Below are 72,089 nucleotides of genomic sequence, written 5' to 3'. Positions count from 1 at the left end.
TTTTATTTAGTAACTTTTAGGAGGGTGTACTCATTTTGCTACACAACATTTTATCACCTTGCTGGAACATTGTATCTCTAAAGAACCCAAACATGTCTTCTAAGTAACTGAGTAATTGCTGACTAAACGCCCTCTGAAAGTCATGTATGCTGTGCACTTATATATATATATACACAGAGCCCTCCACTAATATTGGCACCCATGGTAAATATGAGCAAAGGTGGCTGTGAAAATAAATCTGCATTGTTTATCCTTTTGATCTTTCATTAAAAAAAATCACAAATTTCTAACCTTTCATTGAAGTAAAACAACTGAAAATGTGGGGAAAAGCTCATTATGAAATAAACTGTTTTTTTTTTGGCCACAATTATTGGCACCCAATTATTGCAGCATCCTTTTCCCAAGATAACAGCTCTGAGTCTTCTTCTGTAATGCCTGATGAGTTGTCAAGAACACCTGACAAGAGATCAGAGACCATTCCTTCATATAGAATCTCTCCAGATCCTTCAGATTCCCAGATCCATGTTGGTGATTCTTCTCTTCAGTTCACTCCACTCATTCTCTTTAGGGTTCAGGTCAGGGGACTGGGATGGCCATGTCAGAAGCTTCATTTTGTGCTCAGTGACACATTTTTGTGTTGATGTGATGTTTGTTTTAGATCATTGTCCTGATGGGAGACCCAATCACGGCCAATAATAAGATTTCTAGCAGAAGTGGTCAGGTTTTGATTTTTTATCTGTTAGTATTTGATAGAATCCATGATGCCATGTATCTGAACAAGATGTCCAGGACCTCCAGCAAAATAAATAGGCGCACAACATTAAAGATCCAGCAGTATATTTAACCGTGGGCATGGGGTACTTTTTATCCATGTGTGCACCAAACCCATCTGGTGGGTTTGCTGCCAAAAAGCTCTTTTTTTAGTTTCATCTGACCATAGAAGCCGGTCCCATTTAAAGTTGCAGTCTTGTCTGACAACTGAATATACTGGAGTTTGTTTATGGATGAGCGACAAGGATTTTTCTTGAAAACCTCCCAAACAGCTCTCCTCCTCACCGCGCATTAGGACGATATAGACACACGTCCTCTTCCAGGCAGATTTGTAACATCTTTAGTTGACTGGAACTTCTTAATTATTGCCCTGATGGTGGAAATGTTTTTTTTTTTTTTTTAATGTGTTAGCTTTTTTCTTACAGCCATTTTCTATATTGTGAAGCTCAACAATCTTTTGCTGCACATCAGAACTATATTCTTTGTTTTTTCTATTGTGAAGAATGATAAAGGGAATTTGGCCTTTGTGTTTCCTCATGTTTATACTCCTGTGGAACAGGAAGTCATGGCTGGACAATTTCATGTTCATGATCACCCTGGTGTGCTAAAAAAATGTAAATATGAATGGGAATATACTTCAGAGATATTTTACTCATAAGAATTTCAAGGGGTGCCAATAATTGTGGCAAACATGTATAGGATATAATGTATTGGATGAATGGGGTAAGTCGCATGAGAGGAGGCAATGCCTCCATTGCGCTTTGACTGGATATGATCTGTTATGGTTGGATATGATTGATTCACGTGATAAATCCCACCTCTTGTTTTCATGCGCGTTCTTGATGAAGACAATGATGGCATTAATGGGAAGACTATTAAAAAGTAAGTAAACAACTCAGCCATTTCATTGCTTTAGGTCACATCAAAATCAAACTTAAAATGGCCTGAAAACATGATGACTGTGGGGGTTTTTGGTGAGCAATCAGCTTGGTGAATTTAAAGGTAGCCTGCATGTTTGTGTCTGTAACCAGTGTGAACAAGCTTGATGACTTCTGAAAATAAGTTGACTATTAAAAAGAAAAGCTGAACATTAGTTCACAAATACAATTTTTTAAATTGTTACTGCCTTAAGTTATTATTTTATAATAAGTAAAAATGAGTAAAAACACTAACGTGGTGAAATTTACTTGATGTTATGAAAAAAACATTACATAGTTATTGCAAAAAGCACAAAATAGAATTGTATTTGGTCTCTCTTTTTATGTAATGTTTATTTAACCAGGAAAATTAAGAATAACGGACATATATTTACATTTGATACAGTATATAAAAAAATGTGATGACTTTGCCTACTTCACTATCTTTGTAGGGACTCTCCCGTACCCCTAAACCTACCCATTACAGAAAACTTTCGGCATTTTTACATTTTCAAAAAAAAAAACCATCATTTAGTATGTTTATTAATCCATTTCCCCAGTAATCTCAGGTTTTACTATCCTTGTGGGGACCATTTGGTCACACACACACACACACACACACACACACACACACACACACACACACACACACACACACACACGCAAATTATTTTCCACATTATTATGCTATTGACATATAAGTGGGATTTCAGTACAATAAACATTCAGATTTTAGTTTTTCAAAGAAAGTGTTTGTTTGTTTAATTTCTCCAGATAACTGGTATCAGCCTCAGATCTCAATATTTGTTGCATATTTATGTATTTGCATAGGTAATATTAAATATGATGTGATGTTATATATTTAATAAGAAAGTAAATAGCATGTTGTATAGTAAATTGCAAGCTTCACATTCTTTATTCATCATACAAAAGGGGCCACAGATTGCACCAAGACTTGTTGTTTTGGGTTTTTTTAAGAAGACATACTTCAGTTGACACTCACCAGGACAATGTTTTCCATTATATTGTTCGATTTTGATCCAAATTATTTTCTACATTCGGTTGGTTTCTTATGTAGTCTCTAAATCATGCACATGTATCAATACTTTGTTTTGGTTATTTGATCAACATTGTAAAATCCATACCATGTATATCTGGAACACAATTTAGTTATTTAATTCCAATAACATTTTTCTTGGCAAGGGTCACAGGAAATTTTTACCTTGGGTTCTTGGCTTAGTTGTGGCTGCTATTTGTATGGCTGAGGTTATACTAAACAGATGGTACACCAATTATGGCTGTCATTTCCTGAAAATGTTTTGTGCATGGGGTAAATTATCAGTGAATCAATAAGAGGTCAATAAAAGGATACAATGGAAATCCCCTGCTAATACCAAAGCCAAAACTGCAGGAAAGGGCACACTATTGTTCTTTTTTCACTGCCCAGAAGCTCAAGTGAGTGTAAAAGAGCTCAACGGCAGGGTCTTTGTGGATAAGGTATAGAGAGGAGTCAGATAAATCCACCCCCCTAAGGGGCTTCAGCCTGGGATTACAAAAATCAGCAAGGAGCTGTTGTTCCCAGAGATTATTCCCAATCTGTCCTTGTAACCACAACAGTTGCTTATAGAGAAGGAGCTGCTCAGTGTCAGCAGCCCATTGATTCTTATTTATGGTCTCATCTGTAGTACTGCTGAGAGTATAATCTTAACCCCCCTTCCCAATCTACCCTTTTTATTTTACCAAGAAATAGAAAATGTACATAACATGTTAGCATAGATTTTTTTTTTACATTTTCTGAAGGGCGTTATTTGCCCATTTAAAACTCACTTCCACAATTTTAAGGGTAGGGTGTTCTGGGTAGTTGTTATGGTGTTTCTATGTGGTTAGTGTTCAACTGTTTAAAAATAGTAAATGCAATTTTTTAGAAAAGTAACAGCACACCCTTCCTCAGCAAGCCATTTGTTTTCAAGTATCATTGATATATCTGTAGCACAAACAGTTACACTCCAAATCCCTGACTCTTATAGTAACAACAGTAATAGTGTTGCAAGAATACATTTACATTTTAAACAGTCTTGTGTCAGACTTGTTCGTTTGGAAGTCCTAGCATTTTTACAGCCCCCTGAATGCTTGACAGAGTGCATGCGACACAATGTGTGCCATGGTTGTATGATAGTTTAATATTGTTTATTAAAACTGCTTAGGTTTTGACATCTTTTGAGACAGTTATTGTGTATAAAAAACATGCCTACTTCCTCTCATGTCTTTTATAGTATCATGTATAACCACTAGATGGCATGCCAGTGAAAGGGAAAATCAAGCATGACCAGTGAATGACAGTGTTGGTGATTTCAGTGATCATCATCGTGCTAAATATATTTACACAACCTATCCAGTGCATCATATTAGTAATTTAATCGAAATGACTTTTTAAAAATGTTTTTCATGTATTTGCCCTATTGTCACTAGAATAATGTCTAAATCAATATATGCAGTCAGATTTCTTAAAGGTTTATGAAATATTTTTGCGAGACAGAGGTGTTAAACATTATGGAGGACAGTGTTAACAGGGCTACATGATTTGGGGAAAAATTTATTGTGATATTTCTGATAAAAAACGGCAATTGCATATATATATATGAAGAGTTTCGTTGCAAAACGAGATAACTCCGTTTTTAACATTTTTGTCAAAACATGTTTATTATTATGTTATCATGTTATTATTTTGTTTTATGGTGCTACTTAGCTGTATTTTTTAAGTTATGAAGGTTTAAATCAAAACAAACCAACTGCAGTTGAATTGATATTAATTCTTATCTCGTTTTGCAACGAAACTCTTCATATATATATATATTATTATTATTATTATTATTATATAATTATTATTATTATTATTAATATTCATATTATTATTACTAAAGTATTAAACAAAATAAGAAATATTTCTATTGTTATATTTTACTGTAAAATAAAAAATTAGTATTTAAGAAAAATATAATACTACTACTAATAATAATCATAATTTTATTTTACATTACAACCTATTAATTTTCAAACGGTAAATCATTGAGCTTTTGATTTGACTGAACACCACAGGGAGCCCTTAAAGTCGGCATGAAGAGGAAGTTGCGATAGTCTTTTCTTCCCTATTGTGACGTAGAGTATATCCGAGTGAAACAACTTCTCAAAAAAGAAAAAAATGTAGGGTAGGACTTGATTTTGTTTTTATGGACAATTGAGTGGATGGTTATGGTTTGCTATTGGTGGATCTCATATGAGTGACGGGTTGCCCCACCCTCACGCCAGTAAACACCTCATCAGAGAAGAGAAGAGGTGCTGCAAGAGGGAGATAGAAGTTATTTTGATTAAAGGGTTAGTTCACCCAAAAATGAAATTTCTGTCATTAAGTATACTCATCCTCATTTTGTTCCAAACCGTAAGACCTTCGTTCATCTTCAGAACACAAATTAAGATATTTTTGATGAAATCTGAGTGGTTTATGATCCCCAAGAGAAAGCAACGTAATTACCACATTCAAGGTCCAGAAAAGTAGTAAAGACATTGTTAAAATAGTCAACTTGACAGTGGTTCAAGCCTAATGTTATGAAGTGACGAGAATACTTTTTGTGCACAAAAACAAAAAAATTACTTACTCTTCATTCTCCTATGCTATTTACGTTGTATAGACAGTGCAGTGCTTCCGGGTTCTATGGGTGAACTAACCCTTTAAAGATTACGAGGACACATAAATTTAAAAATAATAATAATGATGTGCACGGATAAATAATTTATAATAAATACTGCAATATTCCAATAAATTAAAAAAAAAAAAATTGATTTCATGGTGACTTTAAAGCTTCTCTTTTGTTGACAGCAATGGGTTTATAAGTACTTCTCATTACAAATTTGACCGATGGAATATTTAGAAAAGAACTGATTCAAAAGAGTAATTCATTTGTGAATCTGGCATCTTTAGATAAGGTCAAATAGCTCTGTGAGTCATCACTCTTTAGTTACATCTTCATGTTACTGTAATGCTGGGTTTAAAAGTTTAAGGACATGCCACAACAAAAACTAAAACGAAATATTATATTAATATTATTTTTTATTTCAGTTAACAATTTTTGTTTTAAATACAGTTTTCGTCTTAGTTTATGATACTAACCTGTGGATTTCAAGTGCTACTATCAAGCATAGGCTGTGCCATTCAAATGAATGGGAATGCTAGATTAGCTTCTTCAGGGTGACCTCCTTGGTTTGGAGGCAGAAGTCCAGCATACATCACCAGAGAGAAGTGTGTCGAGGTCAAAAAAGGCATGGATTGATTGTTCACAATAAGATCTATAATATGAATTTAGGTTGAATTTTCATTTCATGCCAACTTTTACTTATTTCTTTTTTAAATTCTATTTGCTATGCTTGTGGTGCAAAAATATATTAACGCATTGTTACGTGTATTACAGACAGAGTGAAAGTGAGTATATGGTTAAGAAGAAAGGAGGGTAAAGTGTTAGCTGTGGCATGCTATCTAGGTCATAACTGGGGAGAGAGTGTACCTTTTCTTATCATGGCTTAAATAATGGATTTCTTTATAGCCCCGCTGACAATGCGAGGACTAATGATCCCCATCTGAATCAACAGGCATCATTGGACATCCGTACCCATTAGCGCACTTGCACCGCTGTCAATCTGGTTTAAGCCTTAAATGGAAAAAAACACTGTTGCTGGGAACTGAACACTATTAGTTGCTGAAACTGCAGAAAGAGATGGAGGAGATAGAGGCTCATCGAGGTGGTTGACTATCAGATGCTGTACTTCCTGTGCACAGCTGGGGTGCACCTATGCTCACGCACCCACACTGATACAAAGCATCTGATTACAGATCACATGCACCTGCAAAACCAAGTGGAATTAATAGAAAAAGACCACATGCAAGAAAAAAACACCTGTGCGAAACTGATGGGAAATGATTCATACATAGGCTATATATATATATATATATATATATATATATATATATATATATATATATATATATATATATATATATATAAAAGGTCAGTTAAGCTTTGACGGGAAAAGTTTGGCCCATGAATGTGGCTCGGGAAAACCTTCCTGGACTGTTGACATAAAACAGATTCCTTTAAAACACACAACAAACCTAATACTGTGCTTAACTCACGAGATAAGATGTCTGGCTTTGCTAACTTCACTTCCCTTGAGTATAAAGTTTCTGTCTATGTCAAACGGGCACCCTGGTTACCCAGTCAGGGTATGAGATATCACTGTGCAGGACGTGGAAAGTCTGCATCCCCTGGGCGAGCAAAGATACTCAACAACAGACACGCAAAGGTTTTGAGACCAGCACACATCACAAACGCGACACCTGGCTGCTTTAGCACTTAAATATTAAAGGAATATTCCTGGTTCAATACAACTTAGCCGCAATCAACAGATTTTAATGCTGATTACTAATTAAATAATTCAGATTTGTATCTTTTTTTCAGAAATTAAGGTTATGTTGAGGCACTTACGATGGAAGTGAATGGGCAAATTTTATTTGTAATTTTATAAAAATTACTTTCTGTTGAAATGTGTGTTTTATTTGTAAACATTATTTTTGTGGCCATTTTAAGGTTTTAGGTATAACGGTAACACTTTACAATGTTAACATTAGTTAACTACATTAGTTAATATGAACTAATGAACTTTCACTTTTACAGCATTCATTAATCTGTTAATTTCAACATTTACAACATTATTAAAATCAAGAGTTGTATTTGTTAACATTAGTTAATGCACTGTGAACTAACATGAACAAACAATGAACTGCTGTTTTTTTTAATTAACGTTAACAAAGATTAAAGGTGCTAAAGAGGATGTTTTGTTTTATACATTTTTGCAATATTACTTGAAACTGTCTTTACTAACTGATAAAAGACTATTTATTAGGTGCACTGAAAGTAATAATATTAATATATCATCTGTGCACGAGGTAGGGCCTTAAAAACATCAGCCAATCGATACTCGCGTAAACGATTGGCCCTCTGGCTTGTCAATCACTGCCATGACGTTTCTTGTGAGAGACAAGCGCGGCTGCGCTCTCCAGTAACTTTCCACACTCCACAGGCGCCGCATGCAGTGTTTTTGTCAGGAGACAGGAATAACAATTGCAGATCATGAGTCACCTGCGGTGAGTCTGACATAATGAATCCAAAAAACACGACACAGCGAATGCCGATGGTAAACACTCGTGTTCCAATACTCGTGCACGCATTTTGGGAGACGTTCCTTTGAAGTGAGCTGTGAAGGAGGGGGGTTGTTCTTACGCATGCGCTCATTTCAAAAACTCACTAACAGTCTTTGGATTCTCAGTCGACGAAAAAATCCTCTCTATCACCTTTAACAAATACAGTAACAAATGTATTGCTCATGGTTAGTTCATGTTAGTTAATACATTAACTAATGTTTAACTAATGAACCTTATTGTAAAGTTGAAAAAATTGGATATAAATTTACACACAAAAGGTTGTAAGCATTTTTTTTCACACTGAAATCATGTTAACATGCATATCGTTTACGTTTTGTGTCTATACTGTTGAAACATTGAGAATTGTAACATTTACACCTTCACTTTATGCCTACAGATTCACTTCCTCCAGTAAGACGGTGTTTCTGATTCTAATCCACAATTCCCTATTACGTGAATCAGTGTTATTTCAATACAACTAAGATAGATTTATAGTTTTTTTTTATGGTTTTAGTTTCAGTTAACTATAATAACCTTGCGCTAGCAAGGGTCTTGATCTGCACTTTTTATGTGATTTTTTATGGGGTCTTTAAACATAGCAGTATCCTCTAATTTAGTCTGTATAAAAATGAGAAATCCAGTGCCAAGTTGTGATGCATCATGAGGCCTTTAGGATGTTGGTGTCTGGGCGGTGATGAGCTGCTCTCAGGAGCGCCTGTGCTCCAGGGTTCTGTGGAATCCGGGTGAGCTGACACCGAATCCACCGTTGATATAAGAGCCTGATCAAAGCCGCCCTGTTTCGCCTGAGCGATTTTCACAGGATTACGGATTAGGGAGACAGGACGCAGCAAGAGAGGCGCAGAGACAGGCAGAAAGAGAGAGGGGAAAGATGGAGAAAGAGAGAGGCTGACAAACAGAGGGACAGAGACTGCTATAATTATGTGGAATCAAATGCTGAATGCAGAAATGCTTAGTAAAATAGTTGTGAAATGTCTTAAACCTAAAAAAGACTAAAATCATAAGCACAGAATCAACCTGTTTTCTGTAAATATATAAGGGACAGCACAATGACAGCAAGCCATTTACCCCTTGAAAGTATTGTAACACTAATTCTCTGTTATAGATCATTAATACTAAATACAACATGTGTTACAAATACAACACACTTTCTACCATAACCAATAGGGCCAGAAACTATATGTGTATATATATATATATATATATATATATATATATATATATATTCGGTGCATACAGCCAGATGAAGAATGCAGTCAGTCATGGGTGATCCACACTCCAATCCAGAAGGGGGCATGCGTCGTGATGCAAGGCTGTTTGCTAACCAACCCAACAGGAAAAAGTGCAGAAGAAGAACACAGATATGGGCTGTATCCGAAACTCTGCAGGCAGCATTTGCGCCCAAAGGCTCCTCACGAAGCTGATTTCGGACAGACTTCTGAGGCAGCGTAAGGGTTTAATGATCTACAACAAAATAGAGTGAGCTTTGGAGAGAACTAAACAAATATTTAATTACTACAATAGTAATTTCTCGCATGAAATGATATCAGAAGTGGAAAACTTTGGTCAGAAATGTACAATTTACACACAAACTGAACAGAAACCTCAACTTTTAGACGCCATCTTTCTTTTTCTTGCTCATCTGTCATGAATGGAATGGATAGGATTGTGGGATATCAAAGGCAGTGAAGGACACATATATGCTGCCTTTAAAAATCGATCAGATGAAGGTATCTCAGAAGACAGGAAGTGAAGCTAACGTTGGATTCGGACATGCCTTGATGCCTCCCTACCTTGGAATACTAAACAAATGAGGGAAATAATGATAAACACCTGTGAAAGTAAAACAATCACCATGACAACTGATAAGTAAGTGGGAAAACTGAACAAAGGAAAAGAGGAACTAATGAATATAAACTAAGAGTCCATGAAAATGAAACTAAGACCAAAATAACTGAATGTCTGTGACATAACGCCCCCTCCCACAATTTTGCAACATTGTTTTTTTATTCTAGCAATAAGCATTAAATAAACATCAAGATTAAATAGTCAAAATAAATAAATAATTATAAATATTAAAATGGGTTCTGTGAAAGAACAGACTTGCAAATAACAGTGCTGCAAATTTAATATACAATAAATTATTCAAAATTCACTGTTTAAAGGGATAGTTCACCCAAAAATGAAAATCTGATGTTAATCTGCTTAACCCCAAGACATCCAAGATGTAGGTGACTTTGTTTCTTCAGTAGAACATAAATGATGATTTTTAACTCCAACCGCTGCAGTCTGTCAGTCGTATAATGCATGTCAATGTCAATGGTAACAAAATCTATGAGAGGAAAAAAAAACATGCACAGACAAATCCAAATTAAACCCTGCGGCTCGTGACGACACATTGATGTCCTAAGACACGAAACGATCGGTTTGTGCGAGAAACCGAACAGTATTTATATCATTTTTTACCTCTAATACACCACTATGTCCAACTGCCTTGAGCGCACACATGGCATCCGGTGCATGAGGTGTGTACGCGGTCTGGCGTAGTTTGCGCAAACGCCGGAAGTGATCTCATGTGTGTATACGTCACTCATTGTTTACACATTGATTGTTCAAACCGACTTAAAACTAAAAGATTACATTCTCTCGCTCAAACTCATTCAGGAGTGGTGACTTTCCACGTATTCCCAACTTCTGAGCCTGCTCGCCTGAAGTTATGTTTGATTGCTCTTCGGCTGGATATCAACACACCCATTAACGTACTAAAGTTGTCGAGGGTCTGCAGCGATTATTTTTCCCCTGATGATTTTACATACCCAGGAGAGGATCACATACGACTTAAACCATCAGCTGTGCCTATGGTTTTTCCACATCCAACTGAGGTATGTGAACAAGATCTTTTTATGTGTCCTTTTTATTTGTAAAGCTGCCCTCACGAAAAGTAACAAAATAATGACGTTTTGATGTAATAAAACCATGTTTTTTAGTGGTTTACTTCCATTTGTATAACAACTGTTGTACTACAGGCACCATGTTTAAACTATGCCAGAGTAACACACCTCACGCACCGGATGCCATGCGCGGACTCAAGGCAGTTGGACATAATGGTGTATTAGAAGTAAAAATGATATAAATACTGTTCGGTTTCTCACACAAACTGATTGTTTCGTGTCTTAGGACATCAATGTGTCGTCATGAGCCGCAGGGTTTCATTTGGATTTGTCTGTGCATGTTTTTTTTAGATTTTGTTACCATTGACATGCATTATACGACTGACAGACTGCAACGGTTGGAGTTAAAAATCATTATTTGTGATCTACTGAAGAAACAAAGTCAAGTGCATCTTGGATGCCCTGGGGGTAAGCAGATAAACATCAGATTTTCATTTTTGGGTGAACTATCCCTTTAAGACCAAATATTGTTTTGTAATTGTTGATAAACTCATATTTCCTATAAACTGAAGAAAAAATATCATTTTTTTTTAATGTGGGAAATTCTGATTAGCATGCGAAATGATCGACCAAAGCTAAATATTATGTTTTTGGTCATTAGAATTACTTAATTAAAAATGATAGTACTACAGTTACTTGAATGTCAATATAACTTCCATCCATATAGACATTTGATGTGTTTAAGATATTTTTCATGCTAGGTTAATCTGAAATTGATAATACTTTATAAAGCATCTGTTTTCACAGAAAACAAAACATAATGTTTGTGCCACTAATGTCATATTGGACCCACTTTATATTAAGTGGCCTTAACTACTATGTACTTACATTTAAATTAATAATTTGATACAATGCACTTATTGTGTACATACATGTTTTTACATTGTACTTATATTTTAAAAACACCTGCATGTAATTACATCTGTAATTAATTTCTGTAATTACATTTATAATTACACTGTTGACCCATCCCTTACACCTTACCCCTACCCTTAAATCTACCCATACCACCAAAGCTTTCCCTAACCTTACCCGTATCCCACCTCATTAGCTGCAAATGTGTTTTGCAATTCAATATGAACCCAATAAGTACATTGTACTTATTTTTTGATGTAAGTACATAGTAGTAAAGGCCACTTAATATAAAGTGGGGCCGTCATATTTGTTAACTATATGTGTTTTGGAACTACAAAACAGATATTTCTCAATGTCGTTCTTTGCTTGGTTCGATCTGATAAGACACATAAGCCTGAGGCCATGTTTTGCATCTGTGACATCTATTTCCCTCGAAACCCTTTCAGTGCGGCCCTGTATCCGTCATGCACACAGCACAACCACAGGTTCATTAGGGTTGTGCTTGTGCAGTTGTAATGCACTGAAAGCTATTAAACATGGTGCAAGCAACTGAACACATGGGTCTTGAATAGCTCTAATTAAATAAAATGCTGAACCAATTGGAATTGAACCTTTAGTAATATCCGTGCAAAGACAGTTATTGTGAATTGCATCCTAGTGTGCATGAGCAGATCAGGCAAGCAGTTTCCTTTTATATATCATTGAACAAAATATATGTATATATGAAAATGTGGCCCACATAATTTTTTATGCCTTGTGAGATCAGATCAAATGCTGTATTCAAGCAAGAAGACACTTATGTTCCCTACTCTCTCATGGAGATGCGAGGGCCAATCCTGTTGTGTGACATGATGGTTTGCACAGAATTTTTCATATGCCAGACTTTTCCTTTTGCCTGCATGGACAGACTGCACACACATCACTCCTCCCACAGGAGAGCTGTTTATAGAAATGTACCATCAATTCTCACCCAGAAGACAAGCATACATGCCTAACAACATAATACTAACTTGCTACAAATCATTACAGCTCCCTATTCATAAGGCCCTCATATACTCACGGCATAGTTCTTTTTCGTTTTTCACATAAGGGTAAAAAGAAGTTTGAAAACTTTTTACAGTGATATAGCCTGCTGTTAGTGAACATCCTGGTGCCTTGCCCACATTTGAATATGTAAATATGTACTGCATGGTTTCCTTTCAATAACAAAATAAACACACGACAAAAATGACAGTGGTGAGAAAACAGCAGTAAAGAAAGCATCTGATCATAGGGATGTAGATATGTTGCATGAGCTCTGCAATTCGTCACATCATGTTTATTTGTATAGCACTTTATGCAGATTGCTTTAAAGCAAGCAGCTTAATGGTATTAAAAATGAAAAAAAAAACAGTGTCAGTGTCTCTTTCAGTTAGAATCACAACTTCTGTTTGTACTAAAAAGCAGCTCTTCAGTGTGTTTATGTTTTTACTCACATCTGACCTCGACAGACTGAACAGAAGAAATGAACCAGAGACTTCCACTACAAAGAAGGCGGAGCCTCAGAGCCACACCTACTACGGTGTAATCAGCATGGACAAATGGAAACTTTCCAGAAAGTTTGCTTTGGCATGCTTATTTTGAATTTGGTATGAATGTAATGAGGATGTACTACGTTTGCCATGTTGTTATTATCACGTGACCTACAAGCATCGGTTGCGTCTCTTCACTGCAATCACAAATCCTCTCTCATGGCCTCATGGGATAGTAAAGTGTTCATCGTATGCACACTTCAGAATCTCGTCGGAAGAAGTAGGTCACTACTCTTTTATGAGTAGGCCTACTTTTCGGACATAGGGTACAACGGTGCTAAAGGCGCCTTTGATTTTATTTTCCTTTAAACCACTAGATGGCACAAAAACTTGCTGCAGCACTTTCCTAAAAAAACGCTTTTCAAGATGCATGTGCAAATTTGTCTGATCCTTGACGCGATCGTGTGATTTAATATTTGATGTTTTTTTAAATGATGTTGATTTACAGTAAGTAACAAATGAGAATCGATTAAATTAAAGTTTATATTTTCAGACAAAGGTCATCTTAATGATTTTTCAGTTTTGTTCCAGGTAGCCTAATTAAAGGAACTGGCTTTTAATAATGAAAGAATATGTAAAATTATGGTATTTGGGGTAAAAAGCACACATGTTGTTTGGGCAAAAGTCACAATAATTAACATGATAATAAACAGCTGGCTGATTTTTCCATTTGTTGACATGACATGGTTTGATTCATATGGTAAATATCATGTATCAAATTGGTGTACACCTTTAAAAAAATATATATTAATCATATCATATAGGCTAATAAAATATCATTTATTGTTACTACTGTAAATCTAAATTAAACATTATGGGATCTCCTTCAGTGCTTTCAGAAAATGTACTTTTTAAAATAACTTTATTTCTGTATTTTTAAAATACATTTTTATATTAATGTTTTAATTAAATATTTATTAAACAAAAATGAATAATTTTATTTATTAAAATAAACAGAAAATAGTACAAACTTTGCTGTGATTCAAAAGTGATTCTTTTGAACAAGTATTAACCTAGACATTATTAAAAACATATTACTTTAGCTAAAGTATTTGTATCAATACTGTGTGCCTTTTTCCCCATGCTGGGGAGCCTTTTACCCCATGTGTGGTACATTTATTAGATTTTTAAACAAAATGAACCACTTTTATGATTTATGTTCACACAATGATTCATTTTGTGAAATGATTCATTTTGTGAAATGATTCATTTTGTGAAATGATTCATTTTGTGAAATGATTATGATTCATTTTAACACTATGATTTATTTTCAAACTTTTATGATTTATTTTCCATCAATGTTCAATACACACATATATATTTTTTCCGCAATAATACACTGTCAGAGTAGTGAAAAACATTTTTTCCTTAAGGCGTGCCTTTAGCCCCGTTGCACCCTACTTCTTTTGTCACATACTGTTTTTTCGCCTACAGTAGGGAAGTATGTGATTTGGTAACCTCCTGTTGGATTTCATTAGAAATTACGCCACAGTAGTTCGTTCTCTGATTTTGCTTGAAGTATATCAGAGTCTTTATACTTCAGGCCGTGACCATTAACACCAGGCTAATTTAACCAGGCCCTGTGTTGCGATCGATACAGTTGTACGGTTTAATCCCACACAAACTGACCATGGCTGTGATGTTCAGGTCCACGGAATGTAAACATTTCATGCTGATTTTATTATGATTCATGCCCTCAGAAGTTCAGTAGCTGTTTTCTTTTAACACTGATGCCTTTATGTGTTTATGTGATTCCTTTTGTACCTGATAGACTTTAATTCAGAATATGTGCACTATTAAGTTTCATTTCTATTTAATTCCAGTATAGTCACAGTATGAATACATAGCTTGCATTAGCATATTGCTAACATCGTGATTCTCTGAGCAACATAGCAAACATAGCAATGAGCAAAAACACACACCACATGCAAAAAATTGTTAAAATAGTCAATTCATAATTAAATGATTGCTAACAATGCGATACTCTGAGCAACTTAGAAAAACATAGCAATGAGCAATAACATAGTGAATTTGTAATTAAATGAAATAGTTAAAATTAACTATTTTAAATCAACATTTCTTTCACACCAATCCAATTCGGATGTTTTTATTTCACTGAGTTCATTGCAATGCATTATGGGTTTGCATTTTCCACAAAAAATGCATGCAAGGCCTTACAGTTTAGCCATTGAGGTGATGCGGTAAATGAAGGAGGTAGAAAGGTAAGAAGCAGAAGAATGGGAAAACATATTTACCGCATTTATGTATTTAAATGCAATTTGGTGTCAGTGATTTCATTTTCCTATTTTCTGTTTCCTTTAGTGAATTATTCTGAAGTGAAATCACGTTTCTGTTGCCTGGCGTTGGAATGACATGTTTGACAGCTGTATACAAGAGAAGCAACAGTTCAGCGGCACAATCAGATATAAGATCAGATGTCAGAGTTTGTTCATTAATCATCCACTGATGCTCACACATGATCAAAGTCCCCAGGGCAATCCTTGCTACAGTCACCTACAAAAGAGACTAACAAAAAGACCACCATGTAGGTAGAGAACCCATGAGAATAGCTGCATGTGCACCCAGTTGTCATTTGTCAGATTGTATGATACACTGCCAGAAAAAAAAGTGCAAAAATTGTACCTTTAGTGGTACAACAGCTTGTCACTGGGCAAGGGACAACGTTGTAACTTAGAGTAATATACCCTTACTATAAACCTTGTACCACTAAAGGTAAAATTTTTGCATTTTTTTTCCCCGAGAGTGTATAACCCAGGTAAGATCTTCTGTGAAAGACCAAACATGTCTTCACTTCGTCGAGTCTAATACTCATCGCAAAGGCAGTTAATCAGTCATCAGTAATTATGTCACACTAAGCAATCAGAGACTACTGATTTTTACTTACAGCAAGAGAAATCATAGCTAAAATCATATAGTGCTTAAGCTGAAATGTACTGTAAAGAACAAGGATGAGTTGCACCTTCATGTTCCCTACACCTCCCTAAACGTGTAGTGCAACCAAACGTGTACATGTTAGTGTCCACGAAGGGTTGTTTGGGATGCAAGGCGCAAACGCACTGGATGTGGTCCTCAGCTGCCTGGGGTGAGGCAGAATCTTGTTGCCTCAACAGGGGGCGGGAGGTGAGGGGTGGGAGGGGGAGCATGCTCCAATCACCCACGAGCCACTGCTGGATATTTTATTTGTCAGCACATCTATCCGTATAAGCAGGGGACCAATGGCTGCAGAGGAAGTGGTCCTTCTGTCACAGAAACAGTTGGCACAGAAGCAACATATTACAGCATTATCCAACCCCCTCCTGGTCCCTTGCCGTCATCTCCTCTCTCCCCTTCAACTCCCTCCTTTGCCTCTATCTCTCGCTCTGTATCATTTTCCTGCAAGCTCTTTCAGCCATCAATGAAATCGCAACCAACCCTGTTGTGGACCGACTCTTGCAGCTGGCCGAGCAAACCAGCAGTGCAGCAAAACATCTGCCATATCTTGGATGCACACAGATATCCCTCCTTATTCCCCATTCACACCCGTCGTTCTTTGCAATACGCTTTGCTTTGTGTCCTCAAGAGATCTCTCTGTACCCCGCTCTGCTTTCTCTATTTCCTCAGGATTTAATCCTACTAGCTGTTTTCCCCTCTCTTCTCCTCTATCCCCACTGACTCCTCCCTCCGTTGCTCTCATACTCCCTCACTCACGAACGAACACACTTGAACACAAGCACACATACATGCGCACACACACACCCTCCTCCCCCATCGCTGCAGTGTCTCTTAACTGCCTTGGAGCTAACAAGAGGGGAAATAGCACACCGACAATTATAAGAGGAGGAGAGAGCACGACACAACGAAAGAGTGTCAGTGAATGAGTGCATGTGTGAGAGGAGATTCAGACGGATCCGAGGATGTTGGCGATTCAGGAGTAAAGGGACGGATCGCGCGCTCCCTCTGCCTCCCAAGCGAATGTTTGTCTGCAGTGTTGCTGGTGAATGGACGGCAAGCAGTGAAACGGTGAGGAAATCTTTTCTTTTTTTAGTCTTCTTTCCACACACCCTTATTCACGTTTTTACACCAAGGCTAGCCTCCCTGGTAATGTCCTTGGGTTTGTTTTTGGCTTGGGAATGTGACCGTGTTTAGTACCTCGGGCAGGAGAATGGTATTTTCCTCCATCTCTGTGAGGTGATGCTCAGGGATGATGCTAAAGCAGCCCCCCTGAGCCCTAGATTGGTTTACGAGTGTATGTTTGAGGTCTAGTGATTCAGCTTGTAATGTTAAATGGTCACATATTATTGAATCTCAAATGGAGCAGTGCACTAGGTGTAGTGTGTTCATGCCACGCTCTGCTGGCTGGTGAATATGGAAGAAGCTGAATAAGGTGCACACCCCGTGGAGAGACAGGGCTGCTGTTTCTTCTCCTGGCGGTGTACCGAAAGCCCCGTGTCGATATTCTCCTTTCGGCCATACTCCTGCTGATCTTTGACTCCCACTGCTCCACATTAACCAACGATGCATTTGCTCCCCATTGATCGCCATCAACGTGTTGGCCCGAGTGTTTGCGTGAGCCAGCGACGGGTTCGCGATTCCCCCGTAGGCAGGCCCCCTTCCCTTCCCGAGTGTCATTTGAAGCATTTTTGCTCTATCTAAAATTCCTGGGATTGTTATTAGGGCAGCGGAGGGCGGTGTAGCCTAGTGACAGGGTTGTGCGTGCATGTGTGCGAGGGAACCTGCACAGGGAGGGGTTAGGTGGCTGGGGTGGGGGTATAATGGTGGAGAGATAGTAGGGGAAGAGGGGCGGAGGATGATGCGGTACAAAAAATGAAAGGAGAAAGAAAGTTAAAATATATCCTAAGAGGGCTTTGCACGAACCCACCACAAGCAAGGGAACGGATGTACGGGGTGGCCCACGGACCCATTACAAATGAAATCTCATTAAAGTCTCGATTGTTTCTCTTAAATAGCAATGACATTAAAGGGGAAGCGAATTGCCTCTCTTGAGTAAAGAGAGCTTGCTTCTCTTGAGTAAAAGACTCTGGTAATCTTGCACTTGCATGTATAGAGTTTCTCAGTATTGCCTCAGACTGTACTCCGATTTGCCTAGATGCTAAAGTCAGAAGTTTCAATTTAGCATTTCTTATACTGAATAATTTGAGCTATGATATTCACATTGATATGATTGTTTTTACACTTACTCTGTTAACAATAGTCACATTTGTGTCTATACTCTTAAAAACAGAAGGTTCTAAAAGGGGGTTTTCAAAGCGATACCATAGAATAGCCAATTTTCAACCAACAGTGCTTAAAAGAACCTCTTTTTCTAGTATTAGAACATTTTAATAATCTAAAGAACCTTTTTTACACTCTAAAGAATCTTTTGTGCAATAGAAAGGTTCATGGAACCACAAATGCCAGTAAATAACCTTTATTTTATAGAGTGCATTTTTGTTTCTCCAAAGGAATTTTAGGAGAAACAGCTCAGACAAAATCCTTAAATGAAATGTAGCTGAGAACTCCTGAGCTATAACAGAGCAACCGTTGAGCAGTATAATTTTCCTCTGGGGAGGTTTGGCAAGGCCAGCGAACAGTTATGCTAGCTAAGTTCACTTCATTACAGCATTGTTACTCAATAGAGTGCTTATATAGTAAAGATGCTTTGTTACTAAAAAGACAGGAAAACAAAGAATATGCAAAGATGAACAGATACAGTCAGCGCTTCCCCCCACCCCCCACAACCCACAAACTGACCAAACTGCAGGATGGTTGTGCAAGATCAGCTAAGTACCAGTTAATATTTGTACATCCTGTGTTGTCATCTGATATTATGGCCGTTATGGAAGGCGTCCCCTCATTTTATTATTGCTCCTCATTTGCTTATAAGAATGTGAGGATAATCATGGATGTCAAAACGCAGGCATCAGTGTCAGTGATATTCAAACATTATAGACGTCAACAACAAAATGATCACAACGAAAGCTCAGACTCAAATGATGGTTAAAAATAAACTTCACAGCTTAACTGGCTACACTTTGAAATCCAGGTAGCTCATTTAACTGTGAACCAAAATTGTGTCATAAACAAAACCATCTAAAGCACTGAACGTCGGATTGTTATGCATTTGGGTCATGTTTTAAAAATACCTGAGCTTGCGGCTTTGATAGCAGAGCACGCATGCACACGAATTTCGTTTTAATTTATATTTTACAAAAGAAAGTCATTACATTTATTATTCAACAAGCTTCTGTCACTGAAGTGTTCACTGGTGTGTTTAATTTGTGGGGTCATACTACATGTGTCTGATGGAGACTAAATAATTCTGTCCACGTTATATGCTTAAAAGAAAAAAATTGTATGCAAGAAAATAATCAGGAGAAATTGTAGTCTAAGTTCCACATTGATAGGAACATTCTTGAAAGGGAAATGCCAAAATATACTCATGCTACTTTCAGAGCGAATGCTTGAATGATCATAATAACCAGTTTTTGGCACTACAGAAGAGGTTTGGCAAAACACCTCGCTGGTGACCTTACATGCTCTGATAGCCAGCTGTTCATTAATGCTCAGAACAAATCACACATCTGCCATTGAGGATACAGTTTCTAAAGGGTACTGCTTATTAAAACTGTAATTAGTTTTATTCATCATTCCTGACGTATTGTTTATGATTCCTGACTGTTTTGCTGTAAAATGTGTGGCATTTTTAAAGGTTTGTGGATTAGTCAGATCATTAATAGTGCTAAAAGCGAATGGTGATTATTTAATAGCTCAAATGTGCAGCATGTTACAGTTACAAACATGTTAAATCTACACTCAGGAAGTCTGTCAGTCCTGTAACTCCATCACAATGCTGTCTTTATGAATTTATCATCATTATGTACTTAAAGATGATGTGTGTAATTTGTTAAAATGTCTTTTATCCCAGTCTAATGTGCAGAGAATGTGCAGAGTATAGGTTGACTTACCAGAAAAGTGTTTCAACATTTCACTGTTTGAGGATTTTGACATAGCAACACTGGCTCAACCAATGGTGTCAGTTTGGGGCGGGGCTATCTGTTTGCCTAACCAATGGAATACGGACAGAGTGTTTGGAAACTGATTTGAAAAACAGTCAATATCTGGTGCCACTAATGGCATAAATATTGGCTTTTTTACACAAATTACATTTTATTTTATGTTTTTTTTTTTTTTTTTTTACATAACTTTAAACTTTATAGTCATTATTTACTCACCCTTATGTTGTTCTAAAATATGATTATTTCTTCTTTTAAAAACAAAAGATGAAATTCTGAAGACTGTTCTGGTTGCTCTTTAACAGTGAGTGGGGAGTGAATCATTAAGGTTTTGTGAACTGGATCATTTGATTCATAAAAAGATCTGACTCAACATTCATTCATGAGTCGGACATTAGTACTAGTAAAGACTTCAAATTACTTGAAATATAGTACACTGCACAAATGATATGGACCATTTTAAATGCACTTTTATGCTTTTGCATCCTTTTTGAGATTGTAATTTCAAGGGGAAAAAAGTGACCAGTACATTATTTCAAATGTTTCCTTTTGTGTTCCATGGAATAAACTTACACAAGTTTGGAACAACATGAAGGTTCTGATTAATCATTGCAATCCAACATATAACAAATAATAATCCCTTGTTTCAGATGGAGTTTCCCTTTAAGTGATATCATATAAAAAAAATGCAGCATGCATATTGTGCAAGACTTGTCTTCTGACATAGATTGGCTAGAATTGGAGTAGCTACTCGGTGAAGTGGACTGAAAGGGCTTTTCTCAGTGAGAGCATGGAAAATCCAACACTCTGACAAGTTTAGGGTCAGGAGGTGGCCAGGCCCTTGTTTTATGGAAACACATGTGAGAGAGGTCCTTTGTTGAATTGAACCAAGTCATTAGCTATAATCAAGTGGTCTGCTTATAAGAAGAACTGTGGAATTCTATATGATATAGGTCACATCCAAATCTTAAGTTGGTTCTGTTAAGGTTTAAGAATTGCTAGAAGAGTGTTAGAAGAGTTTGCTAGAAAAGTTGCTATTGAATGTTGCCCAAAGTTTTGCCATAAGTGGAAGAAACTTGACTTCATTTTACTGTGGACTAAACAAACAGGCCCTGCCAATGCCATTCCTATTTGAACAAGGATATATTCTTGATGATCATACACGATGAACATTATACTTGTATAGGCTAAGGTGTTAACATGTTGTTACTTAGTTGCTAGATGATTTCCAGTGTATTTTGATTATGGCTATTTATGTTACAAGTCAAAAGACATAAGTAGACTATATAAACTTGATGTTTTAAATTAAGCCACCCTCCCATTCATTGTATCTGTATCACCTTTGCATGTTTGCTTGTTGCACCTTTATTCGTGTTCATTTACAAAGCAAAGTGATTTTGGCATAAAAGCACAGTTGTCATGACTTCAGCAGGATGAAATGGATCCGACAGTTAATTCTGTAGTCAAGATCACATTTCTCCTGATGAGTCAACTACAGTTGTTATCAGCAGTTTGTTCCACAGAGCAGTTTTGCATATCACAAAGAATAGGTTTCATAATACTGTGTTAAAATGTGCAGAAGGAAGTAGGATTGAGAACTGAAATGACATGTTCTATTTTGGCTTTTGGAAACAATGTTATCTTGGACTTTATCTGCAGTAGATAGAATATATTCTGTTTAAATAAGAATGTTTACACAAACTAACAATGACAAATACTTCCAAAGAATTTATTAGTCTTAGTTAATGTTAATTTCAATATTTACTAATACATTTATAAAGTCAAGAGTTGTATCTGTTAATATAATGTACCTGAGCTAACATGATCTAACAGTGAACAGTATTTTATAGTTTTGTGTGACCCTGGACCACAAAACCAGTCAGTCACATGGGTATATTTGTAGCAATAGCCAACTTTTATGGCAAAAATCATTAGGATATTAAGTAAAGATCATGTTCCATGAAGATATTTTGTGAATTTTCTACCATATATATATCCAAAAAATTATTTTTGTGAGTGGATATGCATTGCTAAGGACTTCATTTGGGCAACTTTAAAGGCGATTTTTGTCAATATTTTGATTTTTTTTTTGCACCCTCAGATTCCAGATATTCAGATTGTTGTATCTCGGCCAAATATTGTCCTATCATAACAAACCATACATCAATGGAAAGCTTATTTATTATTTATTCAGTTTTTAAAAAAATCCCTTATGACCCTTATGGTTTTACGGTCCTGGGTCACATATATATATTTTTATACTCACTTGTTTTACATTTTTTGGAATTTCAAACAGTGTGTGAGAGCACTATGACAAGCTATATATTTATCTTTTTTTTTTTTAATAAAGAATTATTTTATTACCTATTACACGTTTTAAGACTAAGTTTTATGCCCTTGTTAAGTGAGAAACTGCATGGAATGTTTGTACTTTAATCAAAATGTATTTGTCACACAATTTAAGTTAACTGAAAAAAACAATGTAATTAAAAATGATACAGTTTAATTAAACTAAAAAATAATTGTATATTTAGCCTATCATTTTATTAGAGCAGGTTAAATGAAAAAAAAAAAAAAAAAAATTGTATTATGTAAATATCCATTGGTTGAGCCAGTGTTGGTACATTATTCTGGTCGGAATAGAGAAACAGAGCCAGTTTTTACAGTTTTCAGGGAAATCGACAGCTTATACAGTCATCTCTACATATTAAACTGGAATAGGTGAAAGTATTTAAACATCTACTAAATTAACCAGAAAAAGCAGAAACTCATTTGCAAATGTTACATGCATCATATTTTGAAACTAAAGGTGTAAACATGTTGGATGAGCTATTGGTCAAGCGGCTGTATGCAACGTCTGGCTCTATCACTCGGAAATGGCACTTGGCAGGAAGAGGAGGCACGTACTCTTATCTAGGTCAGCAGGTATGGGGAGAGGGACTCAGAGGTGTTTGCATTTTTTTTGTGAACACACGCCACCAAGGGAAGTGGTTTTAGGAGCTTTAACAATACCTGGAATAAACAATGGTTTAATAATACCAGCAAAAAACAATACCTGAAAAAAGTCAAATAATAATGTAATGCCTTATAATGACATGTTCGATTATGAAATCCAGCATATCAACTGGCTTATTCGCAATTTATTTAGATGAAGTAATACACGTGCGGTCATTTAATCACATTCTCTGCTTGCGTGAACCGCATCCAACTTCAATAATGACATAAAGCAGATTTTAATGTATCAGTCAGAGTTTGATGAACGGAGAGGTATTTTCATACAGATTATACAGTTAGGGATTATGCCATTTGTAGGAATGGATTGAGAAACCCTGATCTAAAGTATTGCCATCACACCCGGAAAGAAGTCACAAAAATCACAAATCTCATATTTGTAAATATTTTAAATATTAAATATTTTACTTAAGTCTCCTGCTTCCTAACATTTTTGTCTCCCTTTATTTTTATATATATAATTTATAATGTTATATACACTACATACAACCATAGTCTTACTGTATGTAAACAGTTTGCATCTCATTTGCATCAGTTTTTATTTCTAAGCAAATTAAGGAGACTCATCTGAGGCAAAGCTGATGCTTGAAATGAATCATAACTCCATTAAGCCTGTCGAACTATGAAAGAGCACCTCTGAGCGATGCAATTTTCTTCTGGGACTGCTGCAAGAACCATCCTACAGTATTTGTGTGTGTGTGACCGAGCGTAGATGAGCTAAGAGGGTCCTCTTTTCTGTTCTCATTATGCACAGTGCATCATTGTATTCGTCTGCGTGGCCATAACAGCGGTCATATGACTGAGGGGTAGGTGGAGGGGTGCCACCACCCCATGAGCTCTCCTTCAGTCATATGACCGCTGTTATGGCCATGCAGATGAATACAAAGATGCTCCACAGGATGCATAGTGTGTGAGTCAGTCTAACCTTGCAAATGTCATATAAATAGGCTACCTGAACTATTAAAGCTAGATGATAGTCAAACTGCTGTGCTAGCTTACTGCTACAGTTGCGTTTTGAACATAGGGGGATATTCCAGGTTCAATGCAAGTTAAAGACCACATGAAATTTTTTAATGTGTGTAGTCTTATTTCCTGTGTTGAGTTGACATATGCTCCTTCTGAAACAGGAAGTTGTGGTGGGACATGTTAAACAACTCGTCTCCTTAGGCTTTAGCAATGTCACAGTGAAACATGACTTGCTGCTTGCTAGTCAGTTGCATGTGGTGTTGGGGGAGGGACATTCACATTCTAGAGAGCATTTGATTAGATAAAAATCTGTGTAGTGTAAGAAGAGTCATCATTATTTTTCTTGACATGAATTAGAAATTCGCCCTATCTATTTTCTAAATGCATATTAGATCTTATTGTGAAAGATTCATCCATGCATGCATTTTTTTTTTTGCAATTTGCAATTTGTTTTGACGTAATTTTAAAGGGTTAGTTCACCCAAAAATAATGTCTTTTTTTTACTCACCCTCATGCCGTTCCACACCCGTAAGACCTTCGTTTATCTTCAGAACGTAAATTAAGATATTTTTGTTGAAATCCGATGGCTCAGTGAGGCCTGCATAGCCAGCAATGACACTTCCTCTCTCAAGATCCATTAATGTACTAAAAACATATTTAAATCAGTTCATGTGAGTACAGTGGTTCAATATTAATATTATGAAGTGACGAGAATATTTTTTGTGCACCAAAAAAAACCCCAAAATAACGACTTATATAGCGATGGCCGATTTCAAATCACAGTTTCATTAAGCTTCGGAGCGTTATGAATCTTTTGTGTCGAATTTGGAACGCCAAAGTCACGTGATTTCAGCAGTTTGGCAGTTTGACACGTGATCCGAATCATGATTCGACACAAAAGATTCATAAAGCTCCGAAGCTTCATGAAGCAGTGTTTTGAAATCAGCCATCACTATATAAGTCATTATTTTGATTTTTGGTGCACCAAAAAATATTCTCGTCGCTTTATAATATTAATATTGAACCACTGTATTCACATGAACTGATTTAAATATGTTTTTAGTACCTTTATGGATCTTGAGAGAGATAATGTCATCGCTGGCTATGCAGGCCTCACTGAGCCATCGGATTTCAACAAAAATATCTTAATTTACATTCCGAAGATTAATAAAGGTCTCATGGGTGTGGAACGGCATGAGGGTGAGTAATTAATGACATTATTTTCATTTTTGGGTGAACTAAACCTTTAAATCAATATGTCATAAATGGATCTTCTGGTGAAACCTCAGACTTTTCTCTAGTGACATACAACGGCCTTCTCCATTCATTTGGTCTCCTTAAACCCCGCCCCTTTCTTACAGTCGACAGCAAGCTTGCATTCAGATCTGCCTCCATTCAATCAACAACCGGATAAAACCATCTGTTTCACTTGGATGTACATCATAATACAGAAGAAAAGATCTGTTGCTGCCATTACATCGTGACCTAATTTCAGTAATCTTGTGTACGTTTTACTGTCATTGTATCATATGATTGATTGATTGATTATTAAAATAATTTATTAGCAAAATTATTGTAATCAACATTATGAAATAACTTGTGTTGATACAGCCAGTATTGCACATTCCTTCAAAGTCAGGTACATTCATGTCTGACAACCTTTCATAAGCGTCATTCTGGCCAGTTTTGTGCCGATACTCCCCCTCATGGTCTGTGTTTACAGTGAATAGTGAAATCACACCCCAGCTAAGTGCAGCAGCTAGGGCTAGCAGAGATAAACCGACCCCTCCCTTCAGAAATCTGCTGTGCCTCAAAACGGCTCATATCTTATCAAAGCCTGAATTTGAACATTACACACAACCAAAGCTGTGCTTGAAGACCGATTAGCAACATGTCGCTCTTGAGCTTGATCAGACCTCTTTTGTATTCCTTTATTTGACAGCAGCTGAGGTGAAAAGGTTGTGGACAAACGCAAACTGTTAGACTCAGAACTTAAATTCCAACCGATAGCTGGTACACCATTTCCCCCCTTCAGTCTGGTTTCCCCTATATAGATGGTTCTCATTAGCAGCAATGCAAAACATTCACAGTACACAGACATGCATTGTCAGGGCAAGAAGCACATGTGACTGAAAACAACACTTTTAATAGGGGCCAGAACATGCCCCTGCCTCTCATGGGACTCTTTATGACAAAAACAGATCTGCTATGCAGTCGCCCACCATCAACGCCATCCCCAGCCAAATCAAAAGTCTTCTGTTTTGGGGCCGCTATTGACTGAAACACTGCCACTCATTGTTTCTCCTGATGTTTGCACTGTGGTACAACAAAGCTGTGTCCTTTGAGCAAGACATCTTGGGTCAGTTTTGGGCCATGAGTGTACAAAGCTTTGGACAAATGTGATTGTTTGAAGCTCATCATGTGACGCCCCCACACTCATTTTCAATGCATACGATCCCTTCATCCAGACGCAATGAAACGTGCCTGGAACACTCTGAACTTCATAAACATGTTAAATATGCTACTTTCCACAATGCTTCACTCCTTTTTGTATTCACCATAGTGTGCATAAAAACCATTTTAAAGACCTTGGCCGAAGGCCAAAATTAAGATTCACAGATTGCCAAATAAGAGAAAAAAATGCTTTTGGCAAATAAATAAAAGTTGCAAGTTAGCTTCAACTACCTTGCATATTATGCTGCGAGTGCAACCAATCTCATGAGAAAACATAACTATTTTACAAGGTGGCAATTTCGTACAATGTGATTTGTACAGTAACATACAATTTTTAAAAAGAAAGAAAAAAACATAAGCATGAAGTTCCACTCCTAAACCTAATTCTCAGTTTCTCAAAATTACATGAATTAGCCACCAATTAGCCAAAGCATTTTTAATTTCCACAAAAGTGGAGAGTGGAGAGTGACACAATAAATGAACTGCTAAATTATTCCATTGTCATATGGACAAAATATATTATTTATTAAAAGTGTGGCGAAAGTGCTTATGTCCCACTGAGGGATAGGTTTAGAGATGGACCTTTATGCTTACATTTTTTCCCCTAAAAACGTAAATTTTCATATGAATCACATTGTACACATTCATACAAAGTAAAATTAAAATAAAGCCACCTCGTAAAATAGTAACATTTTCTCATGAGATCTGGTTGCACTCATAGTATAATATACCAGCTAGATACCACGGAGCTAACTTGCAAGTAACTTTTATTTGAGGCTGAACTGTTCTTGCTTTGTGGCCCATGGACTTTCCAAAGTTGAGTAGCTTTGCTTATAGACATATAACTAATTGAGCCTGCAGTGAAGCTCAGTGGTTTATTGAGATACTGTGACTTCAGACAGAGATAAGAGGAAAAACTCTGACCTTGACTGATTTAGTAATTAGTCATAATGCAGAATGACTTCATCCTGATAACCCGACGCTGTGTCTCCTAATTCATTCTCATAAAGCTTTGTCTCACTTCTTCACCTCACGCTCTTTGCCAATCTTCACAACCTGTCATAATAAAAATCTTCTAAGCGCTATTACTTACAGAAAAATGCCTTTGTCTCCTTTATCCAGTACTCGGGCTGGATGTGACTCTAAGCACTTGTCCCTTGGTAGGCCTAGTATCTTGTCAAAGCAAAAAGAAAGGAAATTAAGCAGAATCTGTGATAGAAAGTGCTCAAAAAAAAGGTTGTACTGGTAACCCACCAGGCATGGCCTTAAAGGTGCCCAAAAATGCTTTTTCACAAGATGTAATATAAGTCTAAGGTGTCTCCTGAATGTGTCTGTGAAGTTTCAGCTCAAAATACACTGTAATTTTTTTAACTGCCTATTTTGGGGCATCATTAACTATGCACTGATTTTTTCAGCTCGCTGCCACACGAGCTCTCAATTATATTACAGCACATTTACAAAGTTCACACAGCTAATATAACCCTCAAATGGATCTTTACAAGATGTTCGTCATGCATGCTGTATGCATGCTTCTAATTATGTGAGTAAAGTATTTATTTTGATGTTTATATTTGATTCTCTGAGTTTGAGGCTGTGCTCCGTGGCTAACGGCTAATGCTACACTGTTGGAGAGATTTATAAAGAATGAAGTTGTGTTTATGAATTATACAGACTGCAAGTGTTTAAAAATGAAAATAGCGACGGCTCTTGTCTCCGTGAATTCAGTAAGAAACGATGGTAACTTTAACCTCATTTAACAGTACATTAGCAACATGCTAATGAAACATTTAGATAGACAATTTACAAATATCACTAAAAATATCATGTTATCATGAATCATGTCAGTTATTATTGCTCCATCTGCCATTTTCGCTGTTGTTCTTGCTTACCTAGTCTGTTGATTCACCTGTGCAGATCCAGACGTTACTGGCTGCCCTTGTCTAATGCCTTTCATAATGTTGGGAACGTGGGCTGGCATATGCAAATATTGGGGCGTACACCTCGACTGTTACGTAACAGTCTGTGTTATGTTGAGATCCGCGTGTTTTCCGGAAGTCTTTTAAACAAATGAGATTTACATAAGAAAGAGAAAGCAATGGAGTTTGAAACTCAATGTATGTCTTTTCCATGTACTGAACTCTTGTTATTCAACTATGCCAAGGTAAATTCAAATTTTGAATCTAGGGCACCTTTAAAGGAATAATTAACTCACAAATCAAAATTCTGTTATCATTTACTCACCCTCATGTCATTCCAAACCTGTACATTTTTGTTGTTGTTGTTGTTCTCCATGGAGCACACAAGGAGAAATTTAGCAGTGTTCACGCTGCTCTTTTCCATACAATGAAAATGAACGGGGATCAAAGACTGTCACATAAAAAATTTCAAAAAGCATGATAAAAGTCATTATTCACTGGTAATCTTGTCTGTTGCGACTCTCAAATCTCATTAATATTCACATATATTGTTGCATCAAGCTGTATCACACCAAGTTTGACATCAATAATGGGAAATGTCCTTCAAAACGCTTTTTTTTTTTGTTTTTTGTATAGAGTCCCATACATGAAATGCAGATTAGGAAATTTGTTCATTTGGCTTAATTTGTTCCCTCGTTTATTGTGGCCATGAAGTACAAGTACAAGATGGCAATGATTTACCTTGAACGAGGGATCCCTCTGATAAGTTGTGGAAATTATTTAAATATAACAAGGGAACAAATTAATAAAACGTGGCCACAAATTAAGAAGTCTTGGGATTTAATTCTTAATTTATGGCCAGAATATCTAATGATTTCATGACAAAAAAAAGGGAGATTTGAGGCCTGTCAGAGAAAAGTATTTTGAGTACTTCCGACTTAATTTTTAATTTTTTTTTCCTTACACAAATCTATTGTATGACACAAGATTTTAAATATAGCACTGGAGTCATTTGTGCTGGACTGCATTTTTGGACAATGACAGCCCCTGGTCAACATTCAGTTTTATATGGACAAGAGACACATCCTGCCTAACATCTCCTTTTAGTAAACCATAACATGAGGGTGAGTAAATGATGACAAATATTTCATTTTTTGATTCACTTTTATTCCAAAATATTATAATGATGCTATTTGGGCCACATCGGATGTCTTGCTAATGTAAGGCTTTAAATGCAGCGTGCTGAATATCTCTCAGTCTGCGACCTACATCTATCTTGTTTCTGACGTAGGCAGGTTCCTGTACACCACCAATGAGTCAGAACCCCAGAAAGAGAACACTGATTCCTGTCTGAACTGGAACACTGTATGTTAGCCATCGTTATGTCCCGTCCATATTCTCACTACCGTCTATAGGCAGAGGGGCAATCCTGTCACAGCGGTATCCTGAGTGGTATTTTACATCGTGGATGAGCGTGGTTTGTCGTTTGAGGTTTTGAGATGAAATGAAAATCTTCCCCTATTGGAAATCTACGTCTCAAATCTCAGAAAACATTCTCAGAAAAACCCAATGACAGTTGCATCTCACTTCCATCTGATGTTGTTTCAGTTTCTGTCATCTCTGTTTTGCAAAATCTACCAGGTCAGTTTATCCTTTTTCAGTCATTGATAGCTATAGTATGGCTAAGATTCAGAGGCAATCATACCAGAAATTATTAGAATATGGGAAGCTGATGTCAAAGTCACTAGTAGAGCTACCTGACTAAACGAGACTGACACGATTTGAATCATTCATAAATTTATATAACAGTCGCATTTAGGAAAGTATAAATTCATGTTACATTCGTTTCTGGTTTAATGGAACAGCATTTACTTTTTATCAACAGGCAACCAAGATTATAATTTTGTCGGTTTATATTACTTTTTTAAACAAAGTTGCATCAAAGTCTCATCAAGTTTAAATTAAAAACGAATTGTTAATTAGTTAGAAATTGGATTGTTAGTCGTTAAATCTTCAGCAAAAACACCATGTGTATTGATGGTTAAAGGTATCGAGGAGCAGCTTTAATTAAAATTAGATGACTTGTCACTTCAAGCTGATTAGCAAACCAAGTTTCAAGCATTCTAAAGGGTAATTATCTAATCACAGCAACATGCCTCCTTTCACGTGACTTTTTTTGGAGGCACTGCCTCACTTGCCCCCTTGGTCAAAATGTCAGTGATATCAGACTCCGGAATAGCAATTAGGTCAGTTGTGTCTGAGTGCGTGTAACAACACATAGCGGTTTAATGACCATGACAGTGTTAATCTGTCAGTGCTAACCACATGCTAAAGTGACAGTTCCACAATTGCATTAGTAGCTTGAAAACAATTTGACCTGCCTTGTTCTTTATGTTATTGATTTTATTTTTTATGAATTAATCATTAAAGAGAGCAGTCCTTTTATTGTTTCATGGCTCTGGCATTAGCGCAGTGTTGAATGCGTTTCATCAGAATCATTAGCTGTAATTGTTCTTACAACTGTGGCAATCTTTAAAAGCTGACAAGTCATGCTGGGTGTGTGTGTGTGTGCTGCTTCTGGGGCGTTAGCGCTCTTCAGGGGTTTGGTGTACTTTCTGTACTGAAATTTCATATTGTGACATCCATTTGTTCATAATGAGCCATCCCTGACATTGACAATATTGTTTGCTCTGCCACTATGCAAAGCCTACATTTTAATCACAATATTACTTAAAGTTACTTGCATGAGTAAGTGGTCTAGTTGATTTCGCTACGTTAAGCAGAATTTCCACTAAGTACATTTTTACAGTTTTAGCAGTATGCTAAATAGTAAGATAGTATGCTAATTAATAGCAGCTTGCTTGCAATCTTACCATATTCTATGATACCCCTACTGGAATGGTAGCTGTTTTCTAGCTGGTCATTAGTTAGTTGTTAGCTACAGTGCTATTATGTTCCAAAAACCAGGTTGATCACTTTATACTTTCACCATTGTAATAATGTTTAAATCTACTTGATAAGCTAGTTGGTCTGTAACTACACATCATGTGATTCATATTGATAAAACTAACTACAGTCTATGGCAAAACTACCTGGAGGGATATTTTATGGCTAACATTTGCCATTAGCTACAAGGGGCTCTATAGTGTTAAAGGTGCAGTAAATGATTTCTGAAAAACGCTGTGAAATTGGATCAGACCGAGCAGCACAAAACACTTGTAGTCAGCAGTAGGGGGGATGTGTCCGCTCATTATGGGGGAGGTGAGAGAATGACCAAGAAGGAGATTTGAAGAAAGACTGTAGAAAGAGAGATGGCTGAGAGACATTACGAAGGAGAAAAGCTCAGAGGAATATCACAGGGAAGAATACTTCAAGACCCATGTTAATATTAGAAAAGCTTTCCAGCGCTGGAGAGACCTAAACGGGAAGGCCTGAAAACAGTTGCAGAGGATGCTTTGTTTCTGTTCCATACAGAATAACATTAGTTTTGCTATTTCACATAACAAAGATATGCTTTTGTTGTAATGTTAGCTCTAGTATCAGGACAGTTTTAAGTGTCATTGAGTGTCATGGTGTGCTGCTGGCGACTAACAACTAATTCTTGCTTGTATGATACTCTTGTGGACTGTATGTTCATTTTTTGTTCTTCATCTTCACTTTATTTTTTGTGAAGCATTATTTTATGCTTTCTAATTTTATAAAGTTCAGAAGTCAGCTCAAAATATCAAACATGTATAATATTCTATGAGTCTGCGCCCATCATACACTACCTGATTTTCTGCAAAATCTGTCGACCCCGACTACTCAAAATCTTTAGGCTGGCTCTTTCTTTCTGTAACTTGTAACTGCAAATCAGCAAAAATCTGTACAAAACTCATGTAGTGTATTCCGCCTTTCAAAGGAAAAGCTCTGATTTGGGGATTTAAACATTTGACATCTGGCAACATCAAGCATGAAAGCTCATAAAAGCTTGTTACCAATGAAAGATAATAAAAATATAAATGGTGCTGAAGGGATGTTGTATTTTTGGAGGCAAACTAGTTCATATTTTAGCACTTCCGGTTCCATTGTCCTGGACTGCCTTTCTCAAAAGCATAGTAAGCCTAAGTAGATTGTAAGTAACACAAGCTGAAGGTATTTTCATGTTTTATTCTACAACATAAAATACACCAGTAATACATGCTTTTTTTTTCTTAAAAAAAAAAAAAAAGAAAAAAAAAAAAGCTTTTACTTGTCTTGAAAAAGGCAGTTGATAAGTCACTAAATGGGACCAAAGAGGTTGTCAGACATTAAATGTCATCAGGTAAACTTATCTACTTACTAGTCCGCTTCCACAGCCTTGTTGCGTTTATAACTATTATAACTATTATAACTCTAACTTTCAGAGTAAATGTTTTTGAACAAAGACTGAAAGAGTTGTTGGAAGCTTAATGTTGATGTCATGCAACGATGGTGTAGTTCGATTATAGCCTATGTTTAGCTTTTGGCGATTGTATTTACACTCAAAAATTCATAAAAGTTGTGTTTGTTTGTGAAAATTATCATGATGAACCAAAAATGCATGAATCATAAACATTTGTTGGTCACAGAAATCCAAAAGCTAATGGAAAAATCATAATAGATTTTTGTCGAGGGAATCAGGTTGATGCGAACTTCCGGATTAGCCTACAAAAATACATCATCAGTGGGCCAATATTGCAGACGTTTATGCTTAATTAATTGAGAGAAGCAAATCATGATTACAATTAAAATACAGCCCTAGTTATGAGTATGTTTGTGGCCTATATGCTCTCCATTTTAATTAAAATTACTCTATTAGAGAAACAATTCAATTGAAAAAGATTGCATATGTGATTTTTCTATAAAAGCTACTTATCTTCTATCTGCGCTTACTTGTAAAGTGGACTGCGTTGGAATTCTCAAGAACAATTAAATGACTGGTTTGAGTCATGCGTGTTCCATTAAACTCTCTGACGTCACACGATGCAACTCAGAGCTCACCGCTGGCCAAATTGAAACCCTGTGTCTTCAATCCAAAGATGAGAAGCAAAAAAAAGCAAAAACTGAACACTACAACAGGAAATTCTCCCCAACGGCACTTAAAAACGACTGCAACAGCGGTTGTAAGGCATTGCAAATTCCCCGCTGATACACATCTCCTGAAACAATGATTGTTCTTGTGACGGATGGTTGAAACCAAGAGGACAAATTAAGGGAAATGGTATCTGATTCTAACATTGTTCGGTGAATTGTATGATTGTTCACTGTTGCCAATGTGATCAAAGGCTGCATCTGTTCTGGTTGGTATGTGGTCTCAGCTGCCCACTGACACAGTAACCCAGGACTCTTCCTGTTGTAGCTCAATAGTCAAAAACACACCCATCCTGATGCACGACTTGAGAAGTATAGCTTAGCGCGGAGTGGATTAATAGCTTTAGAGTTTATATCAGACATATTAATGCTTTAGCATTTAGTACTTGTATGTTTGACACAACACCTCAGGAATGCTCATCCACTTTGCTCTCTCATGTGAATTCAGTTTGCATTACTGTGGTTTCCTTTTCCATGATGCCTTATTAATAATACAGAAAGATGAGATGTGCTAAGATTTATGAGCCTATTTCATTGAGCAGGGATACTGTATGGTTTCTGTATAACCGTACTCGAATTATTCTGCACTGTAATCAGTTAGTGTCTGTAACTGGGGCATGAGTCATTGTGGAGGAAAGACAGCGGTGTGATATATAGACAGCAACCCTCCCTTAATAGTGTGCCAGAATACCAAAGGGACGGAGGGTGGGTGGAGGGGAGAAAGGGACTGACGTCAAGCCGTCCACAACACAGATGGCAGGACTGAACTCTCTGGGTAATTTTACTTAATATATGCGAGGGGAAAAGGTCACAAGTTTGTGTATGTTTGTTTGAACAAATATTGTATATTTGGTTGGGTGAATTTGTCTAGATTATATCTGACCCCATTTTTTTTTTTATTCTTGTTGGAGTATTAGGATTTCTTTTTTGTAAAAAAGTTTGCATCATAATGTGAAAACAAATCTAATTTTTCATCTTAATGTCTTCCTGTATCTCAGTCAGTAGAGCATGACACTATAGCAATGCCAAGGTCACGGGTTCGATTCCCAGGGAAAGCAAGAACTGATAAAAATGTGTATTTTGAATGCAGTGTAAGTCGCTTTGGATAGAATCATCTGCCAAATGCATAAATGTAATGCTAAGTAAATAAACTAAATTTATTTATATTGGTTAAATTTATATAAATAAACAACAGTAATGAGATTTTTTCACATTACAAATACATGTAGGATTGAAAATCATCCTTTGTGGAAAAATTAAAATCAGAATGAATTAAAAATCAATACAACAATTACATTGTTAGACATGAGTTACTTACACTTGTACACTTGAACAAATGCATTTACTGTATAGTACTGTAAGTCGACACGTATCACCATTTGCAACCCATTTTACTTCCATAATGTGACATTTCAGAGTGAAAAAAATGCAGTTTGCTCTGCATAAAACAATGCATATGCTGATATTTGGCAACTGGTTAACTTTACCAACAGGAATTCAGCTGCTGAACTGAACTCAATTCATAATTGATTAACTTTGCAACATGACGTGTTTGACAAGATGGCGGCACGCATAGACGCAGCGGCTTCACGCTCTCGTGTTAGGTGCCCTTTTTGTTTGTTTTTGTTGGATTGCTAGGTCGCGTTTAGCTGTGTGAATCCGACATACAGCCATCAGGACCTTTGGAATTGAATTGAATTAACTTAGTTATTGAACAGAATTGAAACAACATTGAACTAAATTGAGCTGAGTAATGAGTATTATATTTCCAAATAGCTGCTTAAAACTTAAATTGAATTTGTTTCATCATTTGTAAATTTTACAAAATTAACATTTCCCTGTTTATTAACGTAAAGCTACATTAAAGCTACTATTAATGTAAAGACACAATCTGTACTGTATGAAGGGCAATATAAATAGATGCGGCTTGACTTGAATATGAAGTTAAATTGAGCAAAAACATAAAAATCCCAAAAAGGTTCTTTCAAATCTGTGCGTCATCATAAAATAACCATAGTATGCTTCACTTAATTTGACACAGGTTTCCTGCTCTGTGAAATGTATGTGATATTTGTCAGACATATATGAGTTGAGCCAAGATTGTATCCCAGAGAGTTACAACTGGCAGGCAGCCTTACATAACACAAGCATTCATCAATAAGACAGAGATGCCATTGCGTGTTATATAACAATCTATTTTTATTGCACAAAGCTGGGTTTGTTCTGGGGAAAGGGAGTAGTCAGTAGTGGCCAGGGTCACATGGGTGACCAACTCAATAAAAAATATGACCTCAGTGTTCATCAAAATGCATTCATCTGACAGGTACACAGATATTCATTTGTTTAAGATTCTCCTTTTTAGAAACTTTTTCAGAGTCTCCAGAGGAACAGTCAGTATCAACAAAGTCTGTGTCTGTGCTATAGCCGAGTTTGTCCTCCCGCACTCAAGTCAACATGAAATCAAAATTTACACTTTTTACAATTTAATCAATTCCCAATGGATAAAAAATCTTGCCAGGATATCTCAAATGCAGTTCAAATGCAGAGTTTAATAAACATCCAACAGGCAAAAACAAACTAGTGCTAACACAACTGAGACTGAACAAACACTAAGTGAAAATGAGGAACTTAAATACACATGGTGATAAACTAAAAGATGAACAACTGTGATGATGATTAGTGTCCATGGCAACTGATGAATCTCAAACAAAGAAACAAATGTGACTAATAACAACAAACTAAGAGTCCATGAAAGCTAAACTAAGAATAAACACAACAGAATAAGTGTGATACCACACACACACTGCGTGATTTAGTCTATGAAAATGTAGCTGTCATGATCTCCGTGTTTATCTTTGGACTTCTGTTTCACTTCCTATCTCATGTGCCATCGTTGCAGTTTTCTTTTTCAACTTGATTTGCTCCTTGATTGTTTCCACAGGTGTTTAGTGTACCCCCTTGTTACCTTGTTAGTCTCATGTGTATTTAGCCTTTGTGTTTATCCTGTTGTTGGTCTGTCTATGTTTTGGCCTGTTGCTGTATGGTTTGGTTTTCCCTCATGGTTCTAGTTCCCTGGTTTCTTTTGCATTTGAATCCCTTCTTTCCTTTCAAGTAATACACAACACAATGAAATATAAACAACAAAACAGATCAAGCCACAACACAACGAAATCGCCATAACACAACAAAATCAGAACAACACAACGGAAACATGCTACAACACAAAGAAATCAGCACATCAAAATGGAAAGAAGCCACAACACAACAGAAATGATCCAATATATATATTCCTTTGCCACTTATTGACACGTTAATAAATGCGGCCCTTTGTCTTTTTTAATTATGCACTGTTAGAGTTGAATGAGCCGAGGGATGTAATGCAGGGTCTAATGATCTAACAAAATCAAAATTTTGATATCCAATATATTTTATGAACCCTTGAAGTTTCTGTGGGGCAATACATTATCATTCTATTGCGCAATCAGCCCATTCACGGCGCTGTTTCGGTGTGTCAATACTAAACATGCAAGCTTTATACTACTGCAGTAATGGTAACAGACTAACGAAATCCAAATTTTGAACAGTTTTTACTGTACCAATATATTTTTTCATGAACCCTTGAATTTCCCATATGGGTCAATAGAGCCATCTGTTGTGCAATCAGCCCATTTCACTCTGCCATTTCTTAACCACATATGTGTTAAAGTTAACATGCAATATTTATACTAGTGGCAATGGACTAACAAGATCCAAATTTTTTACCATACCAATGTTTTTTATGGACCCTTGAACTTTGCACATATTATTACTGTTGATTTCATTTCACAACGGTGTTTCGCACAGCCATGTAAATGATGATTTAAAGCTAAATTTTGGGCTTTGTACTAGAGCAGTGGTTCCCAACCACATTCCTGGAGGCCCACCAACACTGCACATTTTGCATGTCTCCTCAATCAAACAAACCAGATTAAGGTTATCAGCTCAATAGTAATGACTCAAAGATCTAAAAAGGGTGTGTCAGATAAAGGACACATGCAAAATGTGCAGTGTTGGTGGGCCTCCAGGAACGTGGTTGGGAACCACTGTACTAGAGGAAATGATCTAACAATATTACTAATTTTAAACAGCTTTTACTGAACAAGGTTTTTTCATTGACACTTTAAATTTGCATAGCTATATAAATGACTTGGCTAATAGTTTTTTTTTTTTTTTTTTTTAAATGGGTACTACAGTAAAATGTTCAAAATCTGGATGTTGTTTGACCATTACCTCTGGTATAAAGTCCTTAGCTTTAACGCACCCTCTATAGTGGCAGAGAAAGGGAGCGGGAGCATTTCTGTTGTGCTGTGGCTTGATTTTGCTGTGTTGTTAACTTGTATTTGCTTTTTGATTTTCATTGTGTTATGCACTACTGGGCCACCATACTCCTGTCATCTTTATCCACCCAATGTAACAACAGTTTGAATGCCCCCAAAATATGTTGGTGCCAAATTCGGAGTTTAAGCTAAGTGCAAATAGCGCCCCTTGATGGCAAATGCTATTTACACTAGCTCCACCCACCAGTGTCTGGTTGGGCCACTCAAGTTTTAAAAAAGACACAGAATTCAAGTCTTCAGTGGCACAGCAGTAGCAAGTAAAGCTCGTAGACTTGGCTTTTAATGCGATCGACGTGGGTTCGAATCTGCCTTTTGCCGAGTTCACATTTATTTTCAATAAAAATGAAAATAATGTTCTAAAAGTGGAAATAAACTTTGGACGAGTGTTTAATAATATTAAAAGTGTTTATTGGGTAGGGTTAGGGGAAAGTGTAGGGAGGTTTTTATTCTCCCAATAAGGGAGCATCTATTTAATAATTTTAATAAATATAATCATTTACACTCTATGATATTATTGCATCCAAAAATACTGAGGCGCAAATAGTATCAGCAATATAGTATAGATAGCATCTAATTGCTGTTTACTCTTATTGCAAAGAACTGATACTTTTAAATGGTGTAAATAGAATATATCCCTATTTTCACCTAAATGCTTCTATTGTCACTTAGTGTAAATAGAATATATTGCTATTTTCACTTAGTGTTATTAGAATATATTGCTATTTTTTTTAGTGTTTTACTTAGAGTTTTTGTCATTATTTTTATCATATAATATAGTTAAGCAATATCTTACGAAGAGTTGCATTTTTTCAAATATTAGCACAATTTCAACTCTTGATATTGATTTTATACAGCAGTTGAATAAACAAGAAGGTAATATTAAGTGACTTACATTTTAGTCATCATATTACCTGTTTTTTTTTTTTTTTCATTTCGCCAACGAAAATAGTTCCAAACAAAGCCACAGCAGAACTGTTTTGTGTCTCTAAGCAACACGCAGTGCTGTTTCGTTACTGAATGATCAGTCCTTTTGACCAAATCAGTTGAATGAATGATTCAGTGACTCACTCATTAAGACAGGCTGAATCCAAAATCGCATATTTCTCTACTATATAGTATGCGAAAAACAGTATGTGACAAAAGAAGTATGTCCGAATTCACAGCACTCATAAAAGAGTAGGAAAAAAGTACCCAGATGACCTATTAGTTCTGGCGAGATTCTGACGTACACATTAGATGAACACTTTACTATCCCATGAGGCCAAGGGAGAGGATTTGTGGCAGTGGCAGTGAAGCAACGCTACTGACGCTGGTAGGTCACATGATCATGACAACATGGCACATGGCAAATGTAGTACATCCGGATTACATTCATACTACACTCACTCAAACTATATAGAACTGATTTGTTTAGCACTTGTGAAGTAATTACTTATTCAAAATAAGTACCTTCTCAACAGAGTATGTCATTTTGGACATACCCACAGTCAAAATGCTTCGTTCCTGAATGAATCAGCTGTATTAACAAATCGACTAAATAAATGACTCAATGATTTACTTATCAACAGTGACTTGCCACTTCTGTGCTACCACCTCTGCATTGCAAAGATAGATTTTGTTTATACTGATTTAATTTTATTGGTAACAGCCCTGTAGTGTATTATTATCCTAACTGAAATTATTGATTAAATATAAGAATTTGACATAAAAGATGACACATACATTTAATTAGGTTAGAAAAAAAATGATCATAAAAGGTAAAAATCAATTTAAACTTATTGGAAAAGTCTTTTTATCACTGCTAACCACTGCACAGAATATGAAGAATATCAAAAATTTTGTGAGTCTGCTGTTCTAAACCTGCCAAGGTAGCAGCACAATAACACACTCAGCAAAACATAGTCTAATTATCATTATCAACAAAATGGCATAAAATATCGAGATACACTTTTTTGTCAGTATCATACACCCCTATAAGAGTGTAATTTTTTTAGGTAATATGAGTTTCAAACTAGCTTTGTGTTAATTTTCTCTTTTCTCTAATTTCATAAAACTACACAACTCAAACATATTGCACAAGAGTATGACACTGAGCCTCCCTCCCATGAGCAGCTTTTTGAAAAATAATTATAATTATGGGCGCATTAATATCAGGAAATATGTGGGGCTGACAGCAGCTGATCTCTGGAGGCGTAAAGGAGCCAGTGGGGTCAGATTACCTCAATGCTCATGAGAAAACATGAGTCTGACTTAACCGTGAGACCTCTTGTCGTTCTCCATCCACTCACACTTTCGTTCACGGCCTTAGGACATATTTTTGATAGCCAATGCATTTCTGATACACAGAGCCAAGCATCATAAGCATAATGTTTTGGTTTCTAGGTTACTATTTTGGCTGATCCTTACATCAAGTGACAGTGTTAATTTAGACATCCAAGCAGGGTCGTGTTACAAAAGCGGAAGTGGTAAAGTGAGACTTGGTCGGGCACATTCTGTATTTCTTAACCATTCCAGCTGTCATCCTTGGTCTCCAACAGCCATTAAATGTTGCAGAATAATCAACTATTATAAATATACTCCAATTGCCAGATTTCCTCTGAAGTAATTATCTAAAATGGTATTAGTTCTAAAAGCATCACCATTTGACTGATGTAAAGCTGAATTGGAAGAAAAGCAGAAATGAAATCAAGCATGCCCTCGAATATTTATGATACTTTACTTTCCACGAACAAGGTACAAAATAGGGCCCTACTTTCATTTTTCAACAAACTAAATATTGCATGAGCTGTTTTTTCTATTCTTTTTGCATTTACACATATGCATTTATCCAAAAGTGATTTAAATTGCATTCAAGCTATACATTTCTTCAATTCATCCCCTGGGAATTGAACCCATGGCACTTTGGCCAGAGATGGTTTTATTATTGGGAAACAGCAGGGTCCATGGCTCTACCATTGGAAAAAGCGTAATGGTCAGTAATTATGATCAGTGTGAAACGTGAAGCAAAATAACCCAGGATTTCGCTTACATGGTGATTAGAATGACCCAGGTTTAACTATTTCAATTTAAAAGCCCTAATTGGGGCTAGCTATTTTTCCTCTCTATAAACTCCCATAAAAAGAAGTAAAAAAAAAAAAAAAAGATTATTATAATAAGATATTTTTTTCTTACAATAACCTGGGTAACAAGATTAGTACAGGAACGTTAAGCCATATTAGTGCAGTCGACACTAATTGTAGTAATTGAGAAAGTAGAAAAAGATTATTCAATCGTCTTTCCATCATACAGGAAGTAATGTCACTTTCACGTGATGCCACTTCTTGGGTTTCACAATGTTAGGGAATGTTACACTTTTTGTAATAGGAGAAAATCATGTGGTGACACATGAGTCGGGCACAGCTAAATATTAGGTTTTTGATAAGACAAAAAGTCATCATACCTGTTTTTTTTTTCTTTCTGCATTTCGCCTACGAAAATAGTTCCAAACAAAGCCACAGCAGAACTGTTTTGCATCTAAGCAACACACAGTGCTGTTTTGTTTCTGAATGAATCAGTACTTTTGAACAAATTGGTTGAATGAATGATTCGGCTGATTTGGCTGCATCCAAAATCGCATATTTCTCTATTATATAGTATGCGAAAAACAGTATGTGACAAAAGTATGTCCGAATTCACAGCACTCATAAAAGAGTAGGCAAAAAGTGCCCGGATGACCTATTACTTCTGGCCAAATTCTGACGTGCACATAAGATGAACACTTTACTATCCCATGAGGCCACGGGAGAGGATTTGTGAATGGCAGTGAAGCAATGCAACTGACGCTGGTAGGTGACCCACTTCTTGGGTTTCACAACGTAAGGGAATCTTATATTTTTTGTAATAGGAGAAAATCATGTGGTAACAAGTTGGACACAGCTAAATATTCGGTTTTTCATAAGACAAAATAGGTTACAGTTAAAAACTTTTTTTTTTCAATTAAAAGAAGGTCAGTTATTACAATAGTTTGTCATTTTTATTTTAATTGTTAGGTACTCAAGAAGGCCTAACTGGATTTCATTATAAAACGTAATTATTTTATATTGTGATGAATTGGTGGCAAGTTTGTACAATTTGATTAATATGAAAACATTAGAATTTAGAAAAAAGTAAACCCTTACCCCAACCTAAACTTCAGTGGGGCATAAGCAGATGGTATGAATTCTTACAAATTTGTCAAAATATTAAATAGTTATCAATTGCCATGAGTGTGTTGGAAGGCCTCAAGTCCTCCGAGGTCAGACAGGCCAAAATGACCCTTTATGTTTTATAAACTTGCTTATAAAATGTATTCATTTATTTAAAATATGATAATAGCTCTCAAAATATGAATACAAAAATTGTCATGGGACAAAAAAAAGTACTGTATTTGGATTGTACATTCAGAAATTATACTCTGCTTTGCTAACAGAACAACTAGCTGAACTTGAACTAGTTTGATGTGAATTTTGAAACATCTTTTGAATCATCCTGTGCTGTTAACAGAAAAAAAACTCCTCATATATCTTCCTTTTTGTGCACTGTATTTTGTGTCTTTTCCCTGTCAAATCCTGCCACACATATTTGTGCAATAATCTTTCTAAGAGCAGGATTGCCTGTGACAGATCTTGGAGATGTATTCTCTCTCTGTGCGACCAGTCTAGGAAATGTAATCTCTGCCGAAACTAGGCCATGGCGTGATTTCACATTTGTTACACCGCCAATAGCACACGGCCTGTCACAAAGAGCATCCATTTATTATGCTGTCCCTCAGGCACTTCTGTTCTAACAGATCACCTTTAGAGCTCATCTACTCCCCTTGAAAGTACATATTTCATTATGAATTGTTTTAGGGGTCACACCATATTAAGGGTCCGTTTATCCATATATTGTTTGCTGGGGTGCTTTCAATAATGGATGGCATAGTATGTTCAAATGGTGTCAGACTGAAGAACAAGGTGTTATACAGGGATGTGAAAAAAATGACTGGTCGGGATTTTGGTATGGTTAACTGTGAGTGACTAAAATGGATTGAATTTTAAAATGTAGGCCTATATCTAACCCTAACCCTAATAATAAACTTGATTTATACATTTCTCTGAAGAAATGGTTATGCTTGGCTGCATAAAACACAGTCATTAAAAAAGAAGCCTAAATGCTGTTACACAATGGGGTTATTTAAAGGTTTAGTTGAACTTAAAATGTAAATTAAAGGGTTAGTTCACCCAAAAATGAAAATTCTGTCATTTATTACTTACCCCAAAGTCCCTTTAAGACAAGTCATTTCACTCGGCGGCCATCTTTGAAACGCCTCTCGGGCATCCTGGGCATCATGCAATCTCTTTGAATGGGGAAACATCAAATTCTCCAAAAATGTTCGCCAACCTTACAATTAAATTTCATATTTGAAATCAACAATGAAATCTAATAACAACCAGCTCATAAATTTAGTTTCTAAACGCTCGAATCATGACAAAAAAACTGTATTTTTCAGGCTGGATCAAACTAATGCGCATATGCAGACCTAAATGCGCGTCTCTTCGGAGGTGCGCGTCTGACTGTCCCTGTGTCTCAATCAGCTCCCTAGCTCCCTAGGTCGTGAATCAGTATATAATGAAAGTGAATGTGGCTGATACCCTGATCAGTGCCCTGACTACTGAATTAGGGAACTGATTGAGACACACGCTGTTTCTATAGAAACCGGTGATTCTAACGGCCGCTGAAGTGACGCGATGACTTTACCAGTCGGCGATTGGCTCTTATTTAGAAGGCGGGACTTATTCCGCCATATTGCGCGTTACACTTTCTCCCATTCATAACAATACGAGTGACACGTCTTGTGTTATTCTATAGTCTTTGCTTACCCTCATGCCATTCCACACCCGTAAAACCTTCGTTCATCTTCGGAACATTAAGATATTTTAGTTGAAATCCGATGTCTCCGTGAGGCCTCCATAGAGCAATGACACTTCCTCTCTCAAGACCCATAAAGGTAGGCTACTAAAAACATATTTAAATCGGTTCATGTGAGTACAGTGGTTCAATATTAATATTATAAAGCGACGATAATATTTTTGGTGCGCCAAAAAAACAAAATAACGACATATTTAGTGATGGCCGATTTCAAAACAAAGCTTCATGAAGCATCGGAGCACAAATGAATCAGTGTATCGAATCATGATTCAGATTGCGTGTCAAACTGCCAACGGCTGAAATCACGTGACTTTGGCGCTCCGAACAGCAGATTCGATGCACTGATTCATTTGTGCTCCGAATCTTCCTGAAGCAGTGTTTTGATATCGGCCATCACTAAATAAGTCGTTATTTTGTTTTTTTTAGCGCTCCCTCTTGAGAGAGGAAGTGTCATTGGAGCCATCGGATTTCAACTAAAATATCTTAATTTGTGTTCCGAAGATGAACGAAGGTCTTACGGGTGTGGAAGGGCATGAGGGTAAGTAATAAATGACAGAATTTTAGAGTGAACTAACCCGTTAAGTCATCATTTACTCACCCTGGTGTTGATCTAATGTCATATGCTCTTTTCTGGACCGCAAAATTAGATTTTTTTAAAAAATATCCCGCTCACCCTCATCCATATAATGGCAGTGTGGCGACCAGCATCAAACTTTTAAAAAAAGACGCCGGAGTAGCTATCGCAGAATGATCCCATGCAATACATGTCATTCCAAGTGTTCTAGGGGTAAGTTATACGATGGGGTTTAGTGAAAACCTAAATTAAATTTAATATTATTTAATAAAAAATCCTGACATTGAAATACAATATGACCTTGAAATGCAAAAATGCACAATCCATATGCCCTTGAAATAGGAAAACACTACATGAAATACAATCCATGTAGGCCTACTTTTTTTCCGAGGTGAATAACGTTATATCCATTGTTCTCATCCCAACAAGAAGTCATCACGTTCACATCTGTCAACTGTCGTTCTGACTATCATCTGACAATTGGAGGTCCGGTCCGGAGACATTTATCTCGGTTAAAAGTATACGGATACTTTTTTTGGGATTTGTAAGAGTTTTATTAATCTAATTTAATCGAATTAATTTATTAATTTCTCACAACTTGTGTGCTTTTTTCTGAGTGAGTCGGAGTCTGCGCTAATAGAGTGTCATCATGAATGCTCAGATGTTCACAACGGCAAAGGTCAGGATTTTCGTTAATTAATACATTAAATTTTGATTTGTTTTTTCACCAAACCATATCGTGTATACCCACAGAACACAAGGAATATATGACGCGTGTTGAATGGGAATTTTTTTTGGGTGGGGCCAGTGAACGTAAACATGTGTAGATAAAAATACTGACCCAACTGGGCCAGCATAAAATATCCTTATTGTTGAGCCTTGCCATACAATTATTACTAACCATTTTCTAAAGGGGTTTGTTGCATTTATTACATTGGAATGAGTTGGAGTAAAGCACCTGTTGGTCTGAGCCAGTTATTTTTCACCATGACAGTAAATAAACAGTCCACCTGCTATCAGTTAGCTCAGTGGTTATGGCTTTGGGAAAGGGAAAGCAGAATGGGCGGTACCTTTTGCTTCAGGGAAGGACATTCATCTCACATCTGTTTCCGTTTCACACCCTGCCTGCCTCTGCTTGTGTGTGTGTGTGTGTGGATGTGTCTGTTTGAGAACAAATGTTTGTGTGGGCTTTGTGTGCTGGATCACCTCCTTGGCAGACCTGAATCTATGGTCGCAGAGAGATGCAGATGACAAGGGAGTACGTGATGAGACAGGTTTACCATGGAGAAGGTTAGATTTTTGATACATACCAAGATCTGAGGTGTGTGTTTGTGAGAAAGCAGAAGTGTGTAGCAAAATTATATTGTGGAGCTAACAGAGGCTGACTGTGATAATGACCATGTCTGTACATCTTTTGCTTGAGTGTACTCAGTTTTTGTTACTTGAAAGCAATTGGTGTGATTTTTCTTGAGTTTGTGATGAGTATGTACACGTACATTTGTTTATTCTGCATGTGTAATTCAAGTAGGCCTATTTTTGTTTGTTGAAAAGATTTCTGTTGTATGCAAGTCAACAAGTTACACTTCAACAAGTCAAAGTCAACAAAAAATCAAAATGGACCTATTTACTTTCATAATAAGGTATAATAATAGAATGATAGATAATGATAGACAACAAATAATGATAGAAGTGTTATCATTGGGATGGATTTAGGAGTTCTTGATGGCAAACGTTACCTTCAGCTGCATGCCCTGGTCAAAAAGTCTAATTTGGGTGCCAGCACTGTTTCATTCAGGTCTGACTCCATCATGGTATGAAATGCCCACTTCTCACAATCCAATCAATTCCTTATGGACAAAATCAAGTCTTAGAGTATTTTTCTCATTGCATATTCTGTTTTACTCAGAAATATGTCACATTTACGAAGTTAAAACTTGTTATGAATGCATGCATCATCTTGACTTTAAAGTAAAGAACTGTGAAGTGAATAAGGTTTCATTTTGTGGGAACATCATCCAGTCCAGAAGGTTTAGGAAGGTTTAAGATCTCGCTGATGGAAACTTTCTTCTTAGAATTCTCAATTTATTTGCCCTCCTTTCTGTTTCATGATTACTAATGTCTCTTTTTTTTTTACCTGCAGGAACGTGGGCCTTTAGCTGCCTCGCTGGCTTATGTAAGCAGGACGATCTAGTACACAGTCACCCAAAACAGTCCACAAGAACAAAGGTCTGACATTCCATCGTATGAAAAGAGTCTGAAGAAAATTAAAGGAGGTAGGAGTTGTCTACAGATGAATCAGTCACAGAAAAACAGGGAAGCACACTGGACGCCATGAGGGAGGAGAGCGAAGGAATTTTACGATTTCGACTTTCTCTCGATGAACATTGATAGTCCACATAAAGCCCACTGTGCTCGGGGGAGAGAGTCCCCTGATATGAACCCCAAGTCCTTGGGATCTCAAAGGCAATTGCCCTTATGCCAGGGCCTGAGTGGGTCTTCCACCATGTCATGGTAGCATTGTGCGCCAAAAAAATCAACCCTTAAAAAAATCATAAACTGTAGACTTGAACAATGCAAGTTGTCTAACACCAATCTGAAACAGGTTTCCAGCAAAAGCTTCCTCTAGTCTCCGCTCAACTGTATCAACGTATCTTGTTTACATTGCATACTTTTTAATATCCACTCTCTCACTCCCTGGGATTACCAGCTCAAGTCCAGGTGCAGTCAACCATGGGGTGCCGGCAGAGTTCGGAGGAGAAGGAGGCCGCCCGGCGCTCACGGCGCATTGATCGACACCTCCGCTCAGAGAGCCAGCGGCAGCGACGTGAGATCAAACTTCTACTGCTCGGCACCAGCAACTCTGGCAAGAGCACCATCGTGAAGCAGATGAAGATCATCCACAGTGGAGGCTTCAACCTAGAGGCTTGCAAGGAATACAAGCCCCTCATTCTCTACAACGCCATCGACTCACTCACCCGCATCATCCGTGCCCTCGCCACCTTGAAGATCGACTTCCATAACCCCGATCGAGCTTATGATGCAGTGCAACTCTTTGCCCTCACCGGGCCTGCTGAGAGCAAGGGTGAGATCACACCAGAGCTCCTGGGGGTGATGAAGCGCTTGTGGGCCGATCCAGGGGTCCAGGAGTGTTTCTGCCGCTCCAATGAGTACCATCTAGAGGACAATACGGCCTATTATCTAAACGACCTGGATCGCATTTCTGCGCCAGAGTACATCCCAACCGTTGAGGACATTCTGCGCTCACGAGACATGACCACTGGCATTGTTGAGAACAAATTCACCTTCAAGGAGCTCACCTTCAAAATGGTGGACGTGGGTGGCCAGCGTTCAGAAAGGAAGAAGTGGATCCACTGTTTTGAGGGTGTGACTGCCATTATATTCTGTGTGGAGCTCAGTGGCTATGACCTCAAGCTTTATGAAGACAACCAGACGGTAAGGAGAGCCAAACTTTGTATTCGGGTCATTGGTGTGGCAAGATAATGCCGGCAGAAACACATGAAACAAGTGTTATCTGCAATAGGCTACATACATCTTTACAGTAAATTCATCCTGTCCGTGGCACTGACAGACAACTGCTTTTTATCATCTCACTTCCACATTTCCTGTAGTGCAGAAGCTTTCAGTCACATTGAAGCTATTCAGAGAACTAACAGTACCCTGCTAAAGACCAGCATAACTTGTGTTTTAAACACTGATGTTCTAACCAGTTGGGGACTAAACTAGCTTAATCTTCAAGACTACTTTGGTCATCTAGCTTCATCAGAAAGACAATGCTGGGTGACCAGCCTTGCCAAAGCTAGGTAGTTTACCAGCTTAACAAGCCTAAGCTGAATTGCCGATCATAGTAGGTCTCCCAGCCTGTTGAAGCTGGTCTGTTGTCTGGTTTTAGAGGGGTTTTGGGCCCTTATCAGCAGGTCAGACTGGGAGATCACCTGGCCTTCCAGTTAAACACTAGCTTGACTAGTGGTGCGTTTCTCATACAGCGACATAACTTGCTGCTAACTTGCTAACTACCATAGTATGATGCATAGTTGGAGAAATTAACTAGCTAGTGATGACTGTTTCCCAAAATTGTAGTAACTTTATCCATCTTTCCAGCCATACTAACAGGAAACTCTGCTTCTAGCTGCAGGTTGAGAGCTGTAGTTCCAAGCAAACAACTTTGCGATGCTGTTTGCAAATGTTGTTGGTTTTGGGAAACACTGAATCATTTAATTATTTTGGTAATAACAGAAATTGCGACCATAGTTTGCTAACGGTGCGTTTGGGAAATGCATCCCAGACTGGGAGACCACAGTAAACTCGCTAAAACCAGCAAATTAGCTTAGGCTTTTTTTAAGCAAGGTGGACAACCATTGAAATCCATGCTAGCATAAGCTGGTCTTTACAGCAGGCTCCCCGTGAAGAAATATCAAATGATATTTGCAGAGTAAACCTGATTGTATTTGCCTCTGATGTTAATTAAAGGTATGTTTGCGTTAAGACTCGGAATTAACTTTTCTAAACAGCCGCCTAACTGCATACATTCTCTCTCCATGTGGTGAAGCTAATTGCTTATCAGTGAGTTCAAAGACATACCTATGTGCACTACGTTAAACCTTTTCCCTCGACTCACAACAAGAACTTCCAAGTAATGCATTAGCCTGGAATATCAATTAGCGTTGGGGAGTTAAAAATAAAAGTGTTCTGCGAGTCTTGGGGGGAGGGGAGGGGGGATGTACAAAAGTGATAATTGAGTTCACAGTGCAAGGTGTCAGGGTGTACCCGCGAGAATTATCAGATTTAGCGCTGGGGAAAATCACTGATGTGATGGGGGTCAGAGAAGTTTTGTGTGTCTTCTGCTAGAAAGTTTGAAACAAAAAGGAAGTAACAAGTCGAAGAGGAAGTGAGGAAACTGAAGCAAGGAGTTAGCATCTGGCTAGGGGAGTGGCAAAAAGGAATATGGTGAAGGGGGAAGGGCGGATCTCCTCCAATAGCTTTTGCAAATTTGCTATCTTATCTAGTTGAAAACTATTGCAGCAGTTAGAGATAGCCTGAGGTCATCTTCAAATATGATTTATTAGCTCTGGCTACACCTGTTTATAAGGTGTGTTGCTCATTTTCATGCTGGATTTGGATTAAGTCAAATGTTTTCTTTGGCTTTAAAGTCAACATGATATTAAAATGTATTGTTCTTTCAAAACACTAGTTCCTGTTTTACAGTATTTTGAATGACCCATCGATTAGCTTTAGGGTTAGAATATGAGTATTCTGTTTCAGAAATATGTTATATTACGGAATTAAAATAGAGACAGTAAATAAATATGATATATCAGGTAATTTGTTTCTGTTCATAAGACAGATGTTGTTGCTATGCTAAGTTTTTCGTTCTATTTGACCATCCAGGAAAAACTCATGGAAAATCTGGGCTACAAAGGGCCTCACAACTTTTGAAAACATACGTTAACAGCTAGATGAGCGTGTGTTTGAGCTCCAGGGTCTGGGGTGAGCCTCTGAATTAGATTACTCAATAAGCACTCATCTCTGAACTGGCCCACATGTGCTGCAGCTTGTGTGCTGCCAATCCGCTCTGGTTCTGCCAGTACAGAGGAGAATTTCTAAAATGACACCCTCGCCCTGCATATTCACTCACTTGAACACGTCGGATGAGGCAAGGGGGATCAGCGCGGTCACCGAATGATTGAGTCGGACTGGCAGCGAAGGGTTTTAAGCAATGCTCCGTGGTCTTAAGAAAGTCTGTCTGAACGGGCTGTCAGCCATAGGGAGAAACACGAGCATTATAAGAGAAGTGCAGCGATGATGCTCTGAATGTTGATAACAGGAGAAAATCTCGGTGACTTGTGTGTTAAATAGACATAGTTGGGCTAGTGACACAAGCTTTTGCAATACAGTAATATGTCTAGACAGCCACTACTGTATATAGGACTGCTGAACGCAGTCATTATACAGGAAAACAGGACTAAAAACGTATGAACAAAGCATTTTTCACAGCATATTAAACCATTATGAAAACACAGCAACAGGCAGAAGCGTCTTTCTGATTTTTGAGCCAAGTGGATTCTGAATGGAACAAAAAAAAGTCATAATTGTTGATTAAAGTTTTTTTTTTAATATTTAAAAAATTACCATGCAAAGTTGTTTTAAATTGCTGCTTTAAAGTTTGTGAACCCCTTGCAGAATCTGCGAAATGTTCATTATTTTAACAAAATAAGAGGGATCATACAAAATGCAAGTTATTTTTTATTTAATACTGTCTTGAATAAGATATTTTACAAAAACGATGTTTACAGTCCACAAAACAAATAAAATATAAAGATTTATAAAAAATAAAAAAAAAACGACCCCGCTCAAAAGTTTACATAACCTTAATTCTTAATACTGTTTATCATTACCTGGATGATCCTTGGTTGTTGTTTTTTTGTTGTTGTTGTTTTGTGATGGTTGTTCATGAGTCCCTTGTTTGTCCTGAGCAATTATACTGCCCAATGTTCTTCAGAAAAATCATCCAGGTCCCACAAATTTTCCTGCATCTTGTGCATACAGCAGTCACTGTAGGATTTTTTGATCCATCTTTTCACACTGAGGACAACTGGACTCAAACACAATTATTAAAAAAGGTTTGTACAATCTCTGATGCTCCAGAAGGAAACTTGATGCTCTAAGATCCGGGGGGTGAAAACTTTTGAACAAGATGAAGATGGCCAAATTTTGCTTATTTTTTTAATTTAGTACTGCCCTTCGGAAGCAACAGAAGATACTTACATGTTTCCCGGAAGACAAATTAAGTACAATCAAAGACTATAGAATAACACAAGACGTGTCACTCGTATTGTTTTGAATGGGAGAAAGTGCAACGCGGAATATGGCCGCCTTCATAAGTCCCGCCTTCTAAATAAGAGCCAATGCCGATTGGTAAAGTCATCGCATCACTGCAGCTCCTGTTCCTATAGAAACAGTCAGATGCGCGCCTCCGAAATGAGACACAAGACACGTGCATTTAGGTCTGCGCATGCGCATTAGCTTGATCCAGCCTGAAAAATACAGTTTTTTGTCATGATTCATGCGTTTAGAAACAAAATTTATGAGACAGTTGTTGTCAGATTTCATTGGTGATTTCAAATATGAAATGTAATCGAAAGCTTGGCGAACAGCTTTGGAGAATTTTATGTTTCCCCATTCAAGAAATAGGAGCTGCACTTGAATGCCCGAGAGGCGTTTCAAAGATGGCCGCCGAGTGAAATGACTTGTCTTAAAGGGACTTTGATACAATTTACCTTGATCTTCAAATTCAAAAAGTTTACAATGCTTCATATTTCCTTCTGGACCATCAGTGAATGTTTGAACCTTATATACAGTGTGTGTATATGTACACTCTAAAAAATGCTGGGTTAAAAACAACCCAAGTTGGGTTGAAAATGGACAAACCCAGCGATTGGGTTGTTTTAACCCAGCGGTTGGGTTAAATGTTTGCCCAACCTGCTGGGTTATTTTATTTAAATCAACTATTGTTTAAAAATTGCTATATGGCTAGCTTAAAATGAACCCAAAATAGTTGGGAAATTAAAAACCAGATGCAATTAGAGGCAACAATAATAGACAAAAGGTGAATGTTTATTAATAAGCTTTAATATTTTATTAATATAAATTTAATAGTTTAATAGTTTATTAATATAAATTTATTAATAAGCAATTTAATAAATGTTTATTGTTTAATAATTATTCATTGAACATTAATAAATGTTCATTTCCAACATACTTTGGGTTAATTTTAATTAAGCAATACAGTAATTTTTAAACAATAGTTGAGTTAAATAAAACTACCCAGCAGGTTGGGCAAACATTTAACCCTAAACCCAATTGCTGGGTTTGTCCATTTTCAACCCAGCTTGGGTTATTTTTAACCCAGCATTTTTTAGAGTGTGTGTGTATATATATATATATATATATATATATATATATATATATATATATATATATATATATATATATATATATATATATATATTCTGAACCCAGGTCTTATTTCTTGCTCACTGAAAACTCTATTGAAGTTTTCTATAAAGTATAAAACTACTATATAAGTATTGTTTTTTTGTCTTTGGTCATGTCTTATCTTGCCTAGGGCACGATGAGAGCCAACTCTGCTGCCCCCTCAAAAAATAAATAATTAATAAATAGCTACATGATGCCCCTGGCCACATGAAACATGTTTGTAAGATGTTCCAAGGCAAGTTTTCCATAACACTGCAAACACTCAGTACCTTCCCTAGATAATAAATTATCTATGTATCCTCGCTCTTGCAAGTCTCATTTCCAGCTGTCATGAGCTTTGCAAAAAGCAGTTTCATTCAGGCATAAGTGGAGCGATATTTTATAGATTGTCGTTTACCAGAATTCTGCTAAATTTCAGTTACCGCATTTAAATCCCACATAATGATTTTCACCATCCTGTAATGTCTGCCATTTCTTGAGTGCGCTAAAGCTCGCAAAGCTGACTAAAGCTTTGAAGACAGACCATATTTGACCAAGAAATACTGGCAAGAGTACTTTCAAGTCATTTTTTACCTAATGAAAGCAATTTTACAATTGAATGATCTAAAATTTAACAGATTTATATTAGAAATGTCCTTTCTGCTGTAGTCCCACAGTCCCCTATTAAGGGAAAGCATATTCCCACACATCTGGTACAAAACCTTTCCAGTAATTCAGTGCCACAGATGTAACTTTTCAGTTGTGATACACAATCATCTAATTCTGCTGGGAACTTCAAGCAACAGTTGTCAGTTTTGTGGCATGGCACATTTTATCTTCTTTTCCCCCTTCAATATCCCTTTCTATGTTCCTTTTTTTGACCCAACCCTCCCTTAAAAAAGGTTTTCATGGCAACCGTTGCCAAGCAACAGAGCAGTCAAACGCTCCTAATCCTGTGCTGTTGACAATGAGCTGTGACTGGGAGAGGGGGGTTTACGTGGTGCTCAGCAACCGGAGAGAGGGTAGAAGTGTGCTCGTGCAAGCAGCGGAGAACGTGTGCTTGTGCCGAGAAGGAAAGCGCGAGGAACTGCATTGCGCAATAGTCAGTCGAAGCAATGCAGTTTCGGTGCCAGTTGGCTGGGAGGAGTTGGAGAGACACTCAAGATCTGGGTCATGGGAGGGATGCTTGGCCAGCATGGAGGATATATATTGGCTTTGATGAAGTTCATTGATGGAGGACTTCTAGAGAGGTCTTCTAGAGAGAACATTTTAAATACTGTAATCATTTATGTACACTCATGTCGTTGCAAACCAGTGACTTTCTTCTACTGAACATAAAAGATATTTTGAAATATTTCCATATACAATTAAAAACAAAGGATTGTTTGGTTTACAATGTTCTTCAAAATATCTTTTGTGTTCCACAGCAGAAAGAAAGTCATACAAGACTGTAACAACATGAGGATGAGTAAATGATTACATCATTTTTGGGTTAACTAATGATTTGAACAACGCTTTAAGTATTAAACTTTAGTGTGTAAATCGTCCCACATCGTTTGTGCTACAGACTTGAAAAATACCTTAAAATGTGTGACTTGTGAAGGAAAGACTATGGTTTTAACTTTCCTTTTTTAAACTTTTTTTCATACTTATTTTTTAAGGATGAGCCACATTTTTCCTCCCTATCGTGACAGATATCTGAGTGAAACTTCTAGAACAAGAAAAAATGTTGGGCGGGACTTGGGTACTGTGTACATATTAGGACACCTCAGTCATACAATGAAAAGGCGTCATGCCTCAGACTAAAAGGCTCCAGTCATTGGACAAACCGGCATTGCGCCTCAGACTGAAACTATTCCCAAATTGATGTAAGGTGTGTGTGTGTGCATGCATGGTAATTATGTAGAATCTATCTATTGATGGTATTCATGTAGGCTATTTACCGTTGTGGCCAGAATTATTAGCCCCCTTCATAAATATGATCAAAGATGACTCTAAAAATAAATCTGCATTGTTTATCCTTTTGATCTTTAATTTATAAAATTAGCAAAAATCTAACTTTTCATTGAAGGAAAAGAATTGAAAGTGTGGGGGGGGAAATAACATTATGAAATAAATGTTTTTCTCCAAAACACGTTGCCCACAATTATTAGCACCCTTTTATTCAATACTTTTTGCAACCTCCTTTTGCCAAGATAACAAGAGTCTTCTTCTATAACGCCTGATGAGTTTGGAGAACACCCGAGAAGAGATCAGAGACAATTCCTCCATACAGAATCTCTCCAGATCCTTCAGATTCCCAGCTCCATGTTGGTGATTCTTCTCTTCAGTTCACTCCACTCATTCTCTTTAGGGTTCAGGTCAGGGGACTGGGATGGCCATGTCAGAAGCTTCATTTTGTGCTCAGTGACACATTTTTGTGCTGGTTTTGATGTTTGTTTTGGATCATTGTCCCAACGGATGATCCAACCACAGCCCATTATAAGATTTCTAGCAGAAGTGGTCAGGTTTTGATTTTTTATCTGTTGGTTTTTGATAGAATCCATGATACAATATATCTGAACAAGTTGTCCAGGACCTCCAGCACAAAAATAGGCCCACAACATTAAAGATCCAGCAGTATATTTAACCGTGGGAATGGGGCACTTTTTATCCATGTGTGCACCAAACCCATCTGGTGGGTTTGCTGCCAAGAAGCTCTTGTTTTAGTTTCATCTGACCATAGAAGCTCGTCCTGTTTGAAGTTCCAGTCTTGTCTGACAACTGAATATGCTGGAGATTGTTTCTGGATGAGAGCAGAGGATTTTTCTTGAAACCCTCCTGAACAACTTGTGGGGATGTAGGTGCTTTTGATAAATTTTTTTTAGGCTTTCTGAGATTCAAGACTAATCTCTGCAATTATCCAGCTGTGATCCTTGGAGAGTCTTTGGCCACTCAAACTCTCCTCCTTACTGTGCATTAGGACAATATAGACACACGTCCTCTTCCAGGCAGATTTGTAACATCTTTAGTTGATTGGAACTTCTTAATTATTGCCCTGATAGTGGAAATGGGGATTTTCAATGTTTTAGCTATTTTCTTACAGCCACTTTCTATTTTGTGAAGCTCAACAATCTTTTGCTGCACATCAGAACTATATTCTTTGGTTTTTCTCATTGTGATGAATGATTAAGGGAATTTGGCCTTTGTGTTTCCTCATGTTTATACTCCTGTGGAACAGGAAGTCATGGCTGGACAATTTCATGTTCATGATCACCCCGGTGAGCTAAAACAATTTAAATATGAATGGGAATATACTTCAGAGATATTTTACTCATAAAAAATTCTAGGGGTGCTAATAATTGTGGGCATCGTGTTTTGGAAAAAACATTTATTTCTTAATGTTATTTCCCCCCCACTTTCAATTCTTTTCCTTCAATGAAAGGTTAGATTTTTGCTAATTTTATGAATTAAAGATCAAAAGGATAAACAATGCAGATTTATTTTTAGAGTCATCTTTGATCATATTTATGAAGGGGGCTAATAATTCTGGCCACAACTGTATGTAATCCCTTAGCAATGTTCTTTATGTTATTGTTATGAAATATATATACATTCTATATATATATATTATTTTTTACATATATATATATATATATATATATATATATATATATATATATATATATATATAGGTTAGGTTAGGTGAGGTTCTATACAGAAAAGAACATGGCGATTTTCACATTGGCCTGCAGAAAAACAGCAATTATCTGAATTAAAATGTATTGGACTCTTTGACAGTAGGTGGTGCTGGAACAGCAGAAAATAAAGCCGTTTCCTTGGTAACCTCTTTACACAAAGTAGTTGTGCTTATAACAATGCAGTCTAATAGCTTGAAAGCTTATGAAAATTAACCATGGTTTTACTAATAATTAATCAAAAAACATGGTTATTGTAGTTAACCATGGTAACCACAAATTAACCATGGTTTTGCTACACTATAGTTTATGGTATTTGTAGTAAAACTATTGTTATACAAATAGTATCAATCTGACAAAAAATCATAGTTACCACACTTTTACTATAATAAAACCAAGGTTAATTTTCATAAGTGTTCACAGTACTTTGCAATGCTAGCTATATGCAATGTGTTATTTAGCTAACTTTTTATACATGCAAATAAAACTAGCAAATAATACAAATGTACAAAAATTTTGATATGTTTTATACAACTTAGTGTAATATTTAACAGTTAGAAAACTGCGTGCATGTGATGTCACACTGAGGCGGGACAATTCGCTTCCTTCTAAGTCTGTTTCATCTGAAGCCTTTATGTCTGATGCCTTTTTGTCAGAGTCCGTTTCATCTGGTGCCTTTTTATCTGAGTCTGTTTCTTCCGATGCCTAATTGTAAGAGACCTGAGACCTGAGACCTGACACCTGACGTTGTTTTTCCTGAGACCTGAAGCCTTTCAGTCTGAGGCGAGATGCGTTTTTTTTCCAATGACTGAAGCCTTTAAGTCTGAGGCATGACGTTGTATGAATGCAGGCTTTTCGTTGTATGACTGAGGTGTGAGGATGTCCTAAAATGTACACTGTACTTGAGGAATTGATTGGATGGTTGTGGTTTGCTATTGGTGGATCTAATGTGAGTGACAGGCAAGATTTTTCCTGGGTCCAAAATGGTCTTCAGTGGTAGTGGACGACAAACACAGTCATCCACACACAGTACAGTACTGACAATAAATAAATATAAATAATTTATAAATAAAAAAAATAAATGCAAAGAAATGGTTTGTAATATTAACTTATCCTATTTATTCATGAATTAAAATATAATCACTGTCAGGACAGGTCATAAAACAAAGTGCTTAGAACTATTTTATATTTAAAAATCTGTAAATTTAAATGTAAAAAGTCACTGATTTGAAATTCAGTAATGAATGATTGACAAAGTAACACATTACATTGTAAAAGTGGCAGGTCTATTTATTTGGTATCACTTGTGCAACCAAGTGTTACAAGGTTACACTTTGCCAAAAGTTCTCATTTGTTAACGTTAGTTAATGTATTAAGTAATATAAACACAATGAACAATACATTTGTTACAGTATTTATTAATCTTTGTTAATGTTAGTTAATACAAATGTTTATGTTCATTTTAGTTCACAGTGCATTAACTAATGTTAACAAATACAACTTTTGATTTAATAATGTATTAGTAAATGTTGAAAGTAACATCAACTAAGATTAATAAATGCTGTAGAAGTATTGTTCATTCTTAGTTCATGTTAACTAAAGTTAACTAATGAAACCTTATTGTAAAGTGTTACCATTTATTTTGCATTCACTGTATACTCTCTAGACTTAAAGGTCCTGTTCTTCGTGATCCCATGTTTCAAACTTTAGTTAGTGTGTAATGTTGTTGTTAGAGTATAAATAAAATCTGTAAAATTTTAAAGCTCAAAGTTCAATGCCAAGCGAGATATTTTATTTAACAGAAGTCGCCTACATCGAACGGCCAGTTTGGACTACATCCCTCTACTTCCTTCTTTAATGACGTCACTAAAACAGTTTTTTGACTAACCTCCGCCCACAGGAATACACAAGAGTTGCGTTTGTAGAGTGTGTTTGTCGCCATGTCGTCGAAACGCTGTTATTTTCATCCCGCAGTCCAATCACCGGGTCTGATTCCGGCTCAAATTGATAGGGTAAAATTAAAGACATGTTTACAATAACACTGAGCGCGTGCATCTCCACGTTATGGTAAGAGGCGTGACCTTTCCGGGCAAGATGCGCTAAACTGCTGTCGAATCACAACACAGGAACCGCTGGCACAATCAGAACTCGTTACGTATTTCTGAAGGAGGGACTTCATAGAACAAGGAAGTCATCAGCCCGTTTTTATGACAGTGGAAACAGCGGTATACAGATAAGTAAATTATGTGAAAAATACTGTGTTTTTTACACGCGAAACATGAACACATGTTATACTGCACACTATAAACACAATCAAAGCTTCAAAAAACCACGAAAAACGGGACCTTTAATACACAGCTTAGTTGACATACAGTATCAGATTGTTTTTCCCCGTCCATTGCTATGTCTGTTTATCGAATTTAATCATGCATTTAAATACGACTGTCAATCCAGAAAATTTGCAATGTGTAGTTAGCAAAATATATATTATATACAGAAAGCGAGCAAAGATCGCTGCTGTTATAAGCACTGAAGCTGTCAATTACAACTTGAGGTACACAGAGCTGCACTATTGCAAAAACTTCCATTGTAATCAATGAACCTGTGTGTCTACGCTGTGCAATGAATCTCTTGTTGGCATTGTGTTTATAATTTGTTGTTTATAATGAAAGGATTCGTGAGCATGCAGCAATTGCGCTAAACAAAAGCTCTGTCGTTTTATGCGGTGTTGAGCGGATTCTGACTAACTTAAACGCATCTGATTGGCTATTGGTTAATGCGCTCAACATGTTCGTCACATGTCTGTGAGCTCAACACTGGAAAAACACATTGTAAATACTTACGGGAGCATTTTAAAGCAGCCGGCTACTTCAGAACAGAAAATATTGTCACATAAAATTATCAAATAAATGTTTTTTGTTTTTTTTTAATTCTAAAAAAAAATAATGATGTGTACAGTTAAAGGTAAGGTAGGCAATTTTGAAGCTGCTAGAAATAAATCGGAAGCCACGCCTCTTCCAAAACACATGAATGTTCAGGTCGCGCACAGTCAGAGCAGATTCAGCAAACTGTCATAAGAGACGGTGTTAAATTACCTCATGTCTCAAAGCACATAACATTATAATAATAATGAATGTAAACAACTTACAGAGCTCTTACTTGTACCACCTGACTGCTGCAGATTAATTTCTACATTGATAGTGTTGCCATAGAAATGCATAAATCTGAGTCTGCAACCCAAAATTACACAGGGCAACTCACTAACCAATTTTGACAGTGAAAGACAATTTTGAAAAAACTGCATAGCAACCACCCTGAACACCTAAGCAACAGCCACTCAGGGGTGCGTTTCCCAAAGCGAACTATGGTCGCAAGTTCCGTCGTTACCAATAGAGTTCAGTGGGACTTGCGACCATGGTTCACCAACAATGCTTTCGGGAAACTCACCCCAGAGCACCTTACTAACCACTTCGCAACATCCTGACACCAACAATACTACATCAGGGCAGTACAGACAAGCACCTCTCACATTTTGTTCTAAAAATGTAAAAATCTAATTCTAAATTTTAATTTTGATACATTATAGGCTACTGCAGCCATTGCCAGTAATGTTGAGTGATGCTTCAGACACAATGACTCGCGTCTTTCAATTACTGATAAACGTGGATGTCAGTGAAAAAAATCCATAGCTATCCAGGCAGCTATACGGAGCCCCGCACATGACATGCAAAAAAAAAAAGTTAATCGTGAGCACAATTTACTAATTCATTCCCTCAATTTACTAAATTGTGCGGACATTTTACGTGATTTATAGCAAATAGAGGGAACGAATAAATCGTGTGCACAATTCAGCATACTATTTTATTCCTGCATGTCATGTGTGGGGCTCCATACAGCTTAGCCTCCTTGCATTAAATGAAGCTTTGAAGCTAACAATGTTAGCCACATTAGCCGAAATGACTCATATTATGATTGTGAACACATTAAGTTGGTAACCAGATTTGACACTTAGTTTTAAAGATAAGACAAACGATGAGACAATAGCTTCAGAGTCAGCTCTATGCTTCCTACTTCCATACATTTTTTATGAAAATGCTATCAATAGCCTATTAGGGTCATTGGAAAAACGCACCTCTATTTTTGCAAAACTCTAAAAACGTACCTACTGTATGCACACATTTTACAGCAGTTTCCAGATCAAAAATGAACACTAGTGGTATTAAACCACCAACAACTTTTATTCCTTTTAACAAAAATTATGATTGCAGGGGCAGATCGTTGATTAAGAAATACTTAATTTCACACGATTCCTTGCGCAATATTGTAATGTTATGACCTCAAAACACTTTTTCCCATAGTGCATTATTTGTAAACTAATACATTTTGACATTTGCATCACATAACCAGCTTCATGTGTGCGACTTCACGTAGCGGACTTGCTTAGTCACCTGCAACAGCATAGCGATGTGGAGCATTGACGATGAGTCCCGTGGAACATGAGTCATGATTGAAAGAGCACAAAGACTTAGAAGAAAGCTAAAATAGCATGGCTGCTTCAGAAAATGCGTTTTTATCTCTATACGTTTGTTTTGCTTAACAGTATCGGTATGTTTATGGTAGGGTTTAGTGTAGGTAGTGTCTTAAAATGCAACAAAGCCTTAACCTTTTAGCGCCACTCACCAGACATTTTATTTCCAAACTGCCAATATATGCCAGTTTCACGGTCATCTGTTTCGTATAAAACTGAACACGCTTTTAGCGTCACTCGTTGAACATTGCACATAACATGCAAAACCATGGTAATATAATTTTTGCAGAAATGATGCCACAGCCACATTTTTCCAGTGAGCCTGGATTGTAGTTCTAATAATTTAATAAAAAGAACTGATAACTAGAGGTGCTTCTACGTTGTAATACAGCTAATCTTTGTATAATGTTCTTATCTTCAACAAAGGAAATGGGAGCAGGGTGGGATAAAGAGAACAGAGACAAATGTGAGACGCAAAGCGTGGCAATTACGAGCAGGTATGGTGTAAATGTACTTTACAGCTCTCTCTCATTGCTTCTGGGGCTATTAGAAGACTAGACAAGAGTCATTTTCACTCAGCTTCAACAAAATGGATTTTCTAGAGCGAGACGTCTCAATTCAACAGTTCTTATTTACAGGAAACAAAGCATTAATACACTGTTGAACCTCCTTATTAATATTTAAGCCTAATGAAGGCTTGTGTCTGGAGCGCGCAGGGAGAGGCCAGGCGTCACGCTGTGGCGTGTGTCTCGGCGGGGGTACCCCTCCCGCTGGCTTCCTGCCTCCTTTTCTCTTTCTTTCTCTCTCTCTTCTCCTTCCATCTCTCCCACAACTGGCTCTGGAGAAGGCTGTAGTTGGAAAAACCCTGAGCTTCAACAAAGCACTTCCACCCCCGTCCCCTGGGCTGCTCGATTGCTTAATGGACACCTTAAGATCTGCAGGGACGTTTGGCTAATGGTGTGACCTGATTTCAGAAAGCCCAATTCAAGGCCATTTGAGGGCCTCTCTCTGCAGGAATATGAGTACACACTTGGGCCTCGGCGCGAATCGCATCCCCTCGCAGTCTGACAGCCAGCTAGACGTTACGAACAAATGTTTATCTGTGTTTACAACAGAGGTTTTTTTTCCAAATAATCAAATTTGTGTGTGCTATTTTTCAAATATTACATGGAGGATTACTCACACTACAAGATATCTCAGCCCCATATCTCACTTCCTGCCCTACGTGACCCAAAAAAAAAAAGCCAACAAAATGGTACATATTCCCCAAGAGTATGCTTTTTGTCCAATTATTACAACATTTTTTCTTTGTCCTGGAACAATGTTCCTGTCAAATAAAAGTCTTAACCGTATCCCAACCCTGACCTAATAGCAGGTAGATAAAGTGATGTTGTCCCACTCGGTCCTAGAATCGTCACCACCTTCTGCCTCTCAAGTGACGGTGGTATTAACAAGAAGAAAAAGAAAAAAAAAACATTCACAAAATGTATTTTGTAGGGCTGTCGATGTTAACTTAAGATATTAATGAAATATGTTTAACAATAATTTGAGCACATTTTAAGTTATTCTTATTACTGAAATTAAGAGATTATTTTATTTACAGTCAAGTTTTTAACAGTAAGAATGAATTTTAATGAAATTTGTGAAAAATGCTGTATAAATACATTTCAGTCATGACAACTCTCAGGCTAGTTTATAAAACAAATAGTGGTTTGAAAAAAGACTAAGTAAATATTTTTAAGATATTTTTTTAAAAATTTGCTTTGGCGTTAGTACAATGAAAATGTATTTTGAAAATAATTATTTAAGTGTTGTCTTCAATATCATGCCTTAATTGTTTTCTTATTCAGTATAAATGAGTATTTATTTAGCCTACACATTAAATATGTAGCTGCATTCTTCACAAGGAAATCACACTATTTGCAGACATAAAGTTTAAAAAAACCTTAAACCCTAACACTCATATCTGATTGCTGGATGGGAATGTTTCTCCAGGACCAGTAGGAATAACCTTGGTGCTGCACTAAGGCAAAAGAAGGAGACAAAAACGATGAGTCCCAGTGATGAAGTCTTTCTATTGTCTTCGTCACAGCAACTATTCCTCCATCGTTTTAACATAGTTCACCAATTTAATTCATATCTTTGTGAAACCCACTTTCATTCTCTCGTAAATGATCTTGTGATTTGCTTAAAGCACGATGATGTTTTGCGTAACCTTTCAAACAGCGGCCCAGTCTTCATATCAGATTCCTCTCTCGGTCACAAGCTGCTCGTCCCAACCACGTGCCTGCAACCATTGCAGCTCACGGTGTGGGAGGGGGCGGAAGGGTGGCACCCGCACACACTTTACACAAAATGTGGTAAACGCTACACACTCGATAACGGATAATTGATAACTGCCTAATATATATATTTGCTAGTACACTTGCTGTGACTCTAGTAGGCTTAATGTGGTCTTATAGTCTTACCTATGGAGCTCAAGTAGATTATGTAGTAAATTATGTTTAGTAAACACTATAACCTTTGAAATATCTGCAGAAAGCACATTTTCGGGGATTAAAATGCATTACTTGGATGGATGATGGTATCGTAAAAGCCTCAGCTGATGTCGCCAGCAAAATGGTTCTGCGCATTTCACGGGTGTTATTTACATCCTGTCCTCTGCCTTTGTTTTATGGGCATTACCCTGGCAAACACAGCAAGGTAATTGAACATGGGCAGGTGACTAATTGAATTAGATAGGGAACTCAGCGGGGGCTAGAGAAATAGAGGTTAATAACCTAGGTTGGCCGTATGATGCCTGCTGAAATTGACATGATTCTGTGAGCTTGTTGTTTCTCTTAGGGATTTTGTGGTGTTTGGCTTTTAATCTTATTTTGGATTTCTTTAATGTTTAGAAGCTTATTATAACATTTAATCTTTGCAGAAAGTGACAATTTTTAACAAGCACTAAATATTGACTGGTGAGTCATACTCAGTATTTACAGAAAGCCGGTTCTCTTGTTACATAATCATGTTTCAGATAAGGATAGGTGTCATCATTCAAATAAAACTCAAAGGTTTTTTGCAAAAAAAAAAAAAAAAAAAGTTAGAATGGAAAAAAAAGTTGAAATCCTTTTGTGAAAAAAGCATTTTAGCATTTTTTTTTAAAAGTACATATGAAAATAATATAGCTACTTCAAAATAATATACTTAAGCGCAAACTGAAAGTAATGTTTTCAGACACGCAACTGCATGTTAATTGCCATTAAATGAAAATGTATTATAGTTTAAATTTATTTTAATTGCAGTTAGCTGAGTTAGCTAACTGTAGAGTGCTTTTTTGACCCACTTGAATGGAAAGTCTGTCATCATTTACTCACCCTCGAGTTGTTCCAAACCTGTTTGAGTTTCTGTCTTCTGTTGAACTTCAAAGAAGATATTTTGAATGTCGGTAACCAGACAGTAGACAGTAGTCATTGACTTCCATAGCAGGTAAAAAAAATAATACTATGGAAGTCATTGGCTACCGTCAACTGTCTGGTTACCAACATTCTTCAAAATATCTTCTTTTGTGTTTTACTTTTATGTTTACTTTACAAAGTGCACTTTTAAAAAAAGTCTATTTAAGTATGTAAAGAAACAGTGAACTCTCTTTAATACAGTTTAGTGGACTTTTATTTCATTACTATTATATTATCTGCAAGTACAGATTTTTAACCCTATATACGTAGTAGATTTGTAGTACACTACAAGTGCACACTACTTTTTTACAAGATAAGATAAGAATGTTTCACTGATTCATGATTCATCTGAAGAAATGTTGCTAGATGGTTTCTGGGGTTTTCTGGGTGGTTGCTTACTGGCAAAAGAGCCTAAACTGATGTCTGTATGAGATCTTTCTATCTTTTCTCTGGTTTCTCTTTTTTAATGCACTTTTTTTGACCCATTGTATTGCTCGCTAAGGGAAAATTCGAATGGCTTAGAAAAGTAATAGCACACTTTCCCTCAACAAGCCACACAATTCGAGGCATCGTTCATATCTGTAGCACAAACAGTGCTAGATGAGAATTTTAATACTTCAGGTTAGAGGCAAGTTTAAATTACTAAGTATGCAATAGCAAGTTTGTGGGAGTTAAACCACATTATCTGTCCACTGTTGCCACAACAATGAATGGCCCTGCTAGTGATTTGTTGTCCTCACACTGGGTCATCTCTATTGACATTCAGCCCATCGTCTAGATCTAGAGTGTCTCTGGAACTTAATATGTTACCCTGTTTGCTCTCTTCAAGGTTAAAGGCCACTGATTTCATCAACTTCAGAGGCTTTCCCCTCAAGAGAGCCAGATCCCTTTTGTTAGCACTTCAACTAACTATTTCTTGTCTTCGGTTTCCCAACAGAGCCGTATGGCGGAGAGCCTGCGTTTGTTCGATTCCATCTGCAACAACAACTGGTTCACCAATACCTCGCTCATCCTCTTCCTCAACAAGAAGGACCTGCTGGCCGAGAAGATCAAGCGTATTCCGCTGACGGTCTGCTTCGCTGACTACAAGGGCCAGAACACCTACGAGGAGGCGGCTGTGTACGTGCAAAGGCAGTTTGAGGACCTCAACCGCAACAAGGAGACCAAGGAAATCTACTCGCACTTCACTTGCGCCACTGATACCAGCAACATCCAGTTTGTGTTTGACGCGGTGACGGACGTGATCATCCAAAACAATCTCAAGTACATTGGGTTGTGCTAGGACGAGGGGACGGGGGAGAGGGGAGACAGGTGCGGCAAACAAAAAACCCTTTGGCGAACAATGAGGCTTGCCTGTCGATTGATCCGGGCACCCTCAAAAACGCTTGTTGAAACAGGAAACTCGGATGAGGCCCAGAGGCAGGGCTAAATGCTGCCATTATGCTAGATTTATCAATGTCAAAAAAGTAAAGGTCAAGGAGGATTTTACAAGGTTGGTATAAATGTGTTTGCACTGAACATATGACTATGTAGACACACACACACACACATGCATCGTTATGTTTGTTCACACACAACGGACTTTGGATCAGTTGTCAAGCACATGTTTGACATGGAAACACTGGAAACAGATCTCCCTGCTCCTTTCTTCCCTGAGAAATAGCAGGAATTCTTTAGCATCTACTAAAGGTATAGTTCACACAAAAAAGACAAAAAGTAATCATTTACTCATATCATTCCAAACCTGTTTGACTTACTACTTTCTTCTATGCAACACAAAAGGAGATGTTTAGCAGAATGTTCATGCTTCTCTTTTCCATACAGTGAATATGAATGGTGAAATGACAAAAACAAACAAACATACAAAAAACACCATACATGTAGCATAACATATGACTTGTGTGATTATTATTAAGGAATACAACCATATGCACATATTCAAATTTGGTGCAATTACACTAGCACTACAATTTTTATGTCAACTGAAGAAAAGGTAGTGTTTGCCTCAGCAGTCAGGGCACTGATCAGGGAGTCAGCCATTTTAAGGGTTGTCTCAATTGCTAAATCCTTCCAGTGCACTGAAACGTTTGCTCCCTAAAAAGTCCCACAATGCACCATGAAAACCAGGGAGCATGGATGCTCACTGTGTTTCCTTAAAAGACGTTCTGAAGTGCAAAACATAAATCACCATCTCACTACACAATGACAGTAGATATTTTTAAAAATACAACCATTATTTAATTATATTTCAGCATAAACATACATCTCTAGGCAGGTAATGAACATAATCTAGCTAACAATTATAATTTTTTTTTAACATCTGAAATGTTGCACATATATGTAACAAGCAAGGTATTTATCATAATGTATTTTAAATAACATTAAAAAAATTCTGTCAGAAAGTCATCAGTTTTGCTGTTGTTCATAAATACCAGTAGCGATGTTGTACAATGTTGTCGCGTCGCCGGAAATAGAGTCATCAGTGTCCCAGTGTGTAGTGAGCCAGGGTTCTTACTGTTCTTACCAGTGCCCGAATTCATGTACGCGATATACTGATTCACGACCTGGGAAGCTAGGGAGCTGATTGAGATGCACCCTATGAGATTTTTGTCCCTCAGGTTCCTGTTTCAATGCAAATCATATTTTGGCCCATTTTATTGCTCACCTAGGGAAGATTGTAATTTATATGGTTTAGAAAAGTAACACTTTCAATATAAAATATAATATAAAAACTATATGTACATACCCAGTTTGGTGCATCGCAATTAAGATATACACTCAAGTCAAACCTGTCATGACACGTCTTGATGTGCTATATTTGAATATACATGAACGTGAATGAGATTTGAGAGCTGCTATGGAGAAGATTATCAGTGAATAACGACTTACATGTTAGGATTTTCCTCACACAAATCTATTGCATGACTTCATAAAACTTGGAATATTGATTATATGGACTGCTTTTATAGTACTTTTTTGGAGCTTAACAACCCCTGGTCACCATTCATTGTCATTGTGTGGAAAAGAGCGGCATGAACATTCTGCTAAATATCTCTATTTGCATTCCACAGAAGAAATGAAGTCATATAGATTTGAAGTGATATATGGGCGAGAAAACGATAACATTTTTACTTAAAGGTGAACCATTCCTTTAAATTTTGTCTTTCTTTTTAGGTTCTTTGATTTGCCTGATTTAAGTAATGCTGCTTTTGGAGAGGATATAAAGAGTTTATATGAAAGTGTAATTGTATATGAGAGGTTATCCTGAGAGAAAGAAAAAGAATTATGATGTCATTTGGTTTTGCTTCAAAGGTGAAATCTGCCACTGTCTGAATATGGAGTCAAATGGCATTTTTACTCACATTCACACTGTAGATTATTTTTGGCTGTCTGGCCCCTAGGAAGCAATCTATTTTCTTGTTTCTTTTTATTCTTGTTTTCCTTCAGCCTAAAATAGGATGTAATCCAGAGTTTGTAGAGCAAGCGTCCTTCTTTCCATGAGAGTGTTACACTGATATGAGCATTAAGTGTTTCATAACGATCATTCCAGATTCAAAGAAAAATAAACAGTGCCAATATTAATGTAAATAAAAAAAGGCCCGCCAATCATGTTACTTTTTCGGTTTTTATGGACAAAAAAAGTATATATATATTGAAACATTAAATATGCATGATTTTGTTACTTTGGGATTTTGATAAATTATAGTTTGATTTGCTTTCTTATATTTTTAGTTTTACTAACATGCTCCAAAAATATATAAAAGTCAAACACTGTGTACGATTGTACAGTTGTTTCCTGCAAGGTATTTATTGAAAAGAGTTTTATGTGCAGAAAGATTCATTTTACGTCCGGCGCAACCTAAACTCAGCACGAAAACATAAAAAAAAGGATTTACTCCTCAAATTTTGTCTGCAACAGAAAAAGAGAGAAAGAGAGAGAAAAGAAAATCTATAAAAAAGCAGATCTTTTTATCCTGGTGTCATTTTGAGTGGACGTTGTCCGCTGTATGTGTAAATACTATGTGAGGTACACTTTGTGAGACAATGAAAAAAAAAAAGAAATCACTTTTTAAGATGCAGGGCTGATTGACAGATTAAAGGGGTCCACCCCGCTCCAGTCCTCCTCCTGTTCTGCTATGACGATGTACAACAAACCCAAATAAGGGCTTCAGGATTGATTTTACAGGATGTCCACCAAAAAAAAGAAAAAAAAAGAAACAAAGAAACAAATAATAAAGTATAAAAGAACAATAATAGTGAATAAAAACAATTATGCAAATGTTGTTTGTGCTACAGGTTTGTTTCTTGTGTTGGGGTGAGTGAGGCTTCAGTAACTCTTTGTCATCAAAGTTACACATAATGTCTTGTGTTTGACATATAATATTTTCTGCAATGCAGTCTAACAGTTCTGTGTAATACTAATACACACACACACACACACACACACACACACACACACACACACACACACACACACACACACACACACACACACACACACATATATACAGTACAGTCCAAAAGTTTGGAACCACTAAGATTTTTAATGTTTTTAAAAGAAGTTTCGTCTGCTCACCAAGGCTACATTTCTTTAATAAAAAATACAGTAAAAAACAGTAATATTGTGAAATATTATTACAATTTAAAATAACTGTTTTCTATTTGAATATATTTCACAAAGTAATTTATTCCTGTGATGCAAAGCTGAATTTTCAGCATCATTACTCCAGTCTTCAGTGTCACATGATCCTTCAGAAATCATTCTAATATGCTGATCTGCTGCTCAAGAAACATTTAATGTGTACAATTGTACAAAATATTTGTGTACAATATTTTTTTTCAGGATTATTTGATGAATAGAAAGTTCAAAAGAACAGTGTTTATCTGAAATCTAATCTTTTGTAACATTATAAATGTCTTTACTGCCACTTTTGATTGGTTTAATGCATCCTTGCTGAATAAAAGTATTCATTTCTTTAATTTCTTTTCAAAAAAATAAAAATAAAGATTCTTACTGACCCCAAACTTTTGAACGGTAGTGTATAATGCTACAGAAGCTTTGTATTTCAGATAAATGCTGTTCTTTTGAACTTTCTATTCATCAAGGAATCCTGAAAACATTTCAACATTGAAAATAATCATAAATGTTTATTGAGCAGCAAATCAGCATATTAGAATGATTTCTGAAGGATCATGTGACACTGAAGACTGGAGTAACGATGCTGAAAATTCAGCTTTGCATCACAGGAATAAATTACTTTGTCAAATATATTTAAATAGTACACAGTTATTTTAAATTGTAATAATATTTCACAATATTACTGTTTTTTAATGTATTTTTAATTAAATAAATGTAGCCTTGGTGAGCAGACGAAACTTCTTTTAAAAACATTAAAAATCTTAGTGGTTCCAAACTTTTGGACTGTACTGTATATATATATATATATATATAAAATATATATTTTTAGAACCATTAAGACTTTTTGCATTGTGACATTATTATTGATGGCAAAAAAATTGACATTTATTATGACAATTAAAAACACCTTTCAGAATTTATACTACTGTAATGGAAAAAAAGGATATTAAATTCTAATGTATTTACGTAAATCTACATAGCACCTAAAGTGACCTGGTGGTGGACATGATTTTGTGTTCCCCCAAGAATCTTTGCATTCATATGCAAAGTATTTGCGTTCCCACAAGAAACTTTGCGTTCGTTCGCAAAAAATTTGCGTTCCCATGAGAAACTTTGCATTCGTTGGCAAAACTTTTTCCATTCCCCAGAGAAACTTTACGTTCATTCGCAAAACTTTTGCATTCCCCGAAAAATTTTGCATTCGTTCGGAAAACTTGTTCCATTTCCCCAAGAAACTTTGTGTTCTTTCTCGAAACTTTTGTGATCCCCGAGAAACTTTGCATTTGTTTGCAAAACGTTTGTGTTCCCCCGAGAAACTTTGCATTTGTTTGCAAAATGTTTGTGTTCCCCCGAGAAACTTTGCATTTGTTTGCAAAACGTTTGTGTTCCCCCGAGAAACTTTGCATTTGTTTGCAAAACGATTGTGTTCCCCCGAGAAACGTTGTGTTTGTTCGCAAAACTTTTGTGTTTCCCTGAGAAACTCTCGTAAACTTTTTGAGTTGTCTGCGAGCGAATGCTAAGTTTCTCAGGGAAAACATTTGCGAGAGACCACAAAAATAAACATTGAAAGATAATTTTTCCTCCAATTTCATTTTTTTTTTTTTTTTCCATCACCATATCCCTTTTAGGGGCTCTGTATAAATATACTTGCAGTAGGCTACAGTATTATTATTATTTTTTTAACTTGCAAAAAAACAAAAAAACCAAGCCATATTATAGTAATGACATCAACACTAAGAATAATGGGAATTACAAAAATAAATAAATAAATATTATTAATAATAAAAACCAAAGGTTCCAGACACATGCTTATTAATTTCTTATTTATTTATTTATTTATTTTTTACTATGTGCAAACTATATTTTCTTTTTTATTCATTTTCTTCTGTGGGTGAAATTCACTATTTTCACTGATATATTTCGATTTATATAAATTCTACATTTTTGCCTGTACTTTACAATAACAGCATTTAATACTTTTAGAACATACAGTAGCATATATATATATAGTATACGGACTGCACTGTAAAATATAGGCCTAATCCATGATATTATTTGCTGCCAGCTGACCGCTAATGCAAGACAATACCAATATGGTCACCGATATGCATCCCTCTTTTTCTATATGCATGTTTTCACAGCATCAACAGCATTATCAGCCTCATTAAATGTTAGCAGCAATAACTTGGGGCAGCTAAGATGACTATAGTGAGTGGCCACATATTGCCTCTATGATAAATCATTTGCGCACACATGTATTGAGTGCTATCATTCTAATTCAATGGCATATGCTGCAGGCTGATGCACTGCATGTAATCCATGAGGAAATTGTTTCTTCCTGCGTGACTGTCCCTGGTCATCAGATTCTAGGAAATGTCTTGTCAGTCTGTTTCAAATCAGACAACAGTAAAAGCTCAACACTGCTTTTATTTATGGTGTATTGCACCATGGCAATCAACATGCTAATTAAATGTGCAATTAAATTATTCTTCAATCGATTTATGTCTGCAGAGAGATTGTTTGAGTAGTAAAAAGAACTGTGAGAGTAAGAGATGGACCCAACAGAAGATGAGGGAGAAAGAGAGGCTGGAATGGTCTCGCATAATGGACCAATTAGTGGCCAAACCCTGAATGACCCCTCATTGTTGCCAAACTAACACGGCCCATTGTTTATCATGCACTAATTCTAGAGTACCAAGACAAAACAGCCTACAGAACTGCCAAAATAAAAGTTTATTTACCAAGGCATTTTGAATTGATACGTTCAAGTTGTTCAGAGCTATTTAATCATGTGTGGGTGCCACCTCCTCCATTTTATCACAAAATGTGTTTTTCCTTGCCACTTACTGTACAACTCTGTATGTATTCACATGGTCAAAATATAAATATTAACAAATCTACATTGATTAGAATGCAGGATGCTTTCAAACTGACCTCCATCATTTGGAGAAAGTCTGAAGGGGTCACATAAAAAAAAAAAAAAGTTTAAATAAATAAAATCATATTTTATCACCAGTGCCCCCTCCGTTTTTAGGCCAAGTGGATTGAAAAAAAATTTCCAAAAAACAACAAAACCAAAAAGTAAGTAGTACCTTTCATAATTAATATAAGTTAACTCGTCCTCTACTGCCAAAACTAAGCAAAATT

The 72,089-nt window shown here is 36.7% G+C and overlaps 1 protein-coding gene across 2 annotated transcripts; it reads left to right on the top strand.

Annotated features, from left to right (window-relative positions):
• The first annotated feature begins 16,784 nt into the window (after positions 1-16,784).
• On the top strand, positions 16,785-68,582 carry gnaz (guanine nucleotide binding protein (G protein), alpha z polypeptide). Of its 2 annotated transcripts, none has more exons than XM_048173056.1 (3): positions 16,785-17,353; positions 46,804-48,116; positions 65,241-68,582. In XM_048173056.1, exons 2-3 carry the CDS (start codon positions 47,394-47,396, stop codon positions 65,583-65,585), a joined length of 1,068 nt encoding a protein of 355 aa, XP_048029013.1. In that variant the 5' UTR covers positions 16,785-17,353; positions 46,804-47,393; the 3' UTR covers positions 65,586-68,582. The 2 variants fall into 2 exon arrangements, with proteins under 2 accessions (XP_048029013.1, XP_048029022.1); XM_048173065.1 differs by lacking the exon at positions 16,785-17,353 and adding an exon at positions 45,767-45,953.
• Positions 68,583-72,089: the final 3,507 nt, after the last annotated feature.

This window comes from Megalobrama amblycephala, linkage group LG2 (genome assembly GCF_018812025.1).
Source record: "Megalobrama amblycephala isolate DHTTF-2021 linkage group LG2, ASM1881202v1, whole genome shotgun sequence".
NCBI classification, from domain to species: Eukaryota; Metazoa; Chordata; class Actinopteri; order Cypriniformes; family Xenocyprididae; genus Megalobrama; species Megalobrama amblycephala.
This window is presented reverse-complemented; position numbering and strand designations above follow the sequence as displayed.

Excerpts from the sequence above, each read along its gene's own strand:
- gnaz (XM_048173056.1), top strand. The coding sequence starts at position 47,394 with ATGGGGTGCCGGCAGAGTTCGGAGGAGAAGGAGGCCGCCCGGCGCTCA. Across the intron at positions 48,117-65,240 it reads TTTATGAAGACAACCAGACG|AGCCGTATGGCGGAGAGCCT; the intron begins GTAAGGAGAGCC and ends GTTTCCCAACAG.